Raw genomic sequence first — 72089 nt, 5'->3', positions numbered from 1 at the left:
TGTGGTGGTATGTGAAGTAGAGTGTGAGACTAGAGTGAGACTAGTATGAGACTAGTGAGAAGTGTGAAGTGAAGAGTGTCATAAAGCACCAAGTGAGAAAGGTGTGAAGTAGTATGAGGTGGTGAAGTGTGTGCCATAGGTAGCAAGTGTGTAGAGTGAAATAGAGTCAAGAGCTAGTGTGTGTAGGTGTCTAGAAGTGAGGTGTGTGCAAGTGTATTTGGTAAGTAAGTGCCGTGTTTGTTGTGCACTAGTATCAGTATATGGGAGTCAAGCATCAGTGCTTGTAAAATATTGTAATTTAAAGAGTCAAGTTTTTAATAAAAGCTCTCTTATTCAGTCATTTGTTCAATAATTTAGTGTCAGAGCTTCCGCTAACTCAACACAATAGTCCAGCTTTGCAATATTCTTAGCGATTGATCACAAGAATAGAGTTGCAACTTTCCTGAAGGAGGCTCTTCATTGCCTTTAAAAGACAGTTTAAATACAAGACTTGCATCAATCACTGTCCTTAGCATTTTTTCTATTGGTGTAATTGCAGGGAAAAGCAAAGCCAAATCAAGGGTCTGAACAAGATGTTACCAAAAAGTATCTCCTAGATGTTGCTTTTACAAGATGTCCATCCCATTGATACTTTTTTTTAAATTTTTTTATAAATTTTTTTATAAATTTTTAACAATAACATAATAATCTTGCAATCCTTGGTTTTGAGATCAACTACTTCCTACTTGATAGACTTTATCCACTTACTGTGGGTGTGTGTGCTTCATAATCTGACTTTGATGAGAGAGAGAGAGAGAGAGAAATTCATTGGCTTAACTACCTTTACAATTTCATAAAGAAAGTTTTCTTAATCCTGATGTATTTCTTGCCTACATCAAGTATTAATGATTTACTACAAACGTGTGCTATACATGAACCATAAAATGGAACAATAAGGCTGGATGGCTGCACATTCATTTTAGTCTATGTAATATTGTGTATGAATTAGACAAGTAGTAGTGAGTTGGACTCTTAATTTCCCATACTTCTTTCTCAATCTTTCTTTGACGAAATCATTCCAAGCTTTAGTTCCAGCTTGTTGAGGGGCAATGTTGACATAAGAGAGATGCACACTAGCAGCAAAAAGAGCAGCACCAGAGACGAAGCATGCCATAGTCATCAACAATTTCTTGGGTGTTGAAGGAGCACAACACGATTTTCTTTAATTATCTACATGCAAAAGGAGAAGATTCAATCAAAGATAACCAAAAATACACTCTCGAATCCAATTTCTATAAAGTATAAAATAAGCTAATTAGAGCCACAACATCACATATCCTACCCAACCAATAGCTTAAAGGAAAAATAAAAAATATGTTTTATCTAAATTCTAATAGGTTCATACTTCCAACAGCTTACTTGAGTATTATTAACTGGTAATCATCATTAAAATTGTGCATATAACCATAGTAAGGTTGGCACAAAAGTGATTTCACAAGCATTAAGAGAGGGTGAGAGCTCTAATGGAATGTTGATTGTATTGCTAATTTGTAATCTGAAAGGAAAAAAAGAGGTTCAACTTCTTTCTAGATCTTTCCATTGTTATTTTTAAAAGAACACCATGGGTTTTCCAACTTGAGAAATTTGTTGGAATCCCTATCTTACAATCAAGAAATTTTCAGGCTTTCCCAAACACATGAATAGAGATTATAAAATTTTCTTGTCTCCTATCAATTCAAATCATAAATATTAATCTACACTTTCAATAATTCTGTTACAACTTATGTTTTGCAAAGGTATTCCACTGCTTAGTCAAGAAACTATCATAATCTATCTCATTAATTATCCTCTAAACAACGTCATACTATAAAAAACATAGACAGCCCAATCATTACTAAATTGCAGAAAAACAATTGAAAACCAAAAGAACTAGACAACCACCAAATTTTACAATCACAAAGGGCACTAACAAGTGTTGTTTGGTTCCCCAGAAACTATAAGAAAATGTTTTAAAAAAATTTTAAAATTTGAAACTTTTGTTTTTTTGTATTATTTGAGACCCATTAAAACTAAAACCGAGCCTAATAAAATCTCTTTTCCAAGTACAATTGAATCTTTCAAGCTGATTTCTTTTGAAACCAAACTAGCTAAAAAACATAAAACCCAAAACAACCAATTTCTAGGATTCTACTTTCTTAGCAAACAATATGAATCAATAGAAAAGAAAGGAAAAATAGAAATAGAGTACCAAACAGATTAATAGAAACAGTTCGGCTTGATTTCTATTTTGATACCAAACAGAGTACTCACAAAAAGAAAGAATATTTCTACTTTCTTAGCAAACAAATGAATCAATAAAGTAAAACCCAGATAAAGAATTACATTAAAATAAAGGGATAATTACACTTTACCCACCTGTGGTTTGCCTCTAATTCTATGTGCCTATCCGTGGTTCAAATTTTGACACTTTGCCCACCTGTGCTTCTGACCGTTAGCCCTCCGTAACCCACCTCTCCACTCTCCGTTACTCTAACACAGAAAATGTAAAAAATAAAACCATAAACGGATCAAAACACTCCTCACACGAAGAACATGGACAAACATGAAGAACATACACAAACATGAGAAAAAATAAAACTTAAAGAACTCGTTAGAGTACTAAAATAATTTTAGTCAAATTCAAATGGGGAAATTTTCATTTTAAATATTGTTTTAAAGCGTTTATTTGCCAAAGGAAAAAGAAAAAAAAAACATTTCTTTCTGAGACTCACACAACAAAGAACAAACTGGGCAAAATCAGTGTCTTTGAAGCACAGAAGATCAGGGCCCACTAAGAAATCTTTGCAAGCAACGAAACCCCAAATGCTTAGCACAAAACCTCTCCATCTCATCACCTCCTCTTTCTCTACAAACCCCTTCCTCCATCTTCGCAATGACGTCGTCCCAGCTCCTCACGAAACCGTATTCGTAACAGTCGTCGTCGTAAACCGTCTTTGCCTTTGAAACGGTGTCGAGTATTTCCTGCAACGCCACGATCCGACGGCTCACCTTCCTCCTCGCCTCCCTCACCATCGGATTAACTCCGGGCACAGAGTCCAGCTTCAGTAGCAGACCTATCAGCGCCTCGTTCATCCTCATCGTGGGTCTGAGTATGTAAAATTTTTGTTTCGTGGGTCTGAGTTTGTGAAATTTTTTCATTCATTGTGGGTCTGGGTTTGTGAAATTTTTTCTTGGTGGTTTAGCAGTTGTGGGTTAGAGTTTGTGACTTGTTTGTGATTTGATTTTGGGTTTGTGATTTGATTGTGGTTTGATTTTGGGTTTGTGACTTGTTTGTGGTTTTGGTGGTTGGGGTTTGAGGATGTGGGCAGTGGTGGCTATGGCAGTGGGTTGTGGTGGCTGGTGGCAGGGGCATAGAGTTTGAAACTTTTTAACTGATATTCTTAAACTGAAATATGTGGTGACATGAGGTGAAGTTCTGTTTGGCTGCGGAGAAAATTGAGGGACAAGTTTTTGAATTTCTGCATTTTGTACTGTGAAATATTTGATAGAAATTAATTTTCTTTGAATTAATGATTTTTCTTAGTTACTAGAGAACTTAGCTGGAGTTATTTTCTGTTGAAACAAATGGAACTAACGAAGCGAAAATCTCAGCTCAAGTGCTCAACTCAGCGAAAAGCTTGGATTTCTCTTTCTTTTTGTTGTTGAAGTTTTCGTTTGCCTTCTGATCAATCAAAACAGAGCTTAAAGCATAAGAATCTAAATGATTATTTTCCTTATATGTTTGTTACGGTGGTATAATAATAGTGGTAATTAAAATTGGAGGGTGTGGTGGAGATTACAGCTTTGTTGGACAATTCGAGACTTGAATTCAACTTCATAAAAATGTTCTTAAGCAATTAAAACCCTAACTTTTTGATCTGTTTTGTGTTTTGATTTTGAAAGAAAACATGTTAGAGTAACGGAGAGTGGAGAGGTGGGTTATGGAGGCCTAACGGTCAGAAGCACAGGTGGGCAAAGTGTCAAAATTTGAATCGCAGGTAGGCACATAGAATTAGAGGCAAACCACAGGTAGGTAAAGTGTAATTATCCCTAAAATAAATAAATAAATAAATAAAGGAAAAATAGTTGACCTTGAGAGAGAAAGAGAGAGAACCAACCTGCAATTGCTATGAGCTAAAATAATGGTGACCCAATAAACAGAGAACTCAGAAATAGAAATAGTTTGGCTTGGTTTTTTTTTTTTTTTTTTTGGCACCAACCTATGGAGGTGGAACAATGGTAGAGGAGCAATGTAGAGAGTCAGACAAAGACAAACGGAGAGAGAGAGAGAGAGAGAGAGAGAGAGAGAGAGAGAGAGAGAGAGAGAGAGAGAGAGAGAGAGAGAGAGAGAGAGAGAGACGGCTTGAACACCAAACGTAGAGGGAGAGAGAGTCAGACATTTTCTTTTGTTGGATTTAGAGATAGGTTTAGAAGGTAATAAATGAGGGTAATTAATGAGATTCTAATAAAAATATTTGTAATAATGAGGATCTTTTTTTAACCATTGGATCTACTTAAATCCAATGGTTTAAAAATGTGTAACTTGAACCTATCTCATCTTAAATATTCATAATCCATTTAACAATATAAAATTTACAAAAGAAAAAAAAAGTGAAAAAAAAAAAAAACCTAGTACTTGATTTCTTGAAAGTAAAGTACTATGCAAAAAGAAAAAAAAAATCACTCCACAGTCCACAATTTAAATACTAATTACTATCTTAAATATTTATAATCCATTTAATAATATAAAATTTACAAAAGGAAAAAAAATTTACCTAGTACTTGATTTTTTGAAAATAAAGTACCATACAAAAAAAAAAAAAAAAGTAAAATCACTCCACCGTCCACAATATTTTTTTTCTTTTTTCTTTTTTTTTTTGAGAATCCTAGTCCACAATCTAAATACTAATTACTATTTTAAATATTTATAATCCACTTAATAATATAAAATTTACAAAAGAAAAAAGTGAAAAAAAAAAATACCTAGTACTTGATTTCTAAAAAGTAAAGTACCATACAAAAAGGAAAAAAAAAAAATAAAGGATAAAAATAAATCACTCCACATTCCACACTTTAAATACTAATTACTATCTTAAATATTTATAATCCACTTAATAATATAAAATTTACAAAAGAAAAAAAAAAGTGATTTTTTTTTTTTGCCTAGTACTTGATTTCTGAAAAATAAAGTATCATACAAAATGAAAAAGATAAAAAAAAAAAAAAAAGATAAATCACTCCATAATCGACAATCTAAATACTAATTACTATCTTAAATATTTATAATCCACTTAATAATATAAAATTTACAAAAGAAAAAAAAAATACACAGTATTTGATTTCTTGAAAATAAATTACCATACAAAAAGAAAAAAAATAAAATTAATAAAGCTCCAAGTTGTGACAAGTCCAATTGTCTCATGTACGAATATAAGATTAATCATCCTCCTCTAACTAGAAGTGGTGAAAATGACATGAGGATGAGGATAAGTAGATTTTATCATTTTGTTATAGCTTTTATATTATTTAAATGTTATTTGAATTTCTACTTTTTTTTTTTTTTTTTCTAATCATCATTGTTGTTATCTATTGTAAATCTAACTATTATTGAATTTTGTGTCTTCCAGTTGGACAAATGGGTTTTGTGTAAAATTTATGAGAAAAATGAGAGTAAATCAAAAAAAGGCTAATAATACTCGAAAGGCTTGTACCAAATCTTCACGTGCTAATGATAGGGATGAGCCAATGACAAATGTTGATCCATCACCAATGAAATTTCAGCGTCATATAAATCAGTCCTTCCACCGAAATGCACATGCTCATACTCTTGCTAATGCTCATATGTTCTCTAATCAAAATCAAGCAATGTCTAGCAATTATGGAACTCTTCATCCTGCTCATATGGCGGCTAGTAGGTTCCCTTTTGATCAGTCTCGAGCAATGGCTGGCAATTATGGAACTCCTCCTGCTCATATGGATAGTATGTTACCTAATCAATCTCAAGCAATGACTAAAAGGTTCTCAAATCAGTCTCAAGTAATGGCTATCGATCATGGAACTGCTCCTCATTCTCCTATGGCTAATATGTTTCCTAATCAATCTCGAGTAATGACTGGCAATCATGGAACTCCTCCACCTGCTCATATGGCTAATAGGCTCCCTAATCATCCTCGAGCAATGGCTTTCAATCATGGAGCTAGTAACTTCCATAATCAACCAATAGCTGGCAATCATGAAACTCCTCAGGCGTTTGAACCATTTTACTCTAGGATTAATCCTTCAATGCATTCTTCAGAATCAAGTGCAATTGTTGGCAATTCTGAGACTTCAGTTCCTATATGCATTGACATTCAAACTTTTCTACAACTGAATCAAGTGGGTCTTTGAATATTTAGCGTGATACATGCTGGCTAACTAAAGTTTTATAGTTCTAATGAATAATGATTACCCATTGACATATGCATAGTCATCACCTTCTGAAGCATCTCCTATATTGTTTCAACATTTCTACTTACATTGGCTAAAGATACTATTTGGAAGTTTGCAAAAGAGAAGGACAATGGCCCTCACAGTAGAGTGTAGAATGCAATAGTTAGCTGTAATTGATGACCAGAAGACTCTCTCATCTAATGCTCTAGCTTACTGTAGGTGCTATATAGACTATTTGGGCCACCCAATGCTAAATGGGTTACCCAACCTAACCAATGTTTTTTTTTTTTGTTCATTTCTTTTTGGTACAATACATTAATATATACAGATATGCCTTTTGCCTAATGTGTACACAACTTTTAAAGAATTAAAAATATGAAAGAAAGAATTACTTTTGGAAATTGAATTTATAATATACAGTTTTTTATTTTTAAAAAGAGAAAACAAAACTAAAGAAAAAATGGGGTCTTCTTGTTGACATATTGTTTCATTATGGTATCTGGGTATAGCCGTATAAGACGGGAAATTATTGTGTAGTTTCGGAGTACAAGGTTAGCATGATGACCTTGTACTCCCAGCCAATAAAAGCATGACACCAAATTTAAAGTGGATTACATCATCTTGTCTGCCAGCTCAGCATAATAATTGTTGCTCTCCTAACGTCTGCTGACGCCGTAAGCTCTATGCACGTTGAAATTTCAAACTTCAAAATTTTCAGCATGCCTCATAAAGCTCAGTTAAAAGTTTTGGGCCCCACATAAATAAAATAAGTAATAATAGTAATATATGCTATAGGGTTCTTAATATAAAGGCTTAAAAGCCATAAACAATATTGATAGCAAACCCAAGTTCTGTGGCAGAATTTTTAGACGCCCGCAAAGAAAAGAAGCTCTATCTCCTCACTCACGAGTTCCTCTATAATCTATAATAACTGTCTATCCCTCTTTCATAAGCGGCGTCTCAAGCACCATGATCTGTTCCTCCCTCCCTCTCTCATCTCCGTTAACATTGTGGCCGTTCACTGTGCGGCCACCTTGCTGTTTTCGCCTTTGGTTTGGCTTGTTCTTTGATGCCGTTTCAATTATTATTTAAAATGTAAGCCGATCTAGCCCAAGGCCACGTGGTCCAACTTCTTTTCCGAGTCCTGAGTCTCAGCAACAACATCTTGCTTTGTGGTCCAACTTGAGACCTCTCCAGGCTCTTTCTCTATGCTTTTTTCCCTCATCTAATCCATAGCTACAAGCCCCATTGGTGAGTGCAATTTTTTTTTTTTTAATTTGTAGAAATTTCATATGTACATTCCAAGAAAATCATTATTAATGATTTGAATTGCATATCTTTGTGATTGAATGTACTGTTTGGGGTTTAGGTTGTAATGTGATTTGGATTTGCAATTTTTTCCCTATTGGGTTTTGCTGATATGTACTTGTACATGTAATGTGAGCTGTTTCTTAGGCATAATGAGCTAGCTCTTGTTCACTTGATGCCACAATTTTGATAGATCTCATTACCTGCACCCTTGCCATACAGACCTTGTCCAACATTCTGAGACAGACCAATAAACACATACTTAGGTTGGACTGTAAAATTTTTAGTTTCTTTGAGTGAACTATTTGCTGGTTTTCACAACTTGGGCTCATTCTTTCTGTACTCCAATTTTTTGATAAAATGCTCCATTGAAAATTTTTTGTTTTTCATTTTATAGAATTTGGGTATAGACCATTCATAAAACTTGTTTATTTCCAAGAGAAAAGCTTAGTTTAATCATCAAGGCTCATTCTTGGACATGTTATTGTTATCATGTAAACTCTTGAGTCATAAACATGTAACTTTGTTTTGTAAGTCATTTTAGTTTCTAGATCTAAGGTACAATTTTACGTGCACTGATCAAGATTAGTGCTATGATCGTGCTTTTTGTTTCTCCATTTGTAAAATTTCCAAATTGTTATAGATTTGTCCCACTTGCTTTCTTAGATGATAGAGCATCTTGCAACATAGTTCGAGCGGAAAGATGCATGGTGAGGACAACATATGATACTTAGATTGATTTTGTGTTTTTCTTTTAGGCTTATTTTGATGTTAAAGAGGTGGTAAATATGTGATTGGTGGCTTGTTTTTATTGTATTTCAAAGTGTTCTTTATATATTTATGGATGTGGCCTTTTCGCCCATCCACAATTATTGCCACTTGGATATGAGGGCCATTTAGTTAACATTTCTTATGTTGCTTGGCATTTGATTTTGCAGCAGCTAGAAGCTTCAATGGATTTTAGAGCTATGATACCAAAAAAACTTGCATAACGAAGAGATATCATACCAAGAAATGGTGGGGCATGTTGTATAACATGAGCCATAAGAGCTGGAACTACTGAATTTTTTGTTTGTCGTTGTAATCAAGCTAAGAGCCATTGTAGCTTACAAACAAAAAATTGTAGATTTTGGATGGAATGTATAGTTAAGAAGCAAGAGATACATCAAATGTGAAACTATCATACTATTATAGCCTTGTAGTCAAAGTGTATTTCAATAAGACTTTTGTTACTATGGCCCTATAATCAAAGTGTACATTTAAATAAAATTTTGTTCATTTTTGGATCAAATTCCTTTCTTGTCTCCTTATCTTTTAGATCAAATTTTGATTGTAATGAAAACATAAAAATTGTTCAACTTTGCAAAGGTGTAATCTTTTTTTTTTTTCTTTTTTTTTTTTTTTTTTTTGAATGAATACAATAGAAGTTATTGATTGACAACTGTAATCAAGTATATGTTGTACAAGGAAATATAGAGCATTCTATATCTAGATTTCTACACTATCCCTACTGTGAGGGGTACGTCTTTGCTAACACATAAGCATTTGTATTGCCTTTCTTGGGTACAAGCTCAAACTCAACACTATTATATAACTTTGCCCCATCTTTGACGTCCTGTAATAGATGACCAAGCTAATGGTATTGAATTTGGTTGAGTAGATTTGAATACACAGGTAGCCAAGTACGTTCAATGTTAAAATCCTACAAGTCAAGTTCTTGATAGCATGACAGCACCTCCCAAACCCTTGAATAGCTCAGTTATAGTTGGTTCACTCTATTGCTACACACCAAAAGAGTGGAAATAAGCAAAGCACAAAATAACAAGCTTGAGCAAGCCAAAATACACAAGAATCAATCCTTGAGAGGACTAAGAATCAATGATGGTAGTTGCATGGGAAAAAAAAACTATCTTAGATAAGAGAGGAAACAAGCATTGTTGCCCTTAAGAAAAACAAGACAGAGAGAAGCACATTGGTTATTAGAGTATTCTATTATTAAAAATTAATGTAATGCAATATTCATTTGATTACTTCTTTCTATAAGGAAAAAATTAAGAAACAGGTGGACAATCTTCTTGCTATAAGGAAGAGGTTGAATAAAATTAGACTCATACACCTAGCAAACAACCTAATCCTATCTTTTCCACTGCAGAAAGTCTAGGAAATAAGCTATTAATAATTTCTATCTCTAACTAATGAATCCATCTCATTCAAAGCCAATAATGACAGATCCTTCATGTTCAACTTGCTGATCCTCATCCTTAGCCTATTGCTCATCCTCATCTTTAGCAAGCTGAGACTTCCACTACTCCAAGCATCTTCCAAAATGCAAATGCCTTCCAAGTTTTTTACTGGCACCATTGCAATTCCAAGTTCAAAGTAGAGAACAACTGTAATAATAAGTATTGCTTTTGTTCAACTATAATAAAAAATACCTTATGAACTCTCTTACTTAGTTCACTGTGGCCAATGTCCATGTCTTACTTTTGTTACTTTTCTATGTGGTTGACAACCTAATTTAAAGAAAAATAAATAAATAAAATGTATAAAGTAAGTAATCCTTGAGAACAAGAAATAAATGACACTATTGATAAAACAAGTATGCCACAAGAATTTTCAAATTTACCTCCTGGCTATATGTGTAATCTGGTTGCTTCGAATTATAAATCAATGAGCTCATTTAGGAAGCAGATAAATTCTATAAGAAGTAAAATATAAGAACACGTTATATCAAAACAAAGCCTTGTACTTCACATAGTATCAAATGAATGAATTGTGTCAATTTACCTGACTAAGTTGGGCTACAACATCGCTACTTTGCAACATAGATGTAAATGGTACATTTACATAACTCATGTCCTAAATAGAAAATAGCTCATAATTATGGATACTCATTGAAAAAAAAAATATATTATAATAATAAAAATTAACAATAAATATTGTAAAGAGCAAAAAAAAATAAATATATATATATATAGCAATACATTTTTATAAAGTTTTATTTGAGAGCAAATATATCACCACAAATAATAAAACATTCTTTCAAAACATAAATTAAATCAAAATAAGACAAAATAAAATATACCTTTATCACTTTCCAAATCCATTATTTCCACCATTGTTTTACTTGAAGACCAAAAAAAAAAAGTAAGCTGTTTGTCCTTTGTGTCCGCCGCTTGCCTACTGCCACAGAACTTGGGTTTGCTGTCAATATTCCTTATGCCTTTTAAGCCTTTTTGTTGAGAACCCTATAGCATATATTACTATTATCACTTATTTTATTTACGTGGGACCCAAAACTTTTAACCGAGCTTTATGAGGCATGTTAGAAATTTTGAAGTTTGAAATTTCAACGTGGCTTACGGCATTAGCCGACGTTAGGAGAGCAACAATTATTATGCTGAGCTGCCAGACAAGATGATGTAATCCACTTTAAAATTGGTGTCATGCTTTTATTGGCTGGGAGTACAAGGTCATCATGCTGACCTTGTACTCCGGGACTATACAATTATTATGCTGAGCTGGCAGACAAGATGGGGTCTTCTTGTTGACATATTGTTTCATTACGGTATCTGGGTGTAGCCGTACAGGACTGGGTTTTGAGAGCTTGGCAAGGGGCATGCGTAAAAGTATGATACTATATTAATTCTTATATTCCTAATATAATGTTTACAAAAGAATTATTTCTAATACAAACATTTTAAAAATAAAATTTCCTTTTGAGGTATGTTTCCTCCATTAAACCTGGGTTTGACTTACCTCCACTACATTTTTAAAAGAAATTTTCTTTTGTTCTAATGAAAGATTGCAATATCACCTACTAACTAAATAAAAGATGAGGATTAAAATTCTCCCTTTTTTTTTTCATGCTAAAATTGAAATTTTCCTAATGCAAATTTGTCATTTGAAAAGTTTACTTTCCTTTTAAGTCAGTATCTTCATTCGCGACATACCTAATTTAGTCAAATTCTCATCTAATTAAGTTTTATTTTGAATTATGAACATGATTTATGGAGCCTAAAATAACAAATGCTCAAAATTGCAGTCAATTCCAACAATTGGAAGTGGAAGTGGAAGGATATCTTCAACGCAAATAGGCAGTTTACCTGAAGATGATGGTTTCGACGATGCTCTGGCAGATGATGGTGTTATAGTAGAGAAGGATGCAATCGTGCCTGTAAAGAATCATGTTCCGGTTTTGGAGGAATTGATTATGGAAAACGATTGTGCCATCCAAACCGATTCAAAGTTTTCAAATTTAAAAATGACTCCAATTGAATGCGTGCCAGATAAGAGCTTGTTTTCCTCTGACTTGATTGAAGTGGTAGTCATAAATGAGGATACTGTCATCCTCAATCGTGACTTAATGGGGAAACAAGGTGCACCGGGTTTTGAGGGATCAAAGATAGGTTTCAAGGTTGGTTGTGGTAACGTGAAGGGAAACAAGACTATTAGTAAGGGCTGGCCCAAAAGAAGTGGTAATATAGATAAATGTGTGAGTCAATCCTTGCATAGCCCAAAAAGAGTTGAGTCCGTGGAGAAGTCTACAATTGGAAGCCCAAAAGCAATGATGACTTGGAAGAGGCTTACCACAAGACCTCAGACTCTTATCAATTCTTCAATTGTTGACATGGAACCTGTGCATAAAAGGAAGCAAGCAGAAAATATGAATAAGGAGGCTACGAGTGTTAAGGGAGAAAAGAAATGTAGAATTGTGATAAATGAGCAAGGTGTTGTGTCAACTATGGGATTGATGGAGGTTGTAGGGCAACCTTGTCCGGCATGAAGCCATTCCTAAGGAAAAAAATAATAATAATAAAAAATAAAAAGCTCATCACATTTGATGTCCATGTAAATCAAGGTGTTGTTTGGCATTTTTTCAGGTTTTTTGGGCATTCAAGCGAAGATTCATTTTTCTTACCGTTATTTGGATTTTGAAGTTTTTTCTTTATTTCTTTTTTCTTTTCTTTCTTTGTTTTTTACGATGTAATCGTGCTTTTCTAGCGTATGCTAGTTGATGCAAAAGAGAAAAAGGGGGTCATATGTCCCTATTTCTCTTCCTCATTGTATATCTTGTTTCTCAATTAATAAAGTCTACTATTGTTTCCTCTCAAAAAAAAAAAAAAAAAAAAATCCAATTCCTTTTATGATACAAGCGTATCTGGTCATTTTTTAGGTTTTGAGGATATTTTGGTCATTTTATGGTTTAGTGGTTATTTTGGTCGTATTTAGGTTCCAAGGACATTTTTGTCATTTTTAGGTTTCTGAGGGTATTTTAGTTAATTTTTAGGTTTTGAAGGTATATTGATAATTTTTTAGATATATGGGGTATTTTGTCATTTTTAGGTTTATGGGGAATTTTGGACATTTTTAGGTTTCTAGGTTATTTTGGCCATTTTAAAGGTTTTATGGTTATTTTGGTCAATTTTTAGGCTTCGTGGTTATTTTAGCAATTTTTAAGGTTTCTAGAGTATTTTGGTCATTTTAGGTTTCGGAGGTATTTTGGTCTTTTTTGGGTTTTAGAGGTATTTTGGTCATTTTTTGTATTTTTGGGGTATTTTGGTCATTTTTAGGTTTCAGGGGTATTTTGGTCATTTTAGGTTTCGAGATTATTTTGATAATTTTTAGGTTTCTGGGGTATTTTGGTCATTTTATTGGGTTTTGGGTATTTTGGTCATTTTTTGGATTTCAGGGGTATTTTGGTCATTTTTAGGTCTCAGCGGTATTTTGCTCATTTTCTGGGTTTCAGGAGTATTTGATCATTTTTTATGTTTCGGGAGTATTTTGATAATTTTTAGGTTTTGGGGGTATTTTGGTAATTTTTTAGTTTTTGTGGTATTTTGGTCATTTTATGGTTTTAGGGGTATTTTGATAATTTTAGGTTTCAGGTGTATTTTGGCCATTTTTTTATTTCTAGGGGTATTTGGTCATTTTGTAGGTTTCGAGATTATTTTGGTAATTTTTAGGTTTCAGTGAGTATTTTGGTCATTTTTTGAATTTTGGGGGTATTTTGGTCATTTTATGGGTTCAGGGGTATTTTAGTCATTTTTTGGGTTGGGGGGTATTTTGGTAATTTTTAGGTTTTGGGTATTTTGATCATTTATTTGGGTTTTGGGGTATTTTGGGTCATTTTGTAGGTTTCGTGGTTATTTTGGTAATTTTGAGATTTTAGGGTATTTTGGTCATTTTTGAAGATTTTAGAGTACTTTGGTCATTTACACTTCAGGGGCATTTTGGTAATTTGATAATTGGGTAATTGGGTGAGTTGGGATTTACTTATAATAATTGAGTTGGGTTGGGTTTGGGTTAGAAGCAATTAATTAAATGGGTTTTAATGGGTAAATGGTTTTATATATTCAACCCAATTATGCCCACCCCAAACCTACCCATTTGACACCTCTAACTGCACAATGTGAGGATGTAACCGTCAAGTGTGAGAAAAAAAAAAAAAAGGAATCACTTAATGTGACAAAGAACTGTCATATGTTATATTGGAACCGCACAATGTGAGAATGGAACCGTCAAGTGTGAGAAAAAGGTAAGGGAATCACCCAATGTGACAAAAGAACTATCATATGTGATGTTGAACAGCACAATGTGAGGATAGAACCATCAAATGTGAGAAAAAAAAAAGTAAGGGAACCACTAAATGTGAGAAAAGAACTATCACATGTGATGTTAGAACTACACAATTTGAGAATAGAACTGTCAAGTGTGAGGAAAAAAGTAAGAAAACCACCAATGTGAGAAAAAAACTATCATATGTGATGTTGGAAGCGCACAATGTGAGGATGGAACCGTCAGATGTGAGAAAAAAGTAAGAGAACCACCAAATGTGTGAAAATAATTGTCACATGTGATGTTGGAACTGCACAATGTAAAGATGGAATCGTCAAGTGTGAGAAAAAAGTAAGGGAACCACCCAATGTGACAAAAGAACTGTCATATGTGATGTTGGAACCACACAATGTGAGAATATAACTGTCAGTGTGAGAAAAAGGTAAGGGAACCACCCAATGTAACAAAAGAACTGTTATATGTGATGTTGGAACCACACAATGTGAGGATGAAACTGTCAAATGTGAGAAAAATAAGTAAGGGAACCACCAATGTGAGAAAATAACCGTCACATGTGATGTTGGAATTGCACAATGTGAGGATAGAACCATCAAGTGTGAGAAAAAAGTAAGAGAACCACCCAATGTGAGAAAAGAACTATCATATGTGATGTTGAACTGTATAATGTGAGGATGGAACCGTTAGATGTGAGAAAAAAAGTAAAAGAACCATCAAATGTGAGAAAAGAACTATCACATGTGATATTGGAACTGCACAATGTGAGAAAAAGTAAGGATCTGTCAAATGTGAGAAAGAACTGTCACATGTGGTTGGAACTGCACAATGTGAGGATAGAACCGTCAAGTGTGAGAAAAAAAGTAAGAGAACCACCCAATGTGAGAAAGAACTGTCATATGTGATGTTAGAACCACACAATGTGAGGATGGAACCGTCAGATGTGAGAAAAAAAAGTAGAGAAACTATCAAATGTGAGAAAAGAACTGTCACATGTGACATTGGAATTGCACAATGTGAGAATAGAACCTCAAATGTGAGAAAAAAGTAAGAGAACCACCAAATGTGAGAAGAGAACTGTCACATGTGATATTGGAATTGCACAATGTGAGGATAGAACCGTCAAATGTGGGAAAAAAGTAACCTGGTGTAGCAGGTTACCTACTAATGGGTACCGTACCCCCCTTTTTTAGGGGGGTACAGTAGAATTACTCATATATATATATATTAAAGATAGGAAGATAGTGAGAGAAGGGAGGTGAGATTTAAACTTGAAACACATATTTGAGGTAATACAAAGAATGCTATTATCATTGAGTTATCACTTGAACCTCTAATATGCTAACTTATTGATAATACAAGAGAAATGAAGGGTTAATGGCGATTTTGTTTTTTAATGAGGCACCTAGTCCTCCTTTTTTTTAATTTGGATCCATCTATCCAGAAACTCCATAAAGAATTTTGACATTATTCACAACAACGCTTTAGTAACCCCTTCTGATCTGAAAAATCCAGTCATCTACTATCTACCTCGTTTGTACAATCCTTAACACATCAATAATCATTTTAAGTTAATAACTTTGAAATCAGTCCATCTCATACCATAGTTACCTCTTGCTTAACACAAATTCTTTGCCTCTTTGTTTTTCTAATGTATAAACATATGNAATTCCTTTTATGATACAAGCGTATCTGTTGGTGTCAATTTGACAATAACTCCATAAATACTCAGCCATATGGCCCATATCTTCCTTTAAGAAACAATACTCTTGGATATCTATATCAGCTACTACTATGAAGGCTATGCGCCGCCGGTATTCAGATTGGACTACAGAAGTAATGGCGGAGAAGGTGACATAAGTGGTGTGAGTAGCTACTCGATGTCCCATTGCTCTTCAGAGGTTAAATTAATAATCCCTTTCCACAACTTTTTTCTTTTTTTCTTTTCTTTTTTTTGTATCTGTTTTAGGAAACCTAATACCTAAATCCCACCACTCTGGTCTCTGGGCTCGATTTAGCAAAGCCCATGGATATGCCCTCATTGTAAGGAGGAGGTACCACTTTGCCTAACATATATGTGCACTAATTTTTTTTTTCCATTTATTTTACATTCTCATTCTTATCATTATTATATATATATATAATATATATTATAAAATATTAGATTTACATTGTACTATTCATATAAGATTTACATTATAGATTAAACAAATGTGTACAATATTGAACACTTTTATGCAAATGTGAACAATATTATACACTTTATGTAAATGTGTATATTTGTTTAATTTATAATATAAATCTTACATGAATAGTGCAATGTAAACCAATAATTGTCCATTATAAATTGCATTATTTTTTTAGTTGGTAAAACATAATAATTATCAAATATTTTAACTAAACCGAAAATATTCAAGTAAAAAGAAAAAACTAAACTGAAAATAGTGTGGCATTGGACCATGGACCATTTGATATTCTATATTATTGTGAATTAGAGGATAGTAAATGGTTTACATCAAAGGGTAGGATGTTTCTATGATAACGTCAAGTAGGGAAACACCTTGGTCCACCTTCTACCATTTTTTAGTTCATTAAAAAAATAAAAAATAATATTATTGACAAATCAGAAAATATGCTTCTTTTTTTAGTCTTCTACTTTCCTAACTTTAATATATATATATATATATGGGTCATTCTACTGTACCCCCACAAAAAAAAGGGGGGTACGGTACCCACTTATATCCTAGCCGTTAATTTTTTATGGTTTTGATCTTGTCCGTTGATGCAATTTTAAAGGTTTTTGGTTACCGGTTAAACAGGTTTAATATATAAAAAAAAAATTAAAACATTCATTCCTGTCTCACGTTTGCTTCTCTACCTCTCTACTTCCTTTGCTCATTGCTCTGTCTGCATCTCTAAACAAACCCTCAAATCGTTGATACCACATCTGCGGCGCAACCCACAAAACCCTCAGAGCTTGGCGCACCACAAACAGTCAGAGCCTGGCGCACCCACAAACACCCACAAACAGTCAGAGCCTGGCGCACCCACAAACACTCAGAGCCCGGCACGCGCTTCTTCTCATCCAATCCACTCGTCGGCGCCGCTCTCTAGCTTATTCTCTTCCAATCCATATTCAAATCAGCGGCGCACTCATATCCAATCCAACTCGGCGGCGCTTCATCGCTTCCTGAACGACTCGGCGGCGCTTCATCGCTTCCCGAACGACTCGGCGGCGCTTCTTCTCTTCCACTCTAAATCGGCGGCGCCACCCACAATCTTCAGGTTCTCTCTTTACATATGATTAATGCTGATATGGGTTTATATTATTTCTCTAAACTTTGTGGGTTTATGATATTATTGTTTTGTTTGAGTTTCGGTTGTTATATAATTTCTCCTAGACATCATTGAACTTGACCAAAATACCCCTAGGACAAAAAAAAAAAAGAAAAAAAAGAAAGACCATATGACCTTGAAACATAGAAATTGACCGAAATGGCCTTGAAACCAAGTAAATGACTAAAATGACCCCGTAAACTAAAAAGTGACTGTAATACCCTTAGGACCTAAAAAATGACTTAACTATTTATAATCCACATAATAATATATAATTTACAAAAGAAAAAAAAGTAAAAAAAAAAATTACCCAATACTTGATTTCTTGAAAGTAAAGTACCATACAAAAAGAAAAAGAAAAAGAAAAAGATAAATAATTCCATAGTCCATACTCTAAATACTAATTACTATCTTAAATATTTATAATTAATTAAATAATATAAAATTTACAAAAAAAAATGAAAAAAAAAATTATCTAGTACTTGATTTTTTTAAAGAAAAGTGCCATACAGAAAGAAAAAAAAAATATAAAGATAAATCACTTCACAATCCACACTCTAAATACTAATTATTATCTAAAATATTTATAATCCACTTAATAATATAAAATTTATAAAAGAAAAAGAAGTGAAAAAAAATTTACCAAGTACTTGATTTCTTGAAAATAAAGTACCATATAAAAAGAAAAAAAATATAAATTACTCCACAGTCCACAATTTAAATACTTATTTTTATCTTAAATATTTATAATCTACTTTGTGGGGAATGAAAGCCTAGACATACTTATTGGGCTGTGGGCCCTGTCCTGAGGAATACTGTACGTCCGAAGAGTAATAGTGGGTCGGGGTAGAATTCATCTGAACGCAGCCAACCCAGAAGTAAAGGAAGAGTAACGTCCGAAGAGATCACATTTTGACCGAAGAGATTACACTCCTCAGACATAAATAGTCTTGACCTAGCCAGGGAATAGAAGGTCCGAACGAACTCTCGAGCAATCCCGACGACAAAGATAAGCTCTGAGCGTATCTGGGAATGATTAGGATGAGAAAATATCTTAAAGAAAAGCTGTCATCACCGCATTAAATGCACTGCAACTACTTTTCTGGCCTCATTAATGTGGAGAAGACTCCCTGAACAGTGTAATCTCAGCTACTACCACTCACGGAGGGGCAAAGAGAGTACCTGATGGGACATGCATTCAAGTGGATGCTTAGATGAAGAACAAATGGATGATGGAGATGATAGAAATGGGTGCTATATAAGCAAGAGAGGTCTCTAATAATGGGGATCGAGAAAAAAGGAGGGGAGAGAGGAATGAGACAATTTCATTGTAGTTCCAAGAATTGTAATCACCTCACATTCCAATAATATGCCTCTTCGGACAGATATTTGTAAAAGAAGACGAATATAATCTTGTGTCAATGAATCCTCCAACGATATAATTTACCTCTGTTTGATTCACACCTAGCCCAGCTCTTTCGCCCATTCTCTACAAATTCATTGTCTTGGGTTCATTGGACTCGTAACCCATCCCTCTTGGGCCTGGGCTGCCAAATCAGACCCTACATACTTAATAATATAAAATTTACAAAAGAAAAAGAAAAAAAGATAAATCACTTCGCAATCCACACTCTAAATACTAATTGCTGTTTTAAATATTTATAATCCACTTAATAATATAAAATTTACAAAAGAAAAAAAGAGTGAAAAAAAAATTTACTCAATACTTTTTTTTGATACTAAATAAAAAATTCATTAAAAAAGAACATAACAAGATATACACAGTCTACACAGTCACTGTATTACGACAAGATGAGATTTAGTCTACATAAATGAACCGGAAAACAAGTAGTAATAAAGGCTAACTCAGTTATATGAGAGAGAACTAAGTTAGGAACAACAAAGGAAAAGGTTATAAGTCCTTGCTGTTGAAATTGGACCAGGTCAGAAACAAGAGGGAGCTCCTGCCAAGTCGGAGACTGAGCTGTATTGCATATTTGTTCCAGCCTTTTGCAATTACTGAGTATGATAACTTCATTAAAGCCTAGATTCTTTGCTTTATAAATCACCTCACTCACTGCTTCCAAAAGAGCTAGGTAAAGGATCTGTCTTCCTTTGCTGGCACCACCTGTGAAGATGACTCTGCCCTCCATGTCCCTAACTTCATACGCATACCCACACCTTCTTAATCTCCTATTTCGGTGAGCAGCAACTTTAAGGATGAGCTGCCAATCACAATTTGTGAGTCTCTGAGTTTGTTGATTGGATTTGTGACCTTGGGAATTGCAGTTCTTGAAGGCTTCCCGGTACCTACAAATAAGAGACTGGGAGGTTAAATCAACTTCAATGGGGTTAGGGGTTTTGCTTTGATAAAGGACCAAATTTCTAAGTCTCCAAATGGACCACAATATGGTGAAGAAGGATCGTAAAAAGTCCATCTTGCTCTGTTCCCACGGGTAAGTAGAGGACAGGTATCCCATAATTCATTGTTTAACAGAAATATCATTTAAAGAGGAAGTTCTAATTTCCAACATTGATCCGTGCCATACAGCTCTGGAGAAAGAACAATGGAGAAAGAGGTGATTGATAGTTTCATCATCTGTATTACACAAAAGGCAACAAGAAGGAGTAACAATTCCCCTACTATTCAAAACAGTAAGCACAGAGAGACTGTCATGAAGCAGCTTCCAGATGAAGTTCAGAACTTTCATAGGGAGTTTAACTTTCCAAATAATTTTCCAGCAATGATGGGGAATACCAAAAGGTCTCTCTGATGAGAGTACAGAGGAGCAGGCGCTTTGTTGTATAATCTGGTAAGCTTTCTTAACTTTATACTCTCCAGATCCGGAGTGTTTCCATAACAGTCTATCTTGGTTCCCTTCAGATTTGGGTAGAGCAAGTTGAAAAATTTCCATACAAATAGGAAAAGGATACAACTTCTTAACCAAATCAACTCTCCAAGTCCTTGAATTTGGATCAATTAGGTCAGCAACAGTTCCATCAAAATGAAAAAGAAAAAGAAAAAACAAAAAAGAAAAAGAAAAAGAAAAATCACTCCACGATGGAGTGTAGAATGCAATAGTTTGCTGCAATCGATGACCAGAAGACTCTCTCATCTAATGCTCTAGCTTACTGAAGGAGTGAAGGTGCTCAATAGACTATTTTTGCTACCCAATGCTAAATGGGTTACCCAATATAACCAATATGTTTCTTCTTTTTTTTTTCTTTTCTTTTTGGTATAATACATTAATATATACAGATATGCCTTTTGCCTAATGTGTATACAAAACTTTTAAAGAATTAAAAATATGAAAGAAAGAATTACTTTTGAAAATTGAATTTATAATATACAGTTTTTTTATTTTTAAAAAGAGAAAACAAAATTAAAGAAAAAATAGGGTCTTCTTGTTGACATATAGTTTCATTACGGTATCTGGGTATAGCCGTATAGGACTGGGTTTGGAAAGCTTGAGAAGAGGCATGCATGCTAAAAGTATGATACTATATTAATTCTTATAATCCTAATATAGTGTTTATAAAAGAATTATTTCTAATACCAACATTTTGAAAATTAAAATTTCCTTCTGTGCCATGTTTCCTCCTTTAAACCTTAACTCCAAATTTGAATTCCATTTTGAACTTATCATCCATGACAAGATAAATTAGGAATTTTGCTAAACTAGATGCCAACATGTAAGTCAAACAAAAACTCTTTAGTTAATATATGAGAATATCAAGCAATCTAAATATATTTTAAGAATTTAAACTTGTCAACATAGATATAATTGTCTGTGCTAATTCCCCCTTTTTTTTTCATAACGAAATTGAAATTTTCCAAATGCAAATTTGTCATTTGAAAAGTTAACTTCCCTTTTAAGTCAGTATCTTCATTCGTGACATATCTAATTTAGTCAAATTCTCATCTAATTAAGTTTCATTTTGAATTATTAACATGATTTTATGGAGCCTAAAATAACAAGTGCTCAAAATTGGAAGTCAATTCCAATTCCTTTCATGATACAAGCGAATCTGTTGGTGTCAATTTGACAATAACTCTATAAATACTCAGCCATATGGCCCATATCTTCCTTTAAGAAACAATACACTTGGATATCTATATCAGCTACTACTATGCAGCCGCCGGTAATCAGATTGGACCGCAGAAGTAATGGCGGAGAAGGTGACATAAGTGGTGTGGGTAGCTACTCAATGGCCCATTGCTCTTCAGAGGTTAAGGGGGTGTTTGGTAGAGTAGTTTGAAAATTGTTGTTTGTAGTTTTTTGAAATACGTGTGGGTGAAAAAGTGTGTTGAAATGCGTAAAATACTGTTTAAAAACTAAAAAATGTTGTTTAAAAACACAAACCAAACGGGCCCTAAATAATCTATGCCACCTTTCCACAACTATTTGCTTTTTTTTTTTCTTTTCTTTCTTTTTTGGATCTATTTTAGAAAACCTAATACCTAAATCCCACCCCTCTAGGGCTCGACGTAGCAAGCCCGTGGATATGCCCTCATTGTAAAGGGAGGTTCCACTTTGCCTAACATATATGCCCAACATATATGGGCGTTAATTTTTTTTTTTCCTTTATTTTACATTCTCATTTTTATCATTATTATAAAGAAATATTATTAGTTTACATTGTACTATTCATATAAGGTTTATATTATAGACTAAACAAATGTGTACAATATCGTACACTTTTATGCAAATATGAACAATATTATATACATTATGTAAATGCGTATATTTGTTTAATTTATAATGTAAATCTTACATAAATAGTACAATGTAAACCAATAATTGTCCATTATAAATTGCATTATTTTTTTAGTTAGGTAAAACGTAATAATTATCAAATATTTTAACTAAACCGAAAATATTCAAGTAAAAAAGAAAAAAAACTAAACTGAAAATAGCATGGCATTGGACAATGGGCCATTTTGATATTTTATACTTATTGTGTAATTATAGGATAGTAAATGGTCTACATCAAAGGGTAGGTTGTTTCTATGACAACATTGAAGTAGGGAAACCACTTTAGTTACCACCTTCTACCATTTTTTTAGTTCATTAAAATAAAGGACGACATCAAATTATTGAAAATCAGAAAATATGCTTCTTTTTTAAGTCATTCTACTTTCCTAACTTAATTTTTTTTTTTTAGATAGGAAAATAGTGAGAGAGGGAAGGTGGGGTTTAAACATTTTTTTTTTTTTTTTTTTTTGAGAAAGAGGTGGGGTTTAAACTTGAAACACATGTTTGAGGTAGTACAAAGCATACGATTATCATTGGGTTATCTCACTTGAACCTCTAATATGCTAACTTATTGATAATACAAGAGAAATGAAGGGTTAATGGCGATCTTGTTTTTTAATGAGGGACCTAGTGCTCCTTTTTTAATTTGGGTCCATCTATCCAGAAACTCCATAAAGAATTTTGACATTATTCAGGACAAAATTGGGAAATGGCCCGTTTGAGCAAAAAAACTAGCATTATGCCCTATTTTCCAAACTAAATAGAGAAATGCCCCTCTTTTGTAACTCGATTTTCTCAAAATTGAGTTATAAAAAAAAAAAAAATTCTGGAACCCTATAGCAGCGTTTTTAAGGACCTATAGTGACATTTTCAGGACTTATAGTGACGTTTTGTAACTCAACTTCCATAAAATCGAGTTATAGGCAATTTTTTTAATTCTTTTTACCTATAACTTGATTTCATAGAAATCGAGTTAAAAAACGCTACTATAGGTCCTAAAAACGTCACTATAGCCTTCTAAAAAACGCCACTATAGGGCCTAAATTGATTTTGAGAAACTCGATTTTCAAAAGAGGGGCATTTCCCTATTTAGTTTGGAAAATAAGGCATAATTAATGCTGGTTTTTTTACGCAAACGGGGCATTTCCCAATTTTGTCCCATTATTCACAACAACGCATTAATATCCCCTTCTAATCTGAAAAATCCAGTCATCTACTATCTACCTCTTTTGTAAAATCCTTAACACATCAATAATCATTTTAAGTTAATAACTTTGAAATCAGTCCATCTCATACTATAGTTACCTCTTGCTTAACACAAATTCTTTGTCTTTTTGCGTTTCTATTGTATAAACATATGTAATTTCTCCTAGATATCGTTGGACTTGAGTAAGGTAGGATATTAATACTAGCTTTACGAAAGTAGTTCTATGTTGTGTGGATGAATTAATTAAATACAAATTTCTTGTGTCAAATTTTCATTCTAAATTTTCATTTGTTTATGATAAATTCAAATCCTTAAACGCAATAATTTATTCTCTATGCTTCCTTCAAAAGTGGAATTCAAGCTTATTATTTTCTTTTTCTTTGACGTTTTTGTTTTTTGCAATAACCTAGTTAAGAATGGGAGGAATAGAAGAGAAGAGAAAACAGCTATTAGAAGTAGAAAGGAGAATTGAACTACATCGCTTGGCTGAAATTGTGAGAAAAAATAAAGAATCTGAGAAGATGCAAGCTGAAGAGATTAAAAAACAAGAAATGAAAAAGGCCAAAAAGCAAGAAGAAGCTAGAGATCGACAGTTGAAATAGGCTAAGTGAAGGGAAGCGGAGACAAAGCAGGTGCAAGAGGAGGAAGTGCAAAAGCAACAGATCGTAAATGCAAATGAACAACATATAACATTATCATTGCCAATTCCATCTCATCCTGAGGTTGTAGTAGATATTGATAATGGAACACTGCATGAGATTCATCAACTTGAAACTACACCACCTTCTTTACAACAAGATGAGATATAACTGGTAATGATGGAATTCTTTTGTTTTAATTATACTGATCTTACTCCTCTATTGTATTAGAATTGTGTGGTTAAATAATTAAATTTATCATATCCCAATAGTTTAAGTTTTTGCGACATTCGGTAATTTAACATATTGGTCCATAATAATAACTTCCTTTTGTAGGATACTTCATTCATTGTGGGCTTTCCCCTTTCTATATCAAAAGATTCTCTTCACAAGCTTTTGGAAGAAGTGTCAAAAACAATAAATAATCTGGACATTCCTACATCTAGTGATACACCAGAGCCCTGTGACACACCAGAGCCTCTTTGCATCTAGTGACACACCAGAGCCTTCCATGGAGCAATTACAAGGAGCCCTGTTAGAGCTAGAGGCCTATTTCTCGTTGTTTGTAGATGCAACACTTTTAGATGAAGCTATATTGCTTAGATTCAAACAGGCTTTTGAGCTACTTGTGCACAAACCTGGTTTCCTTGAAGAAGTTAAATGCTATCTGTTAGGCATTACTGTTAGGTTCTAATAGTTTAGAACAATTGGCAAACCGTAAGTTTAAATTTGTCTAGATATAGATCTTAGAGTCTATAGAGTTTATTAGACAATGCTCAAGGTGTTACAAGTCAAAACACAGGAAAATAGAAGCTATGAAAATCAAAGAATTCAAATTTAGTGAAATTCGACCAATCAAAAATTAGATTCGACCTATCGAAAATCACAAACATGAAATTTTTGTAGAATTCTATTTCAGCCCAAACTCTGCTTAAACGTTTTGGGTTTCAAGTGAAACACTTCTAGTATATAAAGGAAAACCCTAACTACATTTTTAGAGCTTTTTGAGAGACTTTGGAGGTGCTCTTGTGAGATCTAAAAGGTATTGTGCTTTCCTCTATCAAAGTTACTACCGGAAATTATTCTCATATCATTAGATCTAGTAGATCTGAAGTTGTTGCAACAAGATAACAACTGTTGATAATCTAAACCTTCAAGGGTGGTCTCGGAGTCACAAACTAGAGAGTTTGTGTTGCTAAACCTTTGAGTGGGATCTCAAAGTCACAAGTAAGGGTGTGCTTGTGTTCTTATAAATCTAAGAAGAGAATGAGTCCTTAGATTCGGAGTTTGCACGTAGTCGTGTCAATAAATTACTACATTAGGTGGCATTAGATTTATGGTTAAATCTTTTGTAAAAACTTTGATTCTCTTATAGTGGATTTAATTTACCTCGAGGATAGTTAGGTCAAATCCTTTCCAAGTTTTTACCTTGAAATTGTTAGTTTCATTGGTTTTCTTAAGTCATCATATAGTGGTGTTATCTACTTTTCCGCATCTTTGCATGATATGATATATTTGTGTTTTAACCTAAATTTGATAATTAATCTAAGTAATCACTTGGTTAATAAACTAGGCTTAAACAATCTATTAAGGGGTCTAAACGAACTTTCAATTACCTTAACCAACTTGATGATCTTGTGCAAAGTCTGCATATTTCAGTTCAAAAAGACCAAGAAACTTTCAGGCTTATGGGGAAGCAAAAAAAGTTAATTGATACACGAGATCAGTACAAGTGTGAACTTCGCACATGCTCTGCTAGAATGAGTGAGATGGTGTTGAAGTATCAACAAATGAAACAGGATCTTCGAGATTTAAAAGTTGGAATGATATCACAACAAGCTCATCTCCACATATTGCTTTCTAAAACAAAATAGCATCAGTAGTCAAGAGCTTAGTGAGCTTCCCAAGATTGAAGAACTTCTGCAAAACCAGACTCAAGAGGCTACAAGGTTTAGGCAAAGAGCTAAAGATGGTTGGAAAGGTCTTTCTGCAGTCTTTAATGACTCAAGAGGCTTCAAGGTTTAGGCAAAGAGCTGAAGATGGTTGGAAAGGCCTTTTCTCATGAGTCTTTAAAGATGGATTCATTTTATTTATTAGAAAACTACTCATTTGGGTTTTTCTTTCTCTTTTTCCAGCTTTTGGCGATTGAAAATACTAAGCCTTTATTTGCTATTTTAGGTTTTTGAACTATCAATTTATCCAATATTCAGATTAGTTTTTATCCCAATCCATTGGTTAGCTTGTTTGAATTTTGCCACCATTGTTCGGCTTGTTTAATATTTCTCAGGTTGTAGTCTTATTTCACTCATTTTTGGTAAAGTTTAAGTATCAAGAATGAGTGAAATAAATAAATAAAGATTTATTTAGGGGGGTTACTCTAAGGGTTGAGTTGGCAAGAGAAAAGCTTGAGAACTTTCAAAGGAAAATGCTGTAATCTGATTGTTGCTTATCCAAAAGGGTAGAGGATGAATTACTCCATGAGTACATTTCAATTAGTAGTGCAGAAGAGGCTTTGGCAAGCAAAAATCTAGGAATAAATGGCTTAACTTGGGGGATGATAATTCTTTCTATTTTCACTGCCTTATTAAGACTAGGCAAGAAAGAAATGCCATTAAATGCTTGTTGGTTGGTGATGGGAATTGAGTAGAAGAAGTTGACCAGATCAAGGATCGATCTTGTGGTTGATTTTTATCAGAAGCTGTTAGGATCCTCAAATGATGTGGATGAAGCTGCCATGATTCAAACTGTCTCTTCTTTATTCCAGGAATAGATTCCCAATGATATGAAGTCATTCATGCAGAGAAAGGTCACAGAGACTGAGATGAAAAAAGAAAAAGGTTTTATTCTCCATGGAAAGCAAGAGAGCACCTGAACCAAATGACTTCACTGTGGAATTTTTTAAGAATGCATGGCATATTGTAAAATCAGATTTTGTTGCAGCCATTGCATCTTTCTTCATATCAAGGAAGCTTCTTACTAAGGTAAATTCTACACTAATTACTCCAATACCAAAGATCCCAAATCCATCATAGCTAATTTTAGACTTGTTGCTTGCTGTAATGTGGTGTACAAATGCATCACCAAAGTCCTTGCCAATAGGCTTCAAGCTTGCTTAAATTTTCTAGTAAACTCTAATCAAACAGCTTTCAGTAAAGGTAGAAATATCTTAGAAAATGTTCTTCTTGCCCATGAATTAGTTAAAGGCTATACAAAATTCTAGTCTAGGTAGATGTGCTATTAAAGCAGACCTAAGGAAAGCTTATTACTCTGTAAATCAGAATTTTATTATTATGTGCTTGATAGCTGCTGGTTGTCCAGTGAAGTTGGTGATGTTGATAAGGGAGTGCATCACCAATCTGAGGTTTTCTATATCTTTAAATGGAAGTATGGTTGGCTACTTCAAAGGAGGTGAAGGACTTAGGCAAGGCAATCCTATTTCTCCCTATCTCTTTGTTATTGCCATGGAAGCTTCACAAGGATCATGCAAAGGAAGATTCAAGAACCTACTCAGTTTAAGTTCCATCCTTACTTCAAAGCTTTGAAGATTACCCACTTGAGTTTTGTTGATGACCTCCTCATATTTGTTGCTAATCTTCCTACAATAAATCTAGTAAAAGAGGGCCTTGAAGAATTTAAAGTAGCCTTTGGTTTGGATATAAATCCAAGCAAGAGTGAAGTTTTCCTCTCAGCTGTGCCTCAAGATGTAAAAGGGCAAATTCTGGATGTGTTGCAATTTTAGAAGGGTACTCTTCCAGTTAGATACTTAGGATTACCTCTTATCTCTGGTAGATTAAGGTTGAAGGATTGCCAGCTACTTATTGATAAAATTCAAGGCAAAATCAAATCATGGTGATTAAGGAAACTATCTTTTGCTGGCAAGTTACAACTTCTTCAATCTGTTCTATATAGTATTCAACGATTTTGGTCAAGTAACTTTATCCTCGCTAAGAAGGTCATCATGACTCTGGAGCAAAATTTCAATCATTTGTTGTGGTAAGGGCAAGGTACTGGCAAAGGGAAAACCAAAGTAGCATGGGAAAAAGTTTGTTTACCTAAAAGAGAGGGAGGGTTAGAATTGCAAAGAGTTGCAAGTTGGAATAGAGTTGCTATAATGAAACACATTTGGAACTTGTTTGCTAATGCTAGATCTCTTTGGGTGGCTTGGATTTATGCAAATCTTCTCAAAGGTAAGTGTTTTTGGACTGTAGAAATTCCACAAGAATGTACTTGGAGTAGGAGAGCAATTCTTAAATTGAGGGATGAAGCAAGGAAGTTTATCAGGTTTGATGTGGGGGATAGGAAAACTATATTTCTTTGGCATGGCCTTTTGCATCTTGCTGGGGTATTGGTTCAAAGATTTGGTTCTCGTGTCATTTATGATGTTGCAAGTAATCTTGAAGGTAAAGTGGATTCTATGCTGAAAGATAAGACATAGATTTGGAAGCCTGCTAGATCTGATGCCCTTGTAACTATTCAGTGTCAACTATTACTTGTTGAGTTTAAAGATGAAGATAAAGCCCTTTGGCAAGCAACTAAATTTGGGAAGTTTTCTTGTACTGCAACATATGCTGAGATTAGAGATAAATCTAGTGAAGTTGAGTGGTGGAAGCTTCTATGATTTCACTTAACTATCCCGAAATATTCGTTTATTGGTTGGTTCGCTGTAATCAACGAGCTGTCCACACAATATAAAATGGCCAAGTGGGGGTACTTGGGTAATAGCTTATGTGTTTTTTTGTAGAAATTGCCTTGAAAGTAGAGATCATGTCTTCTTTGAATGTTCTTTCACTAGAAGAATTTGGGATGGCATGATGAAGTTGTGTCTAGTTTCAAATGCTCAATTTGTGTGGGAGGACTTGATTGCTTGGGGGGCTAGAGAGTTAAAAGGGGAGGGGCTGAGAGTAATAGCTTGCAAACTTGCTTGGTGGGCAACGGCCTACCATATTTGGTTGCAAAGAAATGCCATAGTTCATGAAGAAAGAATTTGGACAGAAGATCAACTAATGAGAAGCATCATTAAGGATGACAAAGCTAGGTTGGGGTTTAAAACTAAGTTTAAGAAGTCAGTTTTGAATGCTACCATCTGTTGTAATTGAGGGATTGAATCAAGTAGTATTTTAATTTGATCCTTGAAATCTTGTGCTGCTATGTTTTACCAAAGTGCTAGTCTATCTATGTGCTACTATGCTAAAGGTACTAGTTGGGATGCCTTATAGTAGATGTTTTGTTTAGTTGTTAGTACAGTTGTTAGTGTGTTTTGCTTTGCCATTTATTCTGGCTTGCTTTGGTTTTATGGTTAGTTTTGTTTTTGGTTGCTATAGCAAGGACGTTTCCCTTTGCTGGTTTATTCTGGGATTTTCCTTTGTAATCTATGTTTTGTTTCAATGAATAAAAGGTGAATTACCCCCCAAAAAAAAAAAATAATAATAATGAAAAGTTTAAGTACCTTCCGTGGTTGATCTGAGATGTTCTCATATATAGATATGCATTAATCTTTATGCGTTTCTATTATATACTTCACTTACCTAGTATTATGGAAACCAATTGGGAGATCATTTCCTTAACTTTATTGCAAAATCTTTACGACCAGATTGTAAAATTACTTTAAAACCGAGATCTTATTGCAAAATCTTAATGCAAAAAAGTTCAGGATTCCCAACAACGTAAATACAGAAAAAGAAGATATCGTTGCACCCCAATTATAAGATCAATTCAAATTTTGTTTAATTTTGTAACGAAATGGTAAGTGAATTTTATTTATTTATTTAAATTCAATTTTGGCCTAAGTAATGACAGCTCCAATTTTGAGAAAAGGTCAAGTAATCTATACCTGACCTCTCCACTAATCCATGCAGGCATTCATGCATTTTATATTTACAAAGAATCCATTATTAATTGGACACAACTTATCCTTAAATATAATTTGACCATGGTCTCTACAAATACTCAGCCATATTTTCGTTTAAGCAACAATGTTTGTATTTTACTAGTACTAGGCAGCCATACATATTTAATCATGCGAAGCAAAGGTGGTGGTGACAGCAGCGGCGGAGGCGGTGGCGGCCAGCCCAAGGTCTAGGCAAGTTAGGCCTAGTCCTAAGGCCCCACCAAAAAAAAAAAAAAAAAATTGCCCTTAGAGAAAAAGGCCTCACATCCAATAGTTAAAAGCCCAAATTTTTATAAAATTATATATATTTTTTAAAGGTTATGCATTTTTTTTATTAGTGATGTTAAAGATATTACAAATTTTACTATTGGTTTACAAATTTTCATGTTACTAATCACAAAAAAGTGATTTAAACATTCATTAGTTAGATTGATGAATTTTATTAATGATAGTCAATGTCACATCATATTGTGAACATTTTATAAAGCTTTTAATGCATTTTTCCTTTTCATATCTATTAAGACTCTTAATGTAGGAGACCAATAGAACCCTAACCCAATTGAAACTTTAAAATGTTTAAAAAAAAAAAAAATGTTGCAAATGTGTTAAATTGTCAATTATAGATTAATTTCTCCTAATAGTTTGAATCTAATTTTTGTAAACTAATATCTTGCAAAACCAGATAATATCTATCTCCCTCTATAAAAATAAGATATAAAATTAAAAATAAGGTTTTGTCACGAATTGCCAAAGGTGTAGATTGTTACGGACATATTTGATGTAATTGGCTAATCCTTTGACAAAACGCACTTTACTAGTAATTGGGTAGATCTAGGATGAGTTTAGTACTTCAAGAAACAACTGTTCAAGTTTAGTATTGAAGTCATGCAAATCTGACTAAATGTGCTGCTGATTAAAACTCGACAGAAGTCTCGACATAATCCTTTCCATCGAGGATTATTGCTGAAGCTTGACAAAAACTCGACACAAGTTGTATTGGTCGAGAATTACGAAATTGGAAATTCTAGATCTGATTATACGCATATCATTGAGTATTTGTGTAGGATTTCTTTTCTTACAACTCTAGACATATATAAGGACTATTTTAAGAGCTATCATGTGTGATGCAAAGTGATAATACACACATATTGTGACCGGAGATAGAATTTGCTCTAGTTCATCATATTTTTTGTAGAAGCTACTGCGTCTTTACGCCAAGGGTTTTGTGACTAAGAAGCTTCTTAATCTTCATTGTGGATGAATTGAAGAACTTTGCAGCCAATATCATCCTCAAGTTGGTGTGTTAGTTACGTACTGGGATCCATATATCATTGGTTAGTCACATACTGGGATTCGTGCATTGAAGGGAAAAATTGTCTCTACAATACCAGTCCAATTGGGTATTAGAGTAAAGGTTCAACTATAAGTTGATATTGGGTACTGAGATTCCTTTTACTTGTAAATGCTTGTTGTTGATAATAGTGAATTCTCGGGAGTGGTGGCCTTAAATTCACTTGGTGGGATTTTGCCTTTGTGGTTTTTTCCATTTATAAATAAATCACCTGTGTTAAATTTAATTTTTGTTGTATTTAGTTATTTAGTGATTTGTTTGTATTACCACGCTATTGTATGTTAAATTGACTTAATTAATTAATTTGCCAAAGAGGTTAATACATTTTTGGCCTATCAACTTTATTAGTAAGTTCTAGATTTTATGCTGATTAAAAGGTCAAGAACTTTTTTATTTCCACATCTTTCCTATAATTTATTAAAATGAGAAGTTATAATTAGAACAACATCATTTTTTTACATATGTTTATTACTGCTATCATTTCTATTATGCACCAATCATCTATGTTGGGTTGGTTTGTATAATGTCGAGTGATTAAGTACTAATTTACAAGATTAGGTGATTCATGGACTCTTCACGTACACCAGAACTCCCTAATAAAGTTGATAACAAATCAATTTCAATCATCAGCACTCTTGACCTACACCTAAAAAGGACCTAATTTCTGTTTTGAAAGACTAAAAATAGCCTAATTTAATACTATCCTGGTTAAGAATGCCTCAATTTTACCATGTTCCACTTTTTGTTTTCCTTTTTTGGTGCTAATGCCAATGCATAACACAGGCAACCAGAAAGAGAGGACCTGAGATTCGGGCACTCTTCTCACTTCTGATAAATGAGATATGGCATGCACTCACTACTAGTAAATGTGCGTTTTCAGATTATTTAGGATATTTCTATAAAAAAAAATTAATTTTTTTCAAAAATTTTGGGAGGGCCAAGGCCCCCCCCTCAATCCTCATGCAAGTGACTCCACCACTGCTCACTAGACACTTCTGAAAACCAATTTCATTGGGCACGCACTCTCTTAGTGAAGGGTGATACATGTAGAAGTTGCCTAGCATTGCATGAAGTTTTATCGAGTCATTAGACATTAGCAAGAATCTTTTCCTTGTCACCAATCTTCAACTTGATAAATGCTCCACCGTAATCAACTAAACATGCCCATACGTGTTTAAAGATTTGATCTTAATTTCTTAAGCATGCTTGTGATAGCATCTTCAGTGTTGTCGCCTTTTCAATTGTATTTAATAGTCCATTCTCCACACACACACACACACACACACACACACACACACACACACACACACAAAACCTTAATTTAATTGAAAAACCTTATATATATACTTGGCCAAAAGACAGTTCATTGTGAGAATCATATTCTCCATCAAGGTTAATGAGGTGCTCCAATAATATTCAGGCTAAACAAACTAGAGAAGTAGAAAAATAATAAACAACCGGTTGTATTCCACCAAAATGTCAAATTACCAAACCAAGCACATGCAAAGTAGAGGAAATATGTTGTTAACTTTTTGGATATTCAACCCACATATAAGGCCTTTCTTTTTTCCATACCTAGGTGATGTGAGATTCCACTGATTACAAGCTCTCACCTTATCAATGAGTGAGTGTATAATAAATGAGTTTTGACACATTTGGAAAATATATATATATATATATATATAGAAAGAGTTTATATTTTAACATTGTGTGCTAGGACGTTTAATTTGCCCTATCTAGGATTCTAGGTAAGTCGCTTTTCATAATGAAACATCAGTTAACATTTTCCAATAGACATTAGTATAATAATTAAAAAAAAGAAGAAGATAAATAAGCAAATATTTGCTTATTTATCTTCTCCTTTTTTAATTATTGTACTAATGAAGAATTTCCACTCAACTAAATTAAGCTATACAGTCTCATATGTTGAAGCAAGAAATTAAGCTATAAAGTCTCATATGTTGAAGCAAGAAGAATTTCCACTCGACTAAATTAAGCTATAAAGTCTCATATGTTGAAGCAAGTAGGCATTACAAAATTCCATTAAAAAAAAGAAAGTAGGTTTTACAAAATAAAATTAATCAATAGGGATTGGGCGTTACCCAAATCGGTGCTGGCCAAACCTCATTTAAATCACTTGAGTAAGTTGGCAGAGGTTCAATCTTCTTTTCATCCAAGCAGAATACACCTTCATCAAAAGGTCTTCCAGTTCCCTTCAAACCAAAATTGTAGTTAACATCCGTAAAATATATACAATTTCTCTTGTATGCAGGAAAATCATGAGATGAAATCGCTAAAGATGAATTCAATCCCAAGAACAACACATCATCACCTAAACTTTGAACCTGATACCAATTTCGACCGCTCGTATCAAGCTTGAAAATCATAAAAGATAATGTCTTGCTTGTATATATCTCCTTGTTAGAAACAGAACATATGTCTACGTGTATACATCGTCGGACCATCATTAGCCCGCTGGAAGACCCTACCAAATACATATCCCCACCCTGAATTCTTGGATAAGCAGGTGCAACCTCTGTAACTGTTGGCTTTGGGCAAGAATCAATGTCACAAACTATAAGTTGTCCATTACATTTTAATGCATACAATTGTCCTTCGTGAAATATGATATCATCACAGGAAGGAAACTTATTATCGATGAGAGACCATTTTTTGTCTCCACGTTTACAATAGGCCAGATGCCCATACTCACCATACAGAGCCACTGCTACAAAATCCATTGAGGTAAGGCTTGAAGATAAGATGACTTTTCGCAACAGATAGTTTAGTACATGGGTTGCATCATGGGATTGGTACCGACCGGGAGCCAATACTGCACTATAAATCCAAATAAGATACTCATTCCCAACTTTGTCAGCACGATACTTTCTTACATCTGGAAACTTGGACCTTGGAGGAAGCTTAATTTTGTTCCTTGTAAGTGGATTAAGCAGAAATATTGCACCACTCTTCTCAGCAACCACCACCCAACCATATGCTGAACCCTTAAACACCTTCTCTCCAGCCTCAGGCAACTCAACTTTGTGAACCTTCTTCTCTAGTGAGTCAAAGAATGCACATAAGGATCCAACGCTATGAGGTAGTAACAACCAAGGAAGTTGATGTTGTTTGTGGTTAGGCATTTTTAATAGGCAAGACCGCCATGAAGAACAAATACAACGTAGCCTAACTTTATCATGGTACAGGTCAAGACTCTCTTCGATGAGATTCAACAATTCCATGGGAAGCAAGGACCACTGGTTCATTTTCACTGCAAGGAAAAAGAAATAAAACAACTAGATTAATAAAAGAGTCGGTAATTTTTTAGGTAATTATTAATAGAACATTTTAAGAAATATAAATAGTAGTAAAAAAGTTGATTAATTTTTTTTGAGTAAAAAAAATAGTTTCTAAACCAATGGCTTTATAGTATCAGTTAACTTTTTTCCTTAGTAAAAATACGTATCATGAGGTAGAGTGAATTAAAAGCATAAATAGGTGTGCAAGGGAAGAGAAATAAAGCAACTATATTAGTAAAAATATGTAACACGAGGTAAAGTAAATTAATAGGATATATAGATATGCAAATTTGATACAGCATGTAGAACATTAATCTCAACAACTATACTAAATAGTTTAAACAGATGTCTCCAGAGTACAAATTAGGAACATCGGAAAACAATCTTGGGCACGTTCCGGCCAGGAATGAGAGATTCAAAACTTTCATTCTTTACAAAAATATTTAAAGACACCAACGCTTCACAACTCTATATATAGCAATCTAAAATCATCAAATAAACTGAGGTGGATCAAATTTTTATAATAATTGCTTAGAGAGAACCAAGATCTTCTAATTGATAAATGGACTACTTCAGTCTTTTCATTGTTCAGCATCCGTAGGTATAAATTGACTCTTTTTTTGTTTAAAAAAAATTAAAAAACAAATAAACAAACAAAGAAAGGTGGGAGGTGGCAACTCGCCCAACACTAGGATATAGGGGCACATACCAATTAAGGAGACTTGATCCAGCTGACTCAAACCCAAAGCCTATTTATCTATTCTATCTTGAACTAATTATCCCACTCCTAATAATAAAAATACAATCTGGAAATATAGTCTTGAAAAATTAAATAAATAAACAGAAATCCTCTATCCCACAACAAAACAAAAAAAAAAAAAAATTAATTAATTAATTAATTAGGTATGATATTATAAAAGAAAATATATAATTAGTATTATCTATACTATCTGAATTGGAATTTTTGGTGTACGAAGAGTAACTTTTCTTGAAAATAGAGTTATAAATGTTAAATAACAAATTTCATCTTGAATTAAAGAAAAACTCTAAAATTTAATATATTTTTTTTTCCCTTCCAGTTTATCTTTTTATCTTTCTCAAAAAAAAAAAAAAGTTCATCTTTTTATAATTCTGTCACTCAAAATTTAACATCCCGGAATCACGTAACGGCAAAAGTAATATGAAACTGACTCCATTCAACTCAACTGAACAATAAACGAAAACGAAAAATAATAGGTACGTAGGGATATGAACCTGCATGCGAGTCGGCCACACTCGGTGGTGTGTTCAGAAGCGGCGATTTTGTGGTAGGGTTAATATTGGAAACCACTTGGGTCGACGTGGAAGTACCCGAAACCTGGAAACTCGGCTTGCTTTGCTCATTATTAAGGTCCTCTTGTTCCATAGTTGGACTCGAAGACGACGAAGACATATTATCACAAAAGTGACTTAAAACTCTCTTCCTCTCTCTCAGATTTCTGAGAAACTCTCTAAGAAAGATTTGGATTGAAAAGACTCGGCTACTCTTGCTTTAATATAGAATAAGAGTTCTATTACGAATCAAATTAGTACTCGTTAGTATTTCACTATTTCTTAATATTTGGAAATATACCAAACTGGCCACCACCGACCCACTAACTTGCAAAAATGATGGGTCGGTTGAAAGTTTAGGCAATTTCTCTCATGCCCCAAACTCCAAAGGATCCAAAGCATGAGAAAGACATCTCAAAGTACCTATAGATTTTTTTTTTTTCTCTTTCCTTTAACAATCCAATCCACATAAATCATATCCAATACCAACATCAAGAATTATCATAATAATTCTATTGAATATACTCTCAAAGTAAGTCAGATCTCTAAGCAATAATTACAAGGACCAATGGCCACAAAAGAATAGAGGTCTGAATAATTAATTACATATCAACAGCTTATCCCATCAGTGGGAATAAAGTCACAACCACTATAATATACAAAAGAATGAGTCAAGTCTATTCTAAAATGTACAACATCTAATATCTCTATTGCAAAAGTTTAGCCTCCGTCAGTAGTTAGTCTAACTACTATTAGCTATCAAAAAGCTGTCTCAAAAGACTATTGTCTACTCTGAAAAGTTTATAAAAATAATGGGATGAGACAGAGCCCAATAAGTAGCATATTTAATGGGGGTGGGGGAAATGCAAGTCTCATCTACTATAATAATAATATGACAAGAATGATTTAATAATGAAATACAAGTTTCTCAAAGTAAATATCTTGAAACCATATACTATAATCTATGAGCACTAATAATATAATTCCAAAGTCATAAAATCTAATATATGGTAATTTATCTCAAATATACCCACTACCACATAGACCAGTCAGGGGATCCACCCATTCACAACTGGCATGATATTGTCCTCTCTGGTATGCAGACTCTTGGCCCCATGGACAGCAGAGAAAGCGCGTCAAATAAGACCTATCTTGCATGTGGTCTCTTGGCCCCATGGGTAGCAGCCTCACCCACACACAATCAAGGAATCATCTTCCTCTCATGGACAGCAGGGAAGAACGTGTCACCCAAAGTGAAAGGACACTGACCTAAACTTGATTCCGTTGTCACAAAGACCACAAAAACCAAATCGGGTGATCACCAGAAAATTACCCATGGCATGGTGTTAAAACAACATAAACTCATAGGTTACACTACTTTGAAACACATAGTTCATATCCAGGTAGTTTTAGAAAATCTTAAATAATCTAACTTCTACAAAGTTTGTAAGATTTTCAACTTCATTCTTGTCAAGAAATTTTCTATCAATTTCCCAAATAATACAAGACAAGATAAGCATCTCTAAATTTTTCAATATACCATAAAATCAATGATTTTCTTATCAAAGATTAAATAAAAGATGCTCATTCTTCCATATCAACAATTCATGCATTTCCCCAAATGCAATACCAAATATGATGCACTTTTCATATATAATAATATATAATAGGGTCATAATACAATACTTTTAAGAAAGCATATATCCATATATATATATAATTTTCCAAAATGTGTTTGACCCACAAACAACATTTATAAAACATGGTTATTTTCCAAAAATCCCATTAAAAAGCTACTTATCTCGCAACCGCAAAATCCTTATTCTCCAAGCTTCAAGGGGATTAGCTAAAACCTAAACAATATCAAGTAAACCTATAACAATAAGTATAGAGCTTAAAATTGCATCTAGTAACAATTTAGGAATTGCCAAATAATCACTTAATTAGGCAAGCCTAGTATTTAGCCTCATCAATAATAATATATCCCACTTCCAAAGTTTCTCAACAAATTGATTCACAAGGCATAAACTCTAATTTATAAAGTTAACCCCTTTAATATCATCTCCAACATAATGACTAACTTCTATAAAATTTACACTACATCAATAAGAAACCCATGAAAGCAAAATCAAAATATCCTCCAAGACAAGAAATTTAGAACTTCAACTAACTCCAAATAAACCCAATGTCCTATAGATTTTTTTTTTTTTTTTCTCTTTCCTTTAACAATCCAATCCACATAAATCATATCCAATACCAACATCAAGAATTATCATAATAATTCTATTAAATATACTCTCAAAGTAAGTCAGATCTCTAAGCAATAATTACAAGGACCAATGGCCACAAAAGAATAGAGGTCTGAATAATTAATTACATATCAACAGCTTATCCCATCAGTGGGAATAAAGTCACAACCACTATAATATACAAAAGAATGAGTCAAGTCTATTCTAAAATGTACAACATCTAATATCTCTATTGCAAAAGTTTAGCCTCCGTCAGTAGTTAGTCTAACTACTATTAGCTATCAAAAAGCTGTCTCAAAAGACTATTGTCTACTCTGAAAAGTTTATAAAAATAATGGGATGAGACAGAGCCCAATAAGTAGCATATTTAATGGGGGTGGGGGAAATGCAAGTCTCATCTACTATAATAATAATATGACAAGAATGATTTAATAATGAAATACAAGTTTCTCAAAGTAAATATCTTGAAACCATATACTATAATCTATGAGCACTAATAATATAATTCCAAAGTCATAAAATCTAATATATGGTAATTTATCTCAAATATACCCACTACCACATAGACCAGTCAGGGGATCCACCCATTCACAACTGGCATGATATTGTCCTCTCTGGTATGCAGACTCTTGGCCCCATGGACAGCAGAGAAAGCGCGTCAAATAAGACCTCTCTTGCATGTGGTCTCTTGGCCCCATGGGTAGCAGCCTTACCCACACACAATCAAGGAATCATCTTCCTCCCATGGATAGCAGGGAAGAACGTGTCACCCAAAGTGAAAGGACACTGACCTAAACTTGATTCCGTTGTCACAAAGGCCACAAAAACCAAATCGGGTGATCACCAGAAAATTACCCATGGCATGGTGTTAAAACAACATAAACTCACAGGTTACACTACTTTGAAACACATAGTTCATATCCAGGTAGTTTTAAAAAATCTTAAATAATCTAACTTCTACAAAGTTTGTAAGATTTTCAATTTCATTCTTGTCAAGAAATTTTCTATCAATTTCCCAAATAATACAAGACAAGATAAGCATCTCTAAATTTTTCAATATACCATAAAATCAATGATTTTCTTATCAAAGATTAAATAAAAGATGCTCATTCTTCCATATCAACAATTCATGCATTTCCCCAAATGCAATACCAAATATGATGCACTTTTCATATATAATAATATATAATAGGGTCATAATACAATACTTTTAAGAAAACATATATCCATATATATATAATTTTCCAAAATGTGTTTGACCCACAAACAACATTTATAAAACATGGTTATTTTCCAAAAATCCCATTAAAAAGCTACTTATCTCGCAACCGCAAAATCCTTATTCTCCAAGCTTCAAGGGGATTAGCTAAAACCTAAACAATATCAAGTAAACCTATAACAATAAGTATAGAGCTTAAAATTGCATCTAGTAACAATTTAGGAATTGCCAAATAATCACTTAATTAGGCAAGCCTAGTATTTAGCCTCATCAATAATAATATATCCCACTTCCAAAGTTTCTCAACAAATTGATTCACAAGGCATAAACTCTAATTTATAAAGTTAACCCCTTTAATATCATCTCCAACATAATGACTAACTTCTATAAAATTTACACTACATCAATAAGAAACCCATGAAAGCAAAATCAAAATATCCTCCAAGACAAGAAATTTAGAACTTCAACTAACTCCAAATAAACCCAATGCCAATGGAAAAATTAAATTTACCAACCATCACATGTTATAACTTAAAACTCCTAAATTTTTCCACCATACATAAACCTTAAGTAGTCATCAATAGCACAAAATATATACACACTCATCAAATAATTCCACCAATACAAAACCCATACATAAAAACACATAAATATCACTTCCAATGCTCATAAATCACATGGGTATCATTATTAAACCTTAGATAAAAATACCCTCAAGCAAAAGTGCAAAACCCACCAAAAAGATGAGAAATTTTTACCTCAAAAAAAGGATGCGAAGGTATTTATGGGTTCCCAAGAATTTTCTGGTGATCTTGCTAGAAAATGATGGTGGAAATGGTGATGGTGGTAGTACCGGGTAGAGAGAATATGAGAGTAGAGGAGTGTATGAGAGAAAGAAAAGAAAATAAGAAGAAAGGATGGCCGGCCAAGTGATGTAGTGGGATTGTGAGATGAGTGGTGGGTAGTGGGGTTAGGTGGGGGACACGTGGGAACCCAAAAATATCTGCTTTAATTTTTTTTTTTTTAATAGCTGACTAGGACGTTACAATTTCAACTCGGCAAATTTGAAATGTTAGTTTTAATTATATGTTGTCTAAACTTCAAATTTTGAGAGAGAGAGAGAGAGAGTACAGTTTTGGTAGTTTTAAAAGGGACAGGCTCACCTCCCGTTTACTAAACTTGTCACCCAACCTGCCACTTTAATGATTTAACTCGACCAACCCACTTGGAAATAATATCATATATATCCATGTAGATCAGTGTGGAGCGGAGCCAGTCAAGCAATTTGGGCGGATTGAGCGAGCTAGTATTTCATAAGCCTAATTTTAAGGTTAAACTTGTATGCCTTTTATTGGAATACAATTATTTTGTACATTTTTTTTATGTTCCACTTTATACTCCACCTATTTTGGTATATCATATTTCTCATTTATTTCCTTTTTAAATTTTGTTGACACCCATTTGTATGAAAGTTCTACAAGCCCAATTTATTATTGGGTCCAATTCATTTTTTTTCACCTCATTTTTTTCTTTTTTGCATTACCCAAACCTATGTGTCTTAAGGCTTTGTTTAGAAGTTCTTAAAAAAATAAAATAGAATATAATAAAATAATCATAAAGGAATGGAAAGTAATAGAATGGAATGTATTTAAATAAGGGAAATAAATGAAAAATGAAGGAATAGAATGTAATTAGGTAACATTGTTTGGATGTTTTAAATTAAACGAATGGAAATTAAGAAACTTTGTTTAGAAGTAACATAAAGGACTAAATATATATAGGTATTTTGGAAGTTCTAGTAAAAAATTTATTTAATCTAGCTCTATTTCCTCCAATTCCCTCCAATTTTGAGAAAAATGAAACTTTGAGATTTTAAGGAAATAGAGAGAAATGACTATTCTCTCATACTTAAACTCCCAAATAAGGGAATGAATTTTTCAATCTTTTCATTAAAACTTTTAAACAAGGGAAGGATATAATATTTTAAAATTTTTATTTTATTCATTTCTATTCTATTCCTTTTCCTTCTCCCAAATAAGAGCTACAGGTAATTTGAGGAAGTGTTGTTTGGTTGGAATAGGTAGAATTTTTAGGACTTTTTGTGTCAGCCTAGAACACCAATCATGCCATGTACGTTGGGGATGCTTGCATGTTCTAGTGCTTATGGAAAAGGTCACGTGCTCAGAGTTTTCATCCAAATCAAAATCTGTAGCTCCTGATGTTGGTTGTGGGTTATTATTTTCTTGCTTCCTCCTTCCCTTCTTTGTGATCTCTCCCCTTTTTAATTTATGTTTTTATGTTAGTAAGTAGTTTATTTATATTTCTTAGCTTAAAATTTTAACTATGTTCTTCAAATTTCTGCACTTTTCTTACTAGCTTTGTTTGTTTGTTTTTATGTTCATATAACATTATTTTAATTTTATAATTGTTGTGCTGCTCACCCTCTTCCTTCTAAGAAACTATGGACAAAACAAGAAGGAAAGGTCATTAAATATCCGTTGTTCCTGCTTTGGATGTGTCTTAGTACATCCTAGTTTTCTCTCTAGTTATTTAGTGAACATCTCCCCATTTAAATTTATTGTTTTTTTATTTAAATTTTTTCATAATTAATTTTGCATGTTAAATTTTCTGAATTTTTGTCTTATATTCTTTTAACATCAATTTTGGTCTTCTATGTTCTTTGAATGTTCATATGAATCTTTTTTAAGATGAGAGATAAATGTTTGACATGGTAATCAACAGTCTTTAAAATTTCACGTTGTTATATTTATCACCATGTTAACATGAAATTCAAGTTTGATCAAAGAATGCAAAGATGAAGAAAATGTTCTCTTTTTAATTGTCTTTCTTCAATTGCATATTCAATTCTTTGTTTCGCTTTTACATGCATCTTTTATGATCTGAATACAATCCTACTATTTGTGTGTCTCTTAACGTAAATATCTTTTATCCTAAAGAAAATTACAGCACTAGTCCCTTGTATTGGAGTATTACTTTAACTAAAGTCATATTTGGGTCAAAGTTACCAAGCCTTTATTTTGTTTTTATGTTCATATAACATTATTTTAATTTTATAATTGTTGTGCTGCTCACCCTCTTCCTTCTAAGAAACTATGGACAAAACAAGAAGGAAAGGTCATTAAATATCCGTTGTTCCTGCTTTGGATGTGTCTTAGTACATCCTAGTTTTCTCTCTAGTTATTTAGTGAACATCTCCCCATTTAAATTTATTGTTTTTTTATTTAAATTTTTTCATAATTAATTTTGCATGTTAAATTTTCTGAATTTTTGTCTTATATTCTTTTAACATCAATTTTGGTCTTCTATGTTCTTTGAATGTTCATATGAATCTTTGTTAAGATGAGAGATAAATGTTTGACATGGTAATCAACAGTCTTTAAAATTTCACGTTGTTATATTTATCACCATGTTAACATGAAATTCAAGTTTGATCAAAGAATGCAAAGATGAAGAAAATGTTCTCTTTTTAATTGTCTTTCTTCAATTGCATATTCAATTCTTTGTTTCGCTTTTACATGCATCTTTTATGATCTGAATACAATCCTACTATTTGTGTGTCTCTTAACGTAAATATCTTTTATCCTAAAGAAAATTACAGCACTAGTCCCTTGTATTGGAGTATTACTTTAACTAAAGTCATATTTGGGTCAAAGTTACCAAGCCTTTAGAAATAATGCATCTATTTATACTATATTACTCCATTTACACGTGTAAGTAAAGTCTTACATTTAATAATGATGAGATAAATTATTAGTTAATATAACTTAATTAAGCACCTACTTATTGGGTTTAAGCTTTTTAAGTTAAAGTTTATCTCTATATGTTATTATTGAGTGCAACTTTGGAAAGGTTCTCTTATAAATATGATGGAATAAAATTAAAATTTTAAATTAATCCTACTTTATTTTGTTTCTGTTTTACATTGTTCTCCTTCCAATATATCTTGACAATGAATCTATTTTTAGTATTTTGTCTAAACAAACTGATAATTGAATAACATGAATTGGACTTTTGATATTATGTGACTAGGCATGAGTTAAGCCTTCAAATACTGGTTTGCTTGTACTAGATATCTCAAATCTCTACAAATTTAGTACATTGATAATATAGTAGTCCTAGGCAATTACGATATTGTTATTTGGATTTATTACATGTAGAATGAAGATACTAATTAAGGGTTGATTAAAAACATTTTACTTTGTAGGGTGTATTAAACTATTAAAAGGTTTTTCATCAAAGCTTGATTTTAAAAACCGGATCTATGGAAGAATTGAAAAAAGAAATAATTTTCGGTTTTATGGTCGGATCGGGGTTAGATCGATGGACAAACTGGTGATATCATAAATAATTTAATTAATAATTTAAAAATTATAAAAATAAAAAATATTTTATCATATTATTTATTAACAATTTTAAATGAGTTTTCAAAGTATACTTTATATTAAATATAAATGAGTAGGGCAAAAAAGTATATAAAAGAAATTAAATTAACATTACAAAAATAATGACAATAATTTAAATTTTTTTACAATATAATTAAGAATACATAATTTAATTGAAGTTCCATCAACGTAGGATTGATTTATTTTCTTTTAGAGATTTGTTGTAAAATAAAAAGGTGTTAATTAATTCATAAATAATTTAATTAATAATTTAAAAATTATAAAAATAAAAAATATTTTATCATATTATTTATTAACAATTTTAAATGAGTTTTCAAAGTATACTTTATATTAAATATAAATGAGTAGGGCAAAAAAGTATATAAAAGAAATTAAATTAACATTACAAAAATAATGACAATAATTTAAATTTTTTTACAATATAATTAAGAATACATAATTTAATTGAAGTTCCATCAACGTAGGATTGATTTATTTTCTTTTAGAGATTTGTTGTAAAATAAAAAGGTGTTAATTAAGTGCTAATAACTTAAAAATACAAATTATTCTTTAATATATAATAAATAAGTTACATGTCACTATTCTTTAATATATATATATATATATATAAATAGAATTGCCTACCTTCCTACATCTCTTTTTCATTTCGTTCTTTCTTTCTGCGTGAATAAACCGAGTTCACCATGCAACCAGAAAGTAGTGGAGTACATATCTGCCTCTTGTGTACTTCAACATTCATCACGTCTGAGGATATGAATGCGCACAAAAACCTAACGCATGCATTTTGTGTGCATTGCGATAGGCGAGAATTCAACGCCAGTACCGATCTGCAAAGCCATAATGGTTTCACTCACAAGAAGTTCAAGCATGTTTGTAGCAGTTGCAAGAACGCATTCCCAACTCAAGCCGATTTACAGCAACATTATAATGAAGAGCACTCGAGGTAAATATTTTCTTGGTTTGCGTGTAAAGATTTAATTTTCTTGATTTTCTGATTTCCTTTTTCCTATTTTCTTTCTTTTACACAGGAGGATGAGATATTTTAAGGCTAGAAAGATAAACTAACTGCTTCCCTATCAACTTTATGCCTGGGTCCGGGCGGTCCGGCCAACATTAATTTTCGCTTTCCAGTCTTCGACACATATGTGGTTGAGAATATTCTATATCCAGTCTCTCGTCTGAGGCCTCATCGTATGTGGGTTACAATGGAGCCATTCTTTTGGTCTCTCGTCCGATAAGTGCTGCTCGGTCTTCTTCAATGTAAATGTTTACATAGTCCGGTATTCTTCAATCTTCTAGGGAAAATATGTAGATCTTTTTCTTTTTAGTGACAAAATCTGTACTGTTTTGTTTTTTTAACTCAATTGCTTTCATTGGCTGATTTGGGGGGGTTGTTTAATTACCATTTTTTCATAAATAGATTGTGTGTGTGAATATATATTTCAGGGGTGTTTAATTGATGTTTTACATTGTCCTGCTCATTTGGCTTTATATACTCACTTAGTTGGGAGGATAAAGGTGGCAAGGTTGTCCCCTAGGCGCCAGTCTGCCCGATTCTTAATAAGTTTTTTGAGTTCTTACCCCCCAAAAAAAAAAAAAATAATAATAATAATAATAATAATGATGGTGTGCTGATAGCTGAGATGTGGGATTCAATGGTATATGAGATAGAGAATTGAAATTCTTTGTATTTTTCAAATTTGCTTAGCAATGTGTTGTTACTGGCAGATTGTTCGTACTCCATATGTGTTCTATTTATTTGGGGTCTTTTGTTAGACATAAAATTTTGTGCAGTATTTGTAAAACTGTGATAATCTGAAAAGTACGGTGATGCGTGGTTAAAAGATAGATGCTCATCGAATTGGAAACTTTTTTGTGTTCTTTTTATGCTATTCTTTACAAAGTTCTGCTGATATGAATTGTCATTGTCAACACCTAAAATGTTGGAAGTTTAGACCTCTCCTTTAGTCTACGTAATATTGTGTATGATGTTTCCAAATTCCTCACTGCTACTTGAGGTCATCCAATTGTAAAGGTTAAAGCAATTGAATAGCTCCCTCCCAAATCTTAGCATAGAATCTGATAAGCAGAACATACAGGAAATTAATAAGAAAAATGACATTTTCCTCCCAGAGAACAAAGCAGAAGAAATTGCATCCAAACAAACATTTAAGTTATGTTTGGAAAAACAGCTAGCATTTGCCACACAATATGTTAGAAATCAACACTAACTCTCTTGTCTCCATAAATTTCCAGAAACAAACTTTGGCTTAGCAAGATGAGATCAACTACACGCAATTCGCACGAAGGAAGACCAGGAAAAAGAAATGCTAATTTGTGTTACTACTACTTCTGCGATTATTAATTCAGTTTAGAACATAAAAAAGAAATGATAAGGGTATAACAGTAACCTTCCTTCCTAGCAAATGTTTTCTCATCTCAAGTTAATCTTCTAATGACCACAGGCCAGCTAATAAATAAGCAATTCTGAAACATATGGATGTTTATTTTATTTGAATATGTAAAATTTAATATTGTAATTCAATAATTTACCAACCAACCAAACACTGCAATTTTCAACATCATTTATTAATTGAACTCATCACACACACAAAAATTTATAAAAAGAAATAACGAACAGAGATAGATAGAGAAATTGGAATTGGCGGCATAGATCAGAGGAAAGGGGTTGGTTGTGTTGTACTACTGACCTGAGTGAGAGACAGAGTGCGACGCGTGATCTAATTGATCTGTGAGACTTAAGCCTACCGGCAAGAGATCGATAAATCAGATCAGAGAGACAGTGGAGATCATGGAGTTGGAATTGGAGTTGGGCTGCTTTATATATATATATATATATATTTAACGGACTTTGATTGGCGGCGGCGGCTAGGGCTAGGGAGATGGCTAGGGGCAGTGGAGATGTGAGAGAGAGAGAGAGCTCGACGATGGTGAGAGAGCTCGCTCGCATGGTGAAGATGAAAATGGGTTAGAGAGAAAAAGAAGAAAAAAAAAAAATGGAGTAGGATGGGAAACAAAAAATGGGTTTTTACTTTTAAGAACTTGAGATGTGGGAGCCGAATGAAAAGAAAGAAAAAAAAATTAAAGATAAAAGTTTTGGGGGGAAAAAATGGTGGGAAAGGAAGAATTGGGGGAATTTTGTGCGGCAATGAAAAATAAGGGGGGAAGTATATAGTGACGTTTTATGAAATATGTCTATGCAACTGGCAACACATAGATTAATTAATAAAATAAAAATGAAATAAATTAGATACAATTCACACATCTGAAATGTTGGCCAAAGAGGGGTATTATCACAGAACGCTCTCTATGAATAGTTGGCCAAAAATAGATAATAAAAAATATTAATTATCTTAAGTCACATATTAAAAGAAAAATATGCAATCACTATACTGAGCTAAGAATAATATGTAATCCCCACAATAAGCTAAATCATATATAATAAATTAAAAAATTTAAATTTAAGGGCTCTTGGCATTTGATTTGGGGAGTATTTTGAAAATTTTTAGGTTTTGAGGATATTTTGATCATATTATGCATATCAAAGGTATTTGAATCATTTTAGTCATTCATGTAGTATTGTAGTGATTTTGAAGAATTGGTGTTATTGAGTAAAGTCAACTATTTAAAAGTTATTGAATGTAAACCATTTAACTCGAAAAAATGTTACACCTACCAATAACTTATTATTGAATTCATATTTTCCAAATCTAGTTGTTGAATTACAAGTTGTATATATTCTTTGTTAAAGATAATAGTATAGGTTTGTTAGAGTTTGTGTTTGATTTAAATTTTGATGAGATCATTTTTCTTGAAAATCCTAATAAAATTGTTCAGAATAAAGATAAAAAAAATTTAGAGTTTAACTCTATCAGGGAGTCTTTAAAATCTTATCACCACATTATCAACTATTTAAATGAAAAACTAATTATTAAATGTTTATCTGAATTTGTTTTAAAATGTTCATCACATGAAAATAATTAATCTATTGATTGAATGGATAGGATCAGCAACTGTAATACTACAACAACAACAACAACAACAACAACAAAATAAAAATATAGAAAATAAAAAATTGTTTATCTCGTTGTTCACTTAATATCATTAAAAAAAATGTAGCGTGTACAAAATATCATTCTTAATAATAATAATAATAATAATTTCGTTAAAAAAATGGAGCATATACNTGTTGAATTACAAGTTGTATATATTCTTAACATGCATGTCAATCGGATGTAATTTACCATTGTGATCTATAAACTCATCTTTTATGCATTATTTTAAACTACTAAAACTTGAATTTAGACAATTGATTGATGACATGACTATTGATATTTAATCACCTTAAAATTTTGTAAGCATGAAAAATGTATGAAGATAATGTAATCTAACAGTAGATTTGTCTAAATTCACATCGAATTAAGAAATATAAGGTTAAGTTCAAGTTATACTTGACGTAACTCTAAAAAATGTTACATCACTCAATAACTTACTATTAAATTCATATTTTAAAAATCTAACCGTTGGATTACATGTTCAATATGGTCTTAACATGCATGCCAATTTTCATGCTAATCGGATGTAATTTACCATTTGATCTATAAACTCATCTTTTATGCATTATTTTAAATCACTAAAACTTGAATCTAGACAATTGATTAATGACATCATTATTGACATTTGATCACCATGAAATTTTGTAAGCATGAAAAATATACAAAGATAATGTAATTTAACAGTAGATTTGTCAAAATTCACATCGAATTAAGAAATATAGGTTTGGATTCAAGTTACACCTGACGTAATTCTAAAAAATGTTACACCACCTAATAACTTATTATTAAATTTATATTTTGAAGATCCAATTGTTGGATTACATGCTTTATATGGTCTTAACATGAATGCCAATTTTCATGCTAATCAGATGTAATTTACCATTTGATCTATAAACTTATCTTTTATGCATTATTTTAAATTACAAAAACTTAAATTTAAACAATTGATTGATGACATGACAATTAATATTTGATCACCTTGAAAATTTGTAAGCATGAAAAAGATACGAAGATAATGTAATCTAATAGTAGATTTGTCAAAATTCACATCGAATTAAGAAATATAGGGTTGGGTTCAAGTTACACTTGACATAATTCTAAAAAAATGTTACATCATACAATAACTTATTATTGAATTCTTATTTTGAAAATCTAATTGTTGGATTACATGTTCTATATGGTCTTAACATGCATACCAATTTTCATACCAATTGGATGCAATTTACCATTTAATCTATAAACTCATCTTTTATCCATTATTTTAAATTACTAAAACTTGAATCTAAACAATTGATTAATGACATGACTATTGATTTTTGATCACCTTAAAATTTTGTAAGTATGAAAATATATGAAGATAATGTAATCTGACGGTAGATTTGTCAAAATTCACATCGAATTAAGAAATATAGGTTTGTGTTCAAGTTACACCTGATGTAATTATAAAAATTATTACACCACCTAATAACTTATTATTGAATTCATATTTTGAAAATCCAACCGTTGGATTACATGCTCTATATGTTCTTAACATGCATGCCAATTTTCATGCTAATCGGATATAATTTACCATTTGATCTATAAACTTATCTTTTATGCATTATTTTAAACTACAAAAACTTGAATTTAATCAACAAACCAAAGTTAGAGTGTGTGTTGTTAAAGATAATAGTATAGGTTTGTTAGAGTTTGTGTTTGATTTAAATTTTGATGAGATCATTTTTCTTGAAAATCCTAATAAAATTGTTCAGAATAAAGATAAAAAAAATTTAGAGTTTAACTCTATCAGGGAGTCTTTAAAATCTTATCACCAAAAAAAAAAAAAAAAAAAAACCCCATATATAATTTCAATCAGAGAACCCATATAGATCGAAAGCCCACCAGGTTAACACCCACCAGGTTCATGTGTAATAAAAAAAAAAATCAAAATTTAAAATTTTAATATGAAAGCAGAGCCAATACCTGGAAATATGCTTGAAAGTTCAAATAGCGTGTAAAACACTTATGAACGTTTAGACCCCCAAATTAAAAATACCAACACAAGATCTTAATCAAACAATATATGTGCGGAAAATGAAATATAAGCTGTAACCAAATTGGTAACACAATCTAAACCATAACTAATATCCAACGCAGCAGTAATTAATAGGTAAAGAGAAAAGTAAGAAAGATGCAAATACAAAGATAACACAGCGATGTATTATCAAAAAAGAAACCGAAGTACTCTACAAAAAATCCTGCCGCCCTCCAAGCGGTCAATAATCTACTAGAAAATAAGGTTGGGATACATGAATAACAGAAGACCCTCCAAGCCTAATCTACCCAGTGCACATAAGCCCTCAAAGCTTCTTGTTCTAACAGGGTTACGTCGAACCTTATAGCTTACCGAATCCCACAATCGCCCATTGCATCAACCAAAATGAATTGGTCCCTTCTAAACTACTTCCCAAGTACCAAAATACCTCCTCACTGATATAGGTATTGTGAAATAAGGATTTGACTTAATGTAACTCTTAAGGATATGTCAATGGAAAGGGTGAGAGTAAAGGAAATTGGAGAATCAAAGGATAAAGATTATGTATGAGTCAATCTTGTTTTTCTCTAGGGTTTCTCTCTTAAAATTCTCCTTGGAAGTTCTCTACATTTCGTGGGTATAAGGGTATTTATAGTAGGGTGTATGAGGAATGCGAAAAGTCATTTTGCAACAAACAGGGCATTCTGGCGACTCGACCTCACAATTGGAATGAGTCACGAGCTAACTGCCTAGCCAGACTGGAAGTTTTGTCCTATAGTGCTCCAACTGTCGTGACTTTTCAGCTCCCCTGCATGCTTCGCACGTGTGCCACCTTTGGCGACTTGCCAGTCGCGAGACTCTTCTTGAGTGCACACATCTCGAGTTTTCTTCACACACTACCCTTACATGATTCCCACCTAAATACAAGGTATCTAATTGCTAAAATACAAGCAAATTTGGCATGGAATAAAGCCAACACATGATTGAATAAATTCAACCTTACAATGCTAAAAATCAATAAGTCAATCGTAAAGATAAAAAGGGGTTGCAACTGTCTATAGTGGACACAAAACAATCAGATAATCGAATAGATTAAGAGAAAGAGAGTAACATGAGGTTGGACAAAATTTAAATACAGTATTTTAGGTGCTATTTCTTAAATTCTCCCCTTAAGATTCAGCCATGTGATTGACTAATAAATACAATTTTTTTCTATAAGAAAAAATTCACATTGCAGAATCAAAAATAGTCTTAATCACGCTCAGAAATCAAAACCAGACCAAATTACACTTTCAATGTAGCATTTTTCTATTTCAACGATAAATATAAATAAATAATATCATTTTTCAACTATTTTTGCATTTTCAGTACTGAAATTGATTTGTGCTAGTTCAACATTCTAATTATAATGTATTACTAGCTCCCTTCTTATTGATATGGGATTATCACATCTATATACATAGAGACAGCCACGACTTCTTACTTCTCTATTATCATTATTATTATTAGGTTCTAAAGATTTAGGATTTTATGTATTTAGAACTCTAATTTGTATTGTTGGCAAACCATGATCAAAACAAGTTGTTTAGTCTTGTTTAGACTTGCTCAAAGTTGGGTCTTTCATGTGAAGTTGGAATCGAGTGGCTACAGATGCATTGGTGCATTTCGGCCTGGCTCGATTGATCGAAAGAAAGACTCAATCGATTGAATCTCGGGCAGAATGGTTTTCTGCAGAATATTCCAGCTCAGCCCTAACTCATTAAACGTTTTGAGTTTTCTATTTTTACCCTAGGTATATAAAGAAAAACTCTAGCCATATTTTCAGGGTTGCTCCAGTTAAATTATTGCTCATACTTTACTGTTTTGTGTAAATCTCTTGTGAGATCTAGAGGAGCTTTCCTTTACACAAAGCTTAGGGTTTTCAACGTAGAGATTACTTCAACATCTTGATGATCAACACGGTTGCTACCATTAAAACTTAAAGATTATCAAGCGTGGGTGCTTGTAGCTGATTGGAGAATCCAAGAAAGAAGGAGTCCGTGGATTCGGAGCTTGCACGTGGCCGTGTTAATAAGTTCTACTGGTGGATAGCATTAGGAAGTCAACCGGGGAGCTTGTAAGTCCTTTTGTATGAACTTCGATTCTTTCAAGATAGTAGATTCAGGTTTACCTTGAGGATAGCTAGGTCAAATCCTCCCCAAGTTTTTACCGTGTGGTTTCCTGGATGATCATATCATTGTGTCTTTTATATTTCCGCTGCTTTATACTTTTGATATGATTGTATGTTTGTAATAACCTAGAATTGCTGAAATTGACTAAGTTAATCACTTGGCTAATTAACTAGGTTAATCTGGTTGTTTTTAGGTTCTAAAGATTTAGGATTTTATGTATTTAGAACTCTAATTTGTATTGTTGGCAAACCATGATCAAAACAGGTTGTTTAGTCTTGTTTAGACTTGCTCAAAGTTGGGTCTTTCATGTAAAGTTGGAATCGAGTGGCTGCAAATGCATTGGTGCATTTCGGCCTGGCTCGATCGATCGAAGGAAAGACTCGATCGATCGAATCTCGGGCAAAATGTTTTTCTGCAGAATATTCCAGCTCAGCCCTAACTCATTAAACGTTTTGGGTTTTCTGTTTTTACCCTAGGTATATAAAGAAAAACTCTAGCCACGTTTTCAGGGTTGCTCCAGTTGAGTTGTTGCTCATACTTTGTTGTTTTGTGTAAATCTCTTATGAGATCTAGAGGAGCTTTCCTTTACACAAAATTTAGGGTTTTCAAGGTAGAGAGTATTTCACATCTTGGATTTACAATCAAAGATTGGCCATATTATCTTTACATAACAAGTTTATGTACCTTGTTTAGTTTTGATGAGCTTATTTATTGCACTTTACTAGTTGAAACTTTGTAGTCCATGTTATGTGGGAAAAATGTTTATGGTTTTTGATCACTTTGTCTTGATCTTGAAATCACATGTTATTTAACTGTCAGACTTGATCCTTTTGAGAAAAGCATAAATAACCATCTCACATAATTAAAATTGGTGTGTACTATTAGGCTTGATGCCATCTCACATAATTAAAATTGGTGTGTATTATTAGGCTTGATGCCATCTCACATAATTATGAGGCTAAAATACAAGAAACTTACATAATTGCAAACTTTTGTTCTAGGAGATGTGGGAGTTATAGGATGTAACTCTTTAGATGATAGTCTCTTTTAAATTCTGTGTGATGAATTTTGTAGACTTTGTGATTGATTTCTATTCACATATCACCTCACATGTATCTCAAGCTTTTGCTAGTTTGCACACACTACACAACTTACTCTTTGCTAAACATTATACATGTTATTGTGTGTGTTTTTGGTCTGACCAACCAAGTTTGAAATATAACTTGAGTATTATGCAAAACATTTTTTTTGCTTGTGAATTTAAAGGAAGAACTGGCTGAAACTTTCATTGGAGAAACTGGGATTACAAATTTGGGTTTTTGATAAAACATTCCATTTCATCTCATACTCATGCATTGTGTTTCATTGATTTTAATGCTTTGAGGAGTTATTTTCAAAAATTAGTTTGAGTTTTTCAAAACTGGAATTTTTCTCGAAATACTGTGATCCACTGCCTATTTCGATCGATCCATTCTGTTTTTCGATCAATCGAAAATATTTAAAATTCTTTTTAAAACTTTCGGAGTGATTCGATCGATCGAATGTAATTTTCGATCAATCTAAAGTCGTGAATCAGGTTTTTTAAACAGTACTCTTTGACTGATTCCACTACTTTTTCAAAAGTTTTTTTCAAACTTTCTTTTCTCTCTTCGACTAGGCAAGGATCTACAGCGATTTTTTGTCATTTTCCTCCAAAATTTTTGCAAGATTTCTCTTTCCTCAAGCCAGTAAGTCTCTCTTGCCCCTCATTTTTGAGTTTATTTGCATTTTTCATGCATTTTACCTCATATTTTCGGACCTCTTTCTTTTTGGGATTTTTTGATGTTTCAAGCCAAATTTTGTGAAATTGATCAATGGGTTTTTATGGGGACAAGCTATAAACATGTTCTTGATAGTTTAATTTGATCAATTTTGGGTTGTGTGAAGAATTGAAAATTCTAGGGTTTATAATTGTTTCGAATTGGGGATTTTGTTCAATTAAGTTGAATTTGATAAAATTGGCTTGTTGATTGGATGTAATTAGGCATTATCATCTATGGATTGTATTTTGTAATACTTAATTCATCAATGTGCTTCAAAATTTTACAAGTGGTTTTCAAATTTTTGGGGTTTTTGGTTAGAAACTCTATGCTCGAGCCAATTTTGTGAAATTGAACTTAAAATTGGACTTTGTTTACTGCATTAGTACATGCATCATGGCATTTTAACTGTTCATAGTTTTTCTTCTATTTTTTTTTTTTGTGCTAACTTGTAGTCTGCCCTTGGTTTTTATTTGTTTCTCTTTTGGTTTTCTCTTGTGTCTCTGTCCTTTCCTTAGTATCATGCCTAGGAAAACTAGGGCTCATAGGTCTGTCCCTTCACCTACTCCTTCCCCCCCGTCCTTTGACCGTGAGAAATTTTCGAGTGAGAAAAACCAGGAGATCTTTGAGAAACTGAACCTTAAGCGTAAGATTTGGTCTAAGTGTTCTGTCATTCTAAATGAGTTGGATCCTGCCATTAGGGCAAACTTAGAGTGTAGGGGCTGCCTACCCTTGGTGGATATTTCTGATCCTCCTCCACCTGCTACCTTGATTCGAGAGTTCTACTCGAACATCTCGATCCACGTCTATGATTCCAACACTTTAGTAAAGAGTTGGATACGAGGCGTAGAGTACACCATTACTCCTACAGTAGTGGCTAATGCTCTAGGGGTACCTTTGGTCCAGCACCCTTGTGAGAGACCGCGTCCCCGGCCCGTTTTAATGAATGTGGGGCCAAACCCACGCGAATGGGTGGAGTCGTGTTATTGCCTCTCAAAAGGGAGGTTCGACTAGTTATATTTTCTCCTTTGAATTAAGAGTTTTACAATGGAGTCGCCACTTATTTAATTTTTGGAATAAATAAGAAAACCATAATTGAAAAATTCGTTATTTTATTAATTTGAAATTGAATTTACATTGAACATAGGAAATTGCACGGCTTTGGTCCTAGATACAAGCTAAGATAAAGTACATGGCTTTGTTTCCTAGTTACAATCTAGAAATTGAAAATTACAAGGATAAGCACTTGATCTACTAACCCTTGATCTAAGTTCGGAGGCTATGTTACAAGGTGGGAAGGTGTTAGGCACCCACCTTGCCCGGTGAAACCGGTCTTCTAGACTATGGTGGCCAACCTTCATATTACATCATCCAATATGTTATCAATCAATTTGTATGTTGAATTTAAAATGTGTGCATGTGATAAACCCTAATTCAATTTATTAAGCACTTCATTTGGATTGACAAATAAATTCTAGTGAATGTGTGTGTATGGTGATATCCTAGATTCAAGGACTTGAAAGAATTATGAAAGAAACATGTTTTTCATATTTTTGATGTAGATTTAAGATTAAAACTAGTGTTTATGCATGAACATGTGATGAACAACCAAGAACATGTGAAGAACATATAAGAACAATTAAGAACATTCAAACATATTCAAATGATTACTATCATGCTTTATTCTTAAACCCTTATCATGGTAACACAAAAAACAATTAGGGAAAGAGGTTATACCTTCATGCAAGATCCATATGGTGGAAGAGGAGACTTTTGAGGGAGATCCTAAGGGTGGAGGAAAAGAAGAGCTAGGAGAGGAAGAGTGAGTCTCACTCAATACCTTAAGTCTCAGGAAGACCAAGATATGACAAGACTACTCAACTTCACTAGAACTCAAGAGAGGAGAAGAGAGGGGGTTTTTTGGTCTCCTTGGAATGAAGGAGGGGGAGGGTTTATACAGTAGTAGTGGAGGGAATATGAATGGAAGACCATTTATTAAGGATTAACAAGGATTATGAACCTAGACCTCATTTTAGCCTTGGGAAAAATCTGGTGCATTAAATGGAGAGATTGGTGGGAGTGGGGAGCAAGCCAAAATTCGGTTTTTCCGTAGCTGCTATAACAGCTTGTAGAGCCAACTTAGAAAAATCATATCTAACCCAATTCTTATCGGAATCATCTCGTTCTTATGCTCAAATTGAAGCCCCGGATGTCTAGTTTCTGGGAAAATTAACCTTATTCATAGATTCAAAATATTCTGAGAGATATTGATGAAATAGTGAGCATAGGTCATTTGTTAGAAAATGGTTTCAGCACAATTAACATTAATAGGTCCCAAATTAGCTCCCAATTAACATTAAATGGCTCCAATCACTCCCATTTCAGAATTAATTGGTTCCCAATTTACTCTAATTAAAAGATAATTATACAAATTACTCATTGAATAATTAATGTTTAACTATCTAATTAATTAGGTGTATGCAACCTCACCATAAAATGTAGTCTTAACCAATTAAATTATGACACATCATTGATCTCAAATTGATTACACCTATAACCAATTGAAATCAATTGTTCATAATCACATATTAAATTATGACACATCATTGATCTCAAATTGATTACACCTATAACCAATTGAAATCAATTGTTCATAATCACATATAGTCGGACTCAATTTGTGATAGTACATCTTAGCCATTAAAACTTGATTTGATGATAACTTTCAATCTAATGGTCTGATTAGGGCTTATGACCAGTTGATTTGATCGTTACAACATCAAGATCATTTTGGTGAAATGAGTCCAATGATCTAATGGCTAGAATCAAGATGAATATTTTTAAAGTGAAAGTACCATTTTACCCTCCATGTGAGGTTAAATGCGGGTTGCAAAATGGAGTGTCAACAACCCTGTCTACCTTTATGATAAGTCTCCAGTTTTAAGTGATGTCATGTTTTACATCACTGGGTCATCTATCCAGTGGGGTTCTGATCCTACTGCTGAGCTTTCTGAGCTTCACTATCTTTTCTTTAGGATAGCGTGTCACTGCTTTTAACCTATTTCTCATCTGAACACCATTCCTCTCGAGAGGTATATTTTTGTACGCTCTAGTTACTGATGCTCCTATAAGTTTTTCCCATTTGTTCCTTCGTTCTTTGAACGAAGTGTATAGGAGTTCATCTTCTTCTCATGCCCTTGTTCATCCTATTTTTATTCATAGAATTCTTCTTTATCTTGATCTTAGTGGTTTCCCCTCCTCTGAGCCTGTGCATGTCATTGGTCCTATAGGTGCGTCTTTTCTTAGACAGAAGGCTGCTCACCTTCGAGCTGGCTCTAAATAACCTAGGTCTACACCTTCTGGGTCCACACCTCCTCCCTCTTCTTCTACAGGTCCTTCTGGTGAGGCTGTTCCTGATCCTGATGATGCTGCTGTTGCTGTTGCTGCTGTTCCTCCACCTCCATCGGATGACTTTGATATCCGTCATACTTTGGAGTCTGTCATGACCGTTCAGGCGACTCATAGTCAGATTTTGGTGGACGTGCTTGACGAGATCCGTGCGTTGCGAGCTGATCTGGCACATCTTTGTTCCCCTCACCACCTCCTTTTGATGATGGATTGTAATTGCCTTTTGGCATTCCGTCACAAAAAGGGGAAGTAGTATTTGTAGAGGAGTTTTGTAGTTAGGGAGAGTTTTTGTTGTTTTGAGGAGCTAGTGGAGCTATTAGATTGTTCTTAGGCGCTTCACCTTGTATATCATTCTTTTGGGATATTCATGTTAGGAAGAGTAACATTGATTGATATACATGTTTTCTTTTTTATTCTTGTTTCTTTAGATTCACTGTTTATTGATTTATATTCTATGAGTTATTCATTTGATATATGTTTTTATTGTGTGTTGTGTGAATCATACAAGAATGTTATACCTGTTGTGCGGGTCGCAAATGAGGCCTATGGGCTCAGCCCCACTTGGGCGCACAACTTATTTGTTTGTTGGGCTGAATTTCCTACTATGGGTAGTTCTCCAACTAAGGACTCAATGAGATCACTTTTCTCTTTCTCGGCAACACGCTACTTCCTCTTCCTCCCCTCAGATATTCTCGCTGTTTCCCTTTTCTATAGCCACTCTTCTCTCCCCTATCTTTTGACCAACCCTTGTCTACTCAGAACTTCTTGTATTTATAGTCCATAGTTTAGTGGAGATGTCATAATTACTTGCCAATGAGTGCAACCGGCGGTCCAGTATTATCGATCGTAAGTGGGTGGTCAGGTGGGAGTGGGAAGCGGTGAGGGTGGCATTGGAACTTGGTTCCCACCTCTACGATAGTTCTCGGCAGCGGTGCCTCTCCGAGGCACAGCCGGGTAGGTACAGCGCGGGGCGTCCCGAGAGTCAAATATCTATCACTGCTTGGGAAGGTGTTGCCTTTGGAACTTGGTTCCCACCTCTACGATAGTTCTCGGCAGCGGTGCCTCTCCGAGGCACAGCCGGGTAGGTACAGCGCGGGGCGTCCCGAGAGTCAAATATCTATCACTGCTTGGGAAGGTGTTGCCGAGAAACGATGAAGAGGCAAGGCTTGGGCCTGCAGCACGCGTGGCCCGGGGGTGGGCCGCCAGGTAGAAGGGGATTGGCCTCATGGGCCATATACCCAGGCCAGGGTCCAAAGCCCAATATAGGACACGATGCGGGGGCCGTACACCTGTTTATATACTATTTTCTGTCACACATGCGTTTATGCGTTTGTTGAGTATTTCAGGAATAAACAGGTTGATTCGATTGAGCTGCTGTCTATACTTGCAACTGATGGATAGTAGTTAGGATTGAATTTTGGTTTATGAGCATTATTTTTGTAAAAGGCTTTTCAAATTGTAAACTTTGAGTTTAGTGTTTGTGTTTTGTCACGGATTGCCAAAGGGGGAGTTTGTTAGGTTCTAAAGATTTAGGATTTTAAGTATTTAGAACTCTAATTTGTATTGTTGGCAAACCATGATCAAAACAGGTTGTTTAGTCTTGTTTAGGCTTGCTCAAAGTTGGATCTTTCATGTAAAGTTGGAATCGAGTGGCTGCAGATGCATTGGTGCATTTCGGCTTGACTCAATCGATCGAATCTCGGGCAAAATATTTTTCTGTAGAATATTCCAGCTCAGCCCTAACTCATTAAACATTTTGGGTTTTCTGTTTTTACCCTAGGTATATAAAGAAAAACCCTAGCCACGTTTTCAGGGTTGCTTCAGTTGAGTTGTTGCTCATACTTTGCTGTTTTGTGTAAATCTCTTGTGAGATCTAGAAGAGCTTTCCTTTACATAAAACTTAGGGTTTTCAAGGTAGAGATTACTTCAACATCTTGATGATCAACTCGGTATCTACCATTGAAACTTAAAGATTATCAAGCATGGGTGCTTGTAGCTGATTGGAGAATCTAAGAAAGAAGGAGTCCGTGGATTCGAAGCTTGCACATGGTCGTGTCAGTAAGTTCTACTGGTGGGTAGCATTAAGAAGTCAAGTGGGAAGTTTGTAAGTCCTTTTGTATGAACTTCGATTCTTTCAAGATAGTGGATTCAGGTTTACTTTGAGAATAGCTAGGTCAAATCCTCCCCAGATTTTTACCGTGTGGTTTCTTGGGTGATCATATCATTGTGTCTTTTATATTTCCGCTGTTTTATACTTTTGATATGATTGTTTGTTTGTGATAACCTAGAATTGCTGAAATTGACTATGGCTAATTAACTAGGTTAATCTGATTGTTTTAAGGGGTCAAAACCATTCAATTATTTTTTTTTTTTCAATTTGGAATTTCCTAGCACAACTAAAATGTTTTGGATATGGGTGCATAATAATTACTCTAATCTCTTAATTAGTTTTTTTTTTTTAATTAAAAGAACATGTCTTATGAATTTACCATGCATGATAGTCCATCGGAAAACATAAAAGATGAATGTAGTTACTCAACAATTTAATCATTTGGGTTAAAATAACAGTTAAGTATATATTTAACTTTTACTAATTAATAACTTAAGTTTTTTGGACAATTGCTAATGATAATAAGGCATTCAAATATTCAATGAACTCAGACCTCATATCATATACTCAATGAACAAGTTAGAAGAGAAACAAGACAAATGCAAAGGGCAACGATGAGAAACACAAACCCAATTGCACCAGTGCCTAAAGCTAAGAGCTCAGTGGATTGTGATTGCGTGGCATCATGCTTGTGTTTATGATCGTAACCAGAATAGTAGAAATGTCCTTGATATTCCTCTTATGTCACTTCAAGTCATGGGTATTTTAAACTACTAGACAAGGTTAAGCTAATCGTGTTTCCAATATAAAGTCGGGCAGCAAAAATGGCATTACTTAAGCGAGAAGATAAATATTTTCCTCGGTGCTTTTCCGTGATAATATATAAATTAATTTCTTGTCTTTCCAAGGTAACATTTTGCTTTGTATTAGTGAGCTCGCGTGAGAGGTTTTGTGGAGAGGGTTTTTTATTTTTTATTTTTTGGTTATGATTTTAGTATAGAATGTGTTAGTCTAATGGCAAGTGAAGGGGTGGGTTATAGACCAGATCACAAGTGGGTGAAATATCATAAATCAAACCGCAAGAAAGTAAGTTGAATTTCAAGCAAACTACATATTGGTAAGTTGAATTTCGGACAAACCATAGATAGGCAAGCCGAATATTTTCTCAATAGACTAGTATGTTTAACTAAATAGATAAGTACTTTTCCCTCAAGGATAACACGCACCATTTATATATTGCTGAAAGCCTGAAAGTAATGAATGTATTGAGCTGGTGTAAAATCTTAAAGTTTTTTAATATTCATTTATTTTCATAGTACGCAAAGTTATTACATTGAACTGTATTTTCAATTTTGTTGTTGTGAGATGTTTAGAACTTCGAATAATTTGTTTTGAAAGAGATATTATACTTGATGATTATGAAATAGATGCTTGAGTATGAGGCTCCAACTTTAGAACTGCCTCAAGGTGATCCACAGCATGCTCCGCCATCTCAAATGCAATTTCTTCAACAATTAATGCGTATAATACTTTGCATGGAAGAGCAACAGATTCGTATGGAAAAGCGACATATTATGAAGGAGCGTCTGCAGGGAATGATCAATATTGAGCGGATCACCATAGCAGTTCATGGCATTTAGGCCGGCTTTCCTCATGATGATGAGGCATCAGTTTGAGCACCCTTTGTCATTCAAGACAAACTGGGGGAAATGATTAATGTAGCTGAATGTGTTTTGAGGGAGAGTTTTATGAAAATTTGGGAATGAACTTATATATTTTGAAAGCCCCCAAGTCATTGTTTTGCTTATTTGAATTTTGCCACCAATGTTAAGCTTATTTAATATTTTATGCTGTAATCTTATTTCACACATACTTGGTTTGTTAAGATTCAATTCTTTCCATTAATTGGATGTGAGATGTTCACTTTCATAGATATGTATATTTTAGGAAAATTTAATTTAATACAATTTTCATGAGAAATATAGAAAGTTGTAAAAAAAATCAGTTCTTTTTTTTTCTTTAAATTTTTTTTTTAAAAATATTTTCTCAACCATTGCTCCTATAACATCTGTTAACCTTTCTTGTATTATTGAATTTAAAGCCTTTACTTGGATTTCACCTTCTTCTTTCTTTTTCTTTTTCTTTTTTTTTTTTTTTTTTTCACACAGATATATATATATATATATATCTGTGTGTGTTTGTGTGTGTGTGTGTGTGTTTATAAATAAATCAAGCTTGAGCCTTAGCTTTAGGTTTGTTTAATAAACAAGCTGAGTCTAAGCAAAAAAAATTTGTTCACGAACAAGCTCATGAGCTATTAGGCTTGATATAAAACAATTCAAACACGGACTTATTTATAGGCTTATATGCATTCGCTAAATATACTAATTACACTTATCTTAATAATAACATGGCTAACATGGGGCCATTACCCATTATCTTAATTTTTTCCTTCCCTCTAAACTAACCAAGAACCACTTTAGACTATAATTACATTTAAAAATAAATAAATCAATTAAGTTAGCCACATATGATTCTTCCCTATCAATCATCTAAAGTAAAGTTATAAAACATATTAGTATTCTTATTCATAATTGTTACAAATAAGTATTTTTCTAGTTTTTCACCATCTAATGTAAATGTAAAAATTCCATTTTGAATAATTGCTAAAACTGTAGACAGAGAATGATGAATGAATAAATTTAATTATGTAAAATTTTAATTTGAATAATGGCTAATCATAAATAGAACTAGATGCATGATGAAATGAGTATACTATTTTCTTTTTTTCTTTTTTTTCTTAATTTTAGAAATTTAAGCATTTGACAATGTAATTTTTAGATCTCAAGCTCAAAAACTTGACATGAGCTTGAGTTTGAGCTTGATATTAAGCTTGAGCTTGGCTTGAGTAATTAATCAAGCTAAACCAAGTCAAGCTCAAGCTTTTTAGCTTTTTCACGAGTTCAAGCTCAAACACTATTCTTAGGCTCATCACGAGCTTAAACCAAGCTTGAGCTTTTGAAATTTTCTAATGAGCCAACCTTGAACATGTACTACTTCACAAAGCTCGGCTCATTTACAACCCCAGGCCCATGCCCCCACGCTTTCCCCTTTCTCCGCCAATGAATGGACTCAATTAAGAAATTTTCTTTAAGATGGTTTTGTTTTTCTTTTTAGGTTTTCCATTTCATGACTAATATTTTTATTAATCTCTTGTATTCTTTGTTTTTATCACCATCATAAGATGCAACTTAACAGCCTATCTAATTTCCAAATCCACGTAGTTCACCAATTAATGTAAAAAAAATGACCATACAAAATAACATAAGTATGGAATGAGGAGAAAAATGATAATTGCATTTTACCTAACAATCACAATTATAAAACTTGTTAACACGTTTTCCAAGCGCCTTATAACTCAATTAAAACCTCCAAATATTTTTAATAGAGAAATCCAAGTTTCAAATCTCCACACTCCATTGTAACTATATATTGAATTATAAAAAATAAAAATAAAAAAACACCAAAAGAATAGGGAGATGACATTTATCTACCTATATACAATATCTAAATCATATTAACCTAATCTGAGAAATTGGAGGAAATTAATGGAGGTGAAATGCCTACAACACGCATCCACTATTATAAGTATAAATCTGCAACAGGAGTCCGCTACGACCGAGAGTTCACCACGATTAGTGACCTCAATAACCATAATAGCTCGATTCATGACAAGTTAAAGATTGCTTGCCCTACCTGGAAGGCTGGAATAATGTATTTTCTAATCAGGCAGATCTAGAGCAACACGAAACTGAATATCATTCAAAGTGAGTATTTTTTTTTTCTTTCTTGGTTTGCTATCTCTTGGTTTTCTATGAACAAGCTTCATTTGTTATTTTCTTTTTCTCTTTTAACCTTTTAGACAACTCTGCCCTTTCAAGGCTCGGAAAAAGACTTAAACACCTCTATATCACCTTTTCTTGCCATATTGTCCAATGGGTTTTCTTTGTTTTAATTCCTTTATTTGCCCACCCACTATTCTTTCATTTTTCTTAAACTAATTGGTAAGCTTTTCATCTCTTTAAAAGATTAGGTTTGAACTCTTCTTCTTCTCCCTAAAAGATTTGGTTGTAACTAATCTTTCTTCTTCTTATGTATAGGAATATCTCGTTCTTATGTATAAAAATGACCTGGGATTCGGGGAACATGAATGTCGAACTTTTGGCAGCAGTTATTTGAACATTAGTGACTTCTATTTTCTTGATATGGTATAAAAATCTTAGTGGTAACAAACTTTTTGACAATTAATACAAGAAATTATATTCAGTACACTTTGTGTAATAGATTTTCTGTTCACCCAAGTATGGATTGCATATGTGTGTATTTTTAAGTTGCATGTTTTAATATTGTCACGCCCCGAACCCGCCCCAAATCCAAAATGGTCCAAAGCATGAGAAAACATCTCAAAGGTACCTGTAGATTTTTCCCTTTTGAACAACACAATCCAAATAAATCATATCAAGTACCAACATCAGGAATTATCATAATAATTTCATTAAATATACTCTCAAAGTAAGTCAGAGCTCTATGCAATAATTACAAGGACTATTAGCCACAAAAGAATAGATGTCTATATAAATAATTACATATCATCAGCTTGTCCCATTAGTGAGAATAAAGTCACAATCACTATAATATACAAAAGAATGAGTCGAGCCTATTATAAGATGTACATCATTTAATATCTCCATCACAAAAGTTCAACCTCTATCAGTAGTTACTACTGTTAGCCACCAAAAAGCTGTCTCAAAAGATTTTGCCTACTCTGAAAAGTTTATAAAATAATGAGATGAGACAGAACTCAGTAAGTAGCACAATTAATAGAGGTGGGAGAAATGCAAATTTCATGGTAATGGACACTTTACAAAACATTTCATAATTTGGGAATCTCCATGAAAATCCAGCAAATCCATTTTTCTTAATAAAATGACAAGAATGATTAAAAGAATGTAGTACCAAGCTTTTTCAAAGTATTCCAACATGAAATTACGTACTATTTACTATGAGCTATCAAAACACCATTTTAAAACCTAAAAATCCAACCCAATGCCACATGACAAGTCGCCATAGAGACGTTAGGTATGCCACAAAGATATCAAGTTATGCCACGAAGACATCAGTTATGCCACAAAGACATCAATCCGCCACAAAGACGGGGTGCTAAGATACCAATGTCACAAAGACTACAGTATCTAGCTAGGTAATCACTGGGTAATCATATGTCACGACTCAAGAGTAAAAACATGAAGAGCTCACAATTTACATGAAATCAAAACACGATTCAATTTCAAATAATTTCACAAAAACCTTTGAAATACCCAATATATTCACAAGGTTCTCAAATTTTCTAAAATCATTTCTTATCAATAACATTTTCTATCAATTTCCCAAATATCACAAGTCAAGATAAAACATTTTTAGAATTTGCAAATAATGCAATAAATCCATAAAAGCCATTCCCAAAAATTATATCAAAGATGCTTATCTCTTCCATACTAACAAATCATGCATTTCTCCATATGCAACATTAAACATGATGTGCTTTTCATATAAAATCATATATAACAAGGTCACAACTCCATACTTTTTAAGAAAACATATATCCACAAATAAGTTTCCAAAATGTGTTTGACCCAAAAACAACGTTTATGCAACATGGTTATTTTCCAAAAATCCCATTAAAAGCTACTTACCTTACAACCCGCAAAAATGCCTAATTCTCCAAGCTCCAAAGGAGATTAGCTATAACCTAAACAATATCAAGCAAACCTATCACAATAAGAATAAAGTTTGAAATTGTATCTAGCTACAAATTAGGAATTGCCAAATAAGCACAAGCCTAATATTTAACCCCAAAAATAAAGTGTTTCACTTCCAAAGTTTCTCAACAATTTCAATAAAAGGCATAGACTCCAATTGATCATCATGTCATTCAAATCATCTCCTTTACCATAAGAGATCCTAGCACTTTATGAATTTCTTCCACTATATATACATACCATTTTCAAGAGACCCATGAAACAACATATATAACAATACCCACTATTACAAACCCCACAAGTAAATCCTCCACTAGCTCCAAATAAACAACAAAAATTAAATTCATAAACTATTTTATATTAGAAAGCCAAAACCCCCAAATCTTTACCACTTCGATAACCACCATTGCAAAACTATAAACCCACTCATCAAATCATTCCACCAACTCAAAACCCATACATATAAACATACGAATATCACTTCCAAAACTCATAAATCACATGGATATCATTATCAAAGCTTAGATTAATGGACCTCAAGCAAAAGCATGTAAACTCACCAAAAGATAAGGAATTTTTACCATAGATAAATAGAGATGAGTGAGCCTTACCTTTTTCCTATAGAGTTTTCCGGTGATCCTTGCCAAAAAATGATGGTGGAGGTGGTGCTATGGAGTGGGTACCGTAGAAGAGGATGAGAGAGTGATAGAGAGGAGTGTTTGTTGTATGAAAAAAAAAAAAAGGTGAGTGGCCGGCCAAGAGAGTGAGGATATTTGTGAGATGTGTGGTTGAGGGGAGTGGGGTAGGTGTGGTCACAAGTGTGGCTCCTTAAAATATCTGACTTCCCCCTTTTTTTTTCTTTTTTTTTTCACTCATAAATTGAGCTGGGGCGTTACAAATATTCTTTTGACAATTTTTACAAATTGAAAAACCATGTTAGATTTGATTCAAATTGAATGTCATTATTTTTTGATAGGATTGATCAACTAATTAATAGGGTCTTGCGCAGACCATGATCATCATTTAGGTACCGTGTTCTATGATGGCCAAAGTAATTCAATGAATATTTTTGCTAATAAGTTCAATGATATATATATATATATATATAGATGAGATGAAAAGAAATTATTTATGTTCAATAGTTTTTTTTTTTTTCGCTACAAAATTAAAATAAGTAGTATTGCAAAAGATATGGATTGTTTCTAAACTTTTTACATTTAGAGAGATTAAGACCTCCCCTCTCCCTTCATTCCAAATTAGCACAGGGTATGGTAATATAAAAATTGGTATTCATACAAAAGTTCTGGTCAAGGATTAAGGGCATTAAAGAGTTTCTTTGTACTCCAAATGTTCTACATTCGATCCATTTCAGTCCCTTAGTTTGGATCTACTTCAGTTTGTTTTGGTCCCTTTTGGTTCATTCAGTCTAATTTGATCTATTTCCATTTCTTTGGATCCACTTCAGTCGGTCTGTTTTCCTACATATCGGTTCATTTGATCTACTTAGGTCCTTTCGGTCATTTTTGGTCCATTCGGTCCATTCGGTCACTTTTTTCCAAAAGAAAAGTCATTTGCATGTGAACAGATAAAAGACAGACATGCATAAAAATGAAAAGAAAATTCTTTGGCCTAGCTCTTTCTTTTCTTTCATGATTCCGATCTTATGTACATACAAATTGCTTCTTCCATGATTCCAATCTTATGTTATACAAATTGCTTTGAATTAAGGTTTAGCTTTGTAATGGAGTACTAGAAAGTGTGAGGAAAAAAAATTCTTCCATGGTTGAATTATTAGAGTGTTTTCCTTAAACAATACTTTATTATCATTTTTTCCCAATCTTTTCCTTTTAAAATTGTTTGACTGGTTATTATTATGAGATTAAATTCTATAAGGACTTAGTATAAGTCCTTTGGTTGTTTGAACTATCAATTTATCCAATATTCATATTAGTTTTTATCCCAAGCCATTGGTTAGCTTGTTTAAATTTTGCCACCATTGTTCGGCTTTAATATTTCTCAGGCTATACTCTTATTTCACTCATTCTTGGTAAACTTCACTTACCTAATATTATATATGGTCCTTCCCAATTGGGAGATCATTTCCTTAAATTCAAGTAAGGTCTTTACTTCCATTTTGTAAAATTACTTTAAACCAGATATCTTAGTTTAGTTCTTTTTTGTTGTATATTCCACTAATTCCAGCAACATTCTGCTTCTGTAATATTAGCATTTTTGAAGTCTTTACTTGAGCTTCATCAAAATCATCTAATTCATTCATCATGATACTTCATAATCGATATAACTTAATTGGTTTTGTTTGGCGACTCTAAGTTATTACACTGTTATTTGAACAAGCAAAACTACATTATGGCCATAAACCGGAAGTAAGACATAACATTTATACTTAATCGCTTCAATGTGCTCCAAGCAACTTTTGACAAAAACTCATCCTAGTTTAATGGATTGTGGTCTACTAACTTAAATCAAACTATTCTTTATAATTTTGTTTGTTAATTCTGCTTGACCATCGACTTGAGTATAATACAAAGTAGCTAGAATTATTGTTTTAATCCTATGTTCTTTAGCAAAATTTTGCACTCTTGTCCTATTGAAATCTCCAAGCCATTATCAAAAGTCATAGTTTGTGGTAGACCAAAGCAATAAATTATCATTTCTTTTAAGAATTGAATCACATCTCCTTTACTTACATTGCAATATGATTTTGCCTCTACCAATTTGGTGAAATAGTTTGTTGCTACCATAACAAAGTTATTTATTTTCCTTAAAGTATGCCTTACTTTTCCTATTAATTCTTGTCCATCCTCTTAATGGCAATGGATTAAGGATGAAACTTAGTTTTGTTGTTGGAATTTTGGAAGAAATTTAGTAAATAATAATAGAATCAATGTAACAACCATCTGATTTCAATTCTAGATTGATGTACCCCGTATATTCCTTTATGAATCTCAGTCATCACTTGCATCAATCTTATAAACAGAATTACCTACCTACCTCTCCATTTCATTTATTTCTATCTCTGCATAAAATCCTGTGTCAGTCAGTATCAATCGCCTTCACCATGCAACAAGAAGAGAGTGACGTACATCTAATAGAAATATAAGTCTTCAAGTATAATAATAATAAGAAGAAAAATCGGAAGCATCCTTATTACTCACTTCTAGTTGCATATGTTTTAAAGAGCAATACTTGAAAGTTGAGGTAAATAAAATATGGTGGTTGTTATTTGTAATTTTTTTAACTGGTTAAAAATATTACTACATATAAATACCCCGTCCCTTTTCTCAATGTTTGAACCGAGTCCTCCGCATTCTCCCATGTACTTGATACATAGGGAGGTACTATCCGATAAAACAGTCCATCTTAGTGATTTCATATGAGCACCATCAGAAATCTGATCATCATACTATACCAACTACTTGCATATGTTCTGGATGATAGTACATGAAAATTGAGGTAAAAAATGGTGGTTGTTCTTAATTTGTTAAATTTTCATCAACCAACTATCCACCTACTCAAATTCCGATAGAAAATGAAGATTGGAATGATCTTTTGACAATCTTCCAAAACAATATGTATTTAATTATTATGTATTTTGAGGTTTTCTTTTTCTTTTCCTTTCTTGTATTATCTCTACTAGCTAGTTTTACATCTAGGCCATATCCATGAAATTTTCATATTTGCATATTGTCTGTATAAACTTGGTCATGGTGGCAGTTTCATAATTTTGGACTCAATTTGTATTGTTTAGCTACTTTTTGTCCTCCATCTATAGAACTCTTATCATGTCCTTGCATGAATTACTGTATAAGGTGTTGTATTTTATACTAAGGTGTGTGTATGGACATTCTATAACTTTTTTACTTTATTCTTATTGTTTTTATTTGTTGACCAAGTTTGACCATTGGCCTGATTTTTAATATATTGTAGAATTAGTACCTTCTTTGAGGCCTTGTTAGTAATTTATTCTTTATCTTTTAGATTTTCTGATTTTGCTATACTATTGAATATAAATTTTTGTCCCCAAAAAAAAAAAAAAACCTATTGAATACATATAAATAATTGAACTTTGGCCAACATAGCACACGGTACCTAACGCCGGTGATCATGGTCTACACACCACATGCAAGACCTTCTTAGTTGATTAGTCATATCAAGTAAATATGCCATTTAATTTGAATCAAATCGATTTATAAGGTTTTTCAATTTGTAAACATTGTCAAAAGAAATAAAACTTGCAATTTAAAAAAACACGTGGAATTCATTCTTATGTGAACAGAAAAATTTCACACAAAAATGTATTGAATAATGTCTCGTGCAACCTGACTTTGTTCAGCTAGTGCTACTCTTTCTTTTTGCATGATCTCGTAAAGAAAGGAAGGCTCATGAATGACCAATCCCAGGAGGAAGAACATGATTCTGCTTCTGTCTGGTTAGGCCATTAAGGTCTCACTATGACTATGGACTCACATGGAATGCTGGGTGAGTTTTCACCGACCTAATTGCTTGTGTCTATAGGCTACCTCTCTCTATCCGCTTCTCTACAAAGTCTACTTTCTTCTTCCTTCAGACCAGGTCCCAATGACTTAAAGAAAATATTGAATAAGTTCAATTCTAATCTTATTTTACTTTATATGTTTGGAACGAAGGAAGATGGAAGGATAGAAGAGGGGAGGTCTTAATCTTTTGGCGTAAGTAATTAAATGTCCAATTTTGAGAAAAGGAATTGCTCTTACTTGGTGCACTCCAATAAGTTCAATCCCAATTTTATTTTAATTTTTTAGCCTAAGTAATTACAGCTCCAATTTTGAGAAAAGTTCAAGTAATCTATGAGTGACCTCTACACTAATCCATGCAAGCATTCATGCATTATCAATTTCCGAGAATCCATTATTACTTGACCATAACTCCCTATAAATACTCAGCCATATCTTCCTTTAGTCCACACATCTTTATAAGTTAGTAATACATATACATACTAAGCAGCTACACATATTCAAAATGGACGGCAAAGGTGTTAGTGGTGGTGGAGGTGCCAAAGGAGGAGGAAGTGATGGGGGCAAAGTTGGTGGTGTTGGTGTCCAAAGTGGTGGTGATAACTCTTCAAAGGGCATGGCAGCAATGCTGGAAAGATGATTGCTCCTGGGACTGGTGGAGCGTCACAAATTTCAAGGGACTCCTTTGAAAGTAACCCCAAGGGATATTTCTCAGCCCTTCATGCTAATGAAAAAGCTAATGAGAAGGGAAATAAATAGATGCTACCATTTCATGTTTCAATGTCTCTCAGTGTGTATTGAGAATGACTAGCTTGTTGCTTTATGGGTTATTATGTGATGGAATAAATTAAATAATTAATCTATTTGCTTTTGTGTCCTATATGTTATACAGTCTCACTTCTATCATGATAATTGCTCTTCCTTTTTCTTTAATCAAATAGTAAATATCATAGTCAAATGGTTTAATTATACTGAAAATATAATGGTATTGTACCCTTTTATATCATGTAGCATGGCACTAAAAGAGAGAGTGAACAAATGGACTAGATCAATGTTTTGTAATCGAAAATTTCAATTAGTACTTTACAGATCATAAACACCATGGTTATTTCTATAGCCTTTGTGGTAGTTATATGAGGGAAACCATTTGAGGATATTGTCATGCGCTTCACATATACATGGCATGTTAAGTTTTAAAAATGTAAATTTCCAAGTATTGTTGTGTTTGTTTATGCTAGTAGAGAGACAAAATGACTATCCACTACCCTGCAATGGTACATCATATTTTGCAGTGGCACCCATTTAGTAAGTGTTTGGATAGTGCGTTTGCACGTCTACGTTTCCCTCTTTCTGCGTTTTCCTCTTTCTTTCTTTTTTTTTTCTTTTTTTTTTTTTTTCAGCTGTAGTTGTTGACCAAGTCTTCTGTGAATAGTGCATTTATGTACTGTTCACAGATCCACAAACTTCACTTTTCAGCTACTTTTTCATTAAAAATGGGTCCCACGATACTATTTACACATTTAAAAATTATTTTGCTATAGTATTTTCAGTTTTCAGTTTTAGCGAAATAAGTTCTATCCAAACAGACCTTTAATGCTCACGTCAATGAACTATGAGATAAAAAAGACAGATTCCAAGAGAATCGGAATCCCACTAAGAAAACCAAGCCCAGTGATTAAATTTAGCTCAAGTGCACCGGTGACTAAATCCACAAGAAATTGCACCCAAAGCTTCTACAATCTTGAATTTAAGCCCCTTGAATTTGAAAATCTAAAAGCACAAAGGTTTATTTCGATTAGACCAATATATTATGACTTTATTAATTATTATATATTCACGGACAGAACCAACTATAACATCCATTATAGATATATCTTTTATCCTTTCAAAAACTTGATTGCCCTTAATCACACTCACAAATCAAAACCAGATCAAATTCCACTGTCAATTCAATGGTTTTCTATTGTGTTAAGGACCTAATTTCCACTTTCATTTCAACATTCTTCAACTATTTTTGTTGAATCCTTTTTGAAATAGTTACATACATGAATTGCCTCCACCATCAAATTTTGAGCTTTTATACTACTTTGCGTTGCTATATAAATAAATCAAGCAAAAATAAATAAATAGCAGGAACTTGAAAAAAAAAAGTGTGGTTAATTTATCCTACTT

General features: G+C 33.2%; 3 protein-coding genes and 2 long non-coding RNA genes across 10 annotated transcripts; 2 read left to right on the top strand and 3 right to left on the bottom strand.

Moving 5' to 3' along the window:
* Positions 1–2799: 2799 nt before the first annotated feature.
* LOC112022673 (BAG family molecular chaperone regulator 5, mitochondrial) lies at positions 2800–3117 on the bottom strand. The gene has a single exon (XM_024055284.1). The coding sequence runs from the start codon at positions 3115–3117 to the stop codon at positions 2800–2802; it is 318 nt and encodes a 105-aa protein (XP_023911052.1).
* A 4160-nt stretch (positions 3118–7277) lies between these two features.
* On the top strand, positions 7278–9046 carry LOC112022662 (uncharacterized). Its single transcript, XR_002883910.2, has 2 exons — positions 7278–7698; positions 8694–9046. It is a non-coding gene; the product is annotated as an uncharacterized LOC112022662 (long non-coding RNA).
* Positions 9047–33465: 24419 nt separating this feature from the next.
* LOC112022665 (F-box protein SKIP23) lies at positions 33466–40503 on the bottom strand. 6 transcript variants are annotated; one of them, XM_065762647.1, is made up of 3 exons: positions 40341–40503; positions 36058–37388; positions 33466–34775 (listed from the first exon to the last, which is right to left on the bottom strand). In XM_065762647.1, the coding sequence occupies exons 2-3, from the start codon at positions 36233–36235 to the stop codon at positions 33586–33588; spliced, it is 1368 nt and encodes a 455-aa protein (XP_065618719.1). In that variant the 5' UTR covers positions 36236–37388; positions 40341–40503; the 3' UTR covers positions 33466–33585. The 6 variants fall into 6 exon arrangements, 3 of the variants coding, with proteins under 3 accessions (XP_065618719.1, XP_023911045.2, XP_065618720.1); XM_024055277.2 differs by having other exon boundaries at positions 36058–37383; XM_065762648.1 differs by lacking the exon at positions 36058–37388.
* Positions 40504–64115: 23612 nt separating this feature from the next.
* LOC136062923 (uncharacterized) lies at positions 64116–66139 on the bottom strand. Its single transcript, XR_010624657.1, has 3 exons — positions 66015–66139; positions 65338–65393; positions 64116–64409 (listed from the first exon to the last, which is right to left on the bottom strand). It is a non-coding gene; the product is annotated as an uncharacterized LOC136062923 (long non-coding RNA).
* A 4283-nt stretch (positions 66140–70422) lies between these two features.
* LOC112022672 (uncharacterized) lies at positions 70423–70676 on the top strand. The gene is made up of 2 exons (XM_065762636.1): positions 70423–70489; positions 70531–70676. Exons 1-2 carry the CDS (start codon positions 70423–70425, stop codon positions 70674–70676), a joined length of 213 nt encoding a protein of 70 aa, XP_065618708.1.
* The last annotated feature ends 1413 nt before the right edge of the window (positions 70677–72089 follow it).

Source organism: Quercus suber, unplaced genomic scaffold (genome assembly GCF_002906115.3).
Source record: "Quercus suber isolate HL8 unplaced genomic scaffold, Cork oak 2.0 scaffold_467, whole genome shotgun sequence".
NCBI lineage: Eukaryota > Viridiplantae > Streptophyta > Magnoliopsida > Fagales > Fagaceae > Quercus > Quercus suber.
This window is presented reverse-complemented; position numbering and strand designations above follow the sequence as displayed.

Bases quoted from the DNA above. Each gene is read 5' to 3' on its own strand.
- LOC112022673 (XM_024055284.1), bottom strand. From the start codon at position 3,117: ATGAGGATGAACGAGGCGCTGATAGGTCTGCTACTGAAGCTGGACTCT.
- LOC112022665 (XM_065762647.1), bottom strand. From the start codon at position 36,235: ATGTCTTCGTCGTCTTCGAGTCCAACTATGGAACAAGAGGACCTTAAT. The intron at 34,776-36,057 runs GTTCATATCCCT...TTTTCCTTGCAG, and splicing joins TGTGGCCGACTCGCATGCAG to TGAAAATGAACCAGTGGTCC.
- LOC112022672 (XM_065762636.1), top strand. From the start codon at position 70,423: ATGGACGGCAAAGGTGTTAGTGGTGGTGGAGGTGCCAAAGGAGGAGGA. The intron at 70,490-70,530 runs GTGGTGTTGGTG...AACTCTTCAAAG, and splicing joins AAGTGATGGGGGCAAAGTTG to GGCATGGCAGCAATGCTGGA.